General features: G+C 42.5%; 2 protein-coding genes, 1 long non-coding RNA gene, 1 other non-coding gene and 1 pseudogene across 4 annotated transcripts in view; 1 reads left to right on the top strand and 4 right to left on the bottom strand.

Moving 5' to 3' along the window:
* The first annotated feature begins 6,808 nt into the window (after positions 1-6,808).
* On the top strand, positions 6,809-49,720 carry LOC107277366 (subtilisin-like protease SBT3.10). The gene is made up of 16 exons (XM_066309444.1): positions 6,809-6,963; positions 7,362-7,453; positions 25,588-25,619; positions 36,308-36,360; positions 37,542-37,572; positions 37,752-37,907; positions 40,021-40,634; positions 40,749-40,807; positions 40,901-41,091; positions 42,892-43,249; positions 43,399-43,478; positions 44,613-44,717; positions 44,829-45,021; positions 47,797-47,923; positions 48,412-48,604; positions 48,975-49,720. The coding sequence occupies exons 1-16, from the start codon at positions 6,850-6,852 to the stop codon at positions 49,526-49,528; spliced, it is 2,952 nt and encodes a 983-aa protein (XP_066165541.1). The 5' UTR covers positions 6,809-6,849; the 3' UTR covers positions 49,529-49,720.
* LOC136356022 (uncharacterized) lies at positions 9,497-23,864 on the bottom strand (annotated as a pseudogene).
* On the bottom strand, positions 45,004-45,142 carry LOC112938819 (small nucleolar RNA Z247). The gene has a single exon (XR_003242139.1). It is a non-coding gene; the product is annotated as a small nucleolar RNA Z247 (small nucleolar RNA).
* LOC4334983 (uncharacterized) lies at positions 45,664-46,902 on the bottom strand. Its single transcript, XR_001545152.3, has 2 exons — positions 46,042-46,902; positions 45,664-45,931 (listed from the first exon to the last, which is right to left on the bottom strand). It is a non-coding gene; the product is annotated as an uncharacterized lncRNA (long non-coding RNA).
* Positions 49,721-67,481: 17,761 nt separating the features above from the next.
* The window catches only part of LOC4334985 (uncharacterized), a 7,344-nt gene continuing 2,736 nt past the window's right edge, over positions 67,482-72,089 (bottom strand). The window contains exons 4-5 of the mRNA XM_066309445.1: positions 72,013-72,078; positions 67,482-67,777 (exon numbers count right to left, since the gene is read on the bottom strand). Of these exons, the coding sequence (XP_066165542.1) occupies positions 67,710-67,777; positions 72,013-72,078 (134 nt within the window). The 3' untranslated portion in view covers positions 67,482-67,709. The remainder of the gene's footprint in view (positions 67,778-72,012; positions 72,079-72,089) is intronic.

Below are 72,089 nucleotides of genomic sequence, written 5' to 3' on the forward strand. Positions count from 1 at the left end.
TTTGTCTCTTACTCTTACGAGTATCTACAATGTTATCCTCCTCAGGATTTCCCTCAGGCGTTTGATCATTGTGTTCTATCGGTGCAAAGTGCTCATGGGGTATGACAGTTTCTTGGCTAGAAGTGCTAGGTGTATTTTTCATGGGAAATTCATTCTCAAAGAATGTAGCATCTCTAGACTCAATAATCGTACCAACACGCATATCGGGTACTCCAGAGTTTACTATTAAGAATATATAACCCACGCTGTGAATAGCATAACCAAGGAACACACAATCAACAGTATTCGGTCCAAGTTTACGCTTTTTGGCTATAGGTACATTTACCTTGGCCAAACAGCCCCATGTTCGTAGGTATGAGAGATTTAATTTCTTCCTTTCCTATTCCTCGAATGGTGTTACTTCCTTATGCTTCATTGGAATTTTATTCAGGACATGACACGCAATCAAAACTGCCTCACCCCACCATTCCTTGGAAAGTCCCGCAGTGTCTAACATGGCATTCACCATCTCAGTTAGAGTACGGTTCTTTCTTTCGGCTATCCCATTTGATTGGGGTGAATAGGGAGACGTCCTCTCATGAATAATTCCAAACTCTTCGTAAAAGGATGTAAACTCATTGGAAAAATACTCTCCACCCCTATCAGACCTCAACCGTTTGATTTTCCTTTCAAGTTGGTTTTCTACCTTAGCTTTATAGGTCTTAAAGTAATGCAATGCTTCATCCTTTGTTTTCAATAGAGACACATAACAAAATCTAGTGCAATTGTCTATCAGTGTCATGAAGTATTTCTTTCCCCCTTTAGTCAACACGCCGTTCATTTCGCACAAATCGGAATGAACAAGTTCTAGAGGTGCCAAATCCCTCGCCTCAGATGCCTTGTGAGGCTTGCGAGGTTGTTTCGATTGAACACAAGTATGGCACTTGAAACATTTGACCAAAGTGAATTTTGGAATTAAACTCATGGTTAGCCAAGCGCGTCATACAACCGAAATTCACATGACAGAGTAGCGAATGCCACACATTGGACTCATCATTCTCGCTAATATGGTTCACAACGTTGTTATTATTACACATGTCATCCAAAGAAAAGCGGAACAAGCCTCCGCTGTCATAACCTTTTCCAATAAAAGTTCCATATTTAGATACAACACATTTATTGGATTCAAACACAAGTCTAAAATCTTCTCTACACAGTAGAGAGCCGCTAACTAGATTCTTCTTTATTGAAGGGATATGTTGCACGTTCTTCAGCTGCACGGTCTTTCCCGAAGTAAACTTCAGATCGACCGTACCAACACCATGAACAGCCGCAAGTGACCCGTTTCCCATCAACAGGAAGGAACCTCTCCCGACCTGATAAGAAGAAAACAGGGAAATATCAACACATACATGAATATTAGCACCAATATCAATCCACCAATCAGGTGAATGAAAAACAGAGAGAACTGTAGGTAAAATTTTATCGTACCCCCATGTTCCTCCGCCCTCGCTAATGACCATGTTGGCAGACTTCCTATCTTTGCGCTCAGGACAGTCCTTAGCCCAATACCCAGACTTGCCACACATAAAGCAGTCTCCCTTTGCCTTTCCCTTGCCTTTCTTCTTAAAATTGGTTGTAGCCTTAGGTTTGACATCAGGCTTGACTTTCTTGTTGTTGTGGGATGCATGAGGATTCTTCTTCTGTACCATATTGGCACTAGAACCTCCCTCAACCTTTTTGCCCCGGTTGTCCTTTGCCCTCGCCTTCTCTTCAACACCCAAAGAGCCAATGAGATCAGAAACACTAAACTCTTGTCTCTTGCGCTTTAGAGAAGTGGCAAAGTCCGACCAAGAAGGTGGCAATTTGGCAATAATGCCTCTCGCCACAAACTTGTCCGGCAACTCACAGTTATTGTTCTCAAGTTCCTTAGCCAGCATCTGAATCTCATGAGCTTGTTCCACTACAGAACGGTCATCGACCATCTTGTAGTCAAAGAACTGCTCCATGACATACAGCTCACTGCTGGCGTCGGAAACTCCGAACTTGGCCTCAAGTGCATCCCACATGTCCTTCCCTAAAGGCATGTGCATATACATGTCCACTATATTGTCAGCGAGTACATTGATCAATGCTCCACGGAACAGGCAATCCGAAGCCTCGAACATAACCTCTTCCTTAGGAGAGAGAGGTGGTTCACTTCGTTTACCCCGTGAAACATAGAAACATTGCATCGCTGTCAACCACAGTAGTATCCGTGCTTTCCATCTCTTATAATTAGAACCATCAAAAGCATGTGGTTTCAGTGCAGCGGCAAAGCCAACTACCGAAAATGACCTATCAGGTTTTTGGATTGTTGGAGATATAGTCATATATCAGCATATTTTAATCCAAAATATTAAGACAATAATCATGGCATGAACAATATGAGTTGATCTAGTGATAAAATCAAACATAAACAGGAGCATGCTTCAGATATAATAAGCACCATCATCATACATAGAACGCAATAGCATTGTGACTAACCGAAATAACAAAAACCGAAGTAACAGTAGAGAGTTATACCCTGTGAAAGTCCCTCCGCTGGATTGTGAGGCAGAACTGCCTCCGTTGGTGTTGTCGATCGGTGCACCAGCTCCCGGTGCGCCAGTTCCGGCTCCGGCTCCGGTGCGGCAGACATAGGTGATGCAGTGCAGATGAACGGATGATGACAAGGACAAGTCGTGCGGAAGCACTCCTCAAAAACCTGATCACCCGCCTACCCGATGCAGATCTCAGGCGAAGGTGTGGTTCCGGAGGACCTGCTCGTTCCGATCACTCGTGCGCGCAAATAATCAGAACCGGGGAAGCAGAAGCAGAAGCGGCACAGGCAGCGCGAGGAGGAAGAACCAGTGCTTGGAAAACTAAGCGAGCAGATCTGATCGGGGTCCTCTGTTTCCTAATAGCGCCGGAGAGGAATCCGCCCATTACCACAGTAACGTAACGACGCTATCAATCGCATTGAATCGGATGTCCGTTATAGAGGCAATCTCGCGGGATTGAATTCTGGTCCGTTGCAAAAAGAAGAGAGAGAGAGAGAGGCGACGCACGGGTCCTCTGTTTCCTAATAGCGCCGGAGAGAGAGACGCGACGCACGCCTCGCCCCACGGTTATCAGTAACCTTATAATTTCTGCATTCGGTTCTACCGGGTGTCAACCCTACTGATATATCTACTTCATTTTGTTTTCTTCCTTTTTTTATCATGATTTGGTATTTTGGTGGTCTAGCAATCTGGATTATTATGGAGAGGGAAATCTGCTACATATAATTCTTCCAAACCCGTGACAAATCATTCAACAAGTAAGTGCGTCAACGTTCACACCTACAGAGTAGCGATTTACGTACTGATGCGTAAACTACTCCCTCCCTCTCACTGAATAAGGTACGCACGTACAATTCTTAATTTAAATGTTTGATCAATAATTATTTTATGATAATAAAATTTTTATTCGAGCAAAATAATATTATTAGATTAATATTTAAATTTACTTTCATATGATCATGACTTTGTTGCTAAAAAAATATACTATATGAGAAATTTAAAGCTAAATATTAGCTTTAGAGAATGTGCTAAGTTGACCATGTCTTATTGAGTGGGACAAAGGGAGTAGCGACAAACTCATGAAAATTCAACACGATGTATGTGGAGATTATGGATACCATATACCAATATGAATAGCTTATCTGACTGGAGATAGGAGGTGGGCCAAATTCGTATGTTATGTAAATAGATAAGGCTTTGGACCTTGTATTGCTTAGTGTTCCAAGGCAGTCTGTAGTCTTAGTCCCATACAATTGTCTAATTGTATAAGGAAAATCCATATCATGTCTGACTGGGTTCTCCCTTCTGTAACCTTGCCCCCAAACCTATAAAAGCAGGGCAGGAGATCCTCCAAGGGCATAACCACGCCAATATCGTTAGATCAATACAACACCCGGCGGATACAATCTCTAAAATAGGAGTAAGGAATTATGTCTCATCAAGAGAGCCTGAACCTATCTCGTGTGCTACCCCTTTAATTTCTTATTACCAATTTCTACAATCGACAGTGGCGTGCTAGATAGGGGTTGCTTCGAGTTTTCCGCCAATAAGTGCGATGGGATCAACTTTAGGAGCCGACAACTTCGCCTTCCCACCAGGGCAGGTCTACTATTCTGGCAGCCTCGACTTCGTCATCGACAACTTGGGTAAATTCTCTCTCCTTGACTCTGATCCGAACCAATCGAGGTGAGACCACACCATCTCTGCATCATTCGACCTTCCAAACACCGCCAAGACCTATCCAAGAGTTGTGCCTTCCGAGTCGGTTTCAAACCATTCACGGACATCATCACCGCCGCTCAACCTTCGTGGACTTCCCAACAACACGACAGTTTATCCCAAGATCATCATGTGACTCCCGCCACTCCTCGGTGCGATGTTTGGATCTACATTCGTCACCCCTCCAAGGACTCGGTCCGAGTCCAATCCCGGCAAATCCAAGATGGGATCTAGGGAGGTCGGGGTCATGCTACAACCACTCGAATCCTACAGCTCTACAGAGTCCAATCCTGGCAAATCCAAGATCGGATCTAGGGAGGTCTGGATCATGGTACAACCACTCGAATCCTACAGCTCTACAGACATCGTCAATAGCTACAGTCTTTCTGAAGGCTACAACAACTTCGACACCGAGAGCATCAATAGCTCCGAGTACACCAATGATTATACCCCGCTTTGTCCTTTTACTCATCCACTTTAGATCTCGTGCGCTACTTCTTTTTTATTGAATTCACAATGTAGCTAATCATTCCCCACAAAGTAAAAGCGCTCATTGTTCTTCATTAGCCTGGACAATATTAAAATCGATCGACCTCGTGCTGTGACGACATCAATTTGAAAGAAATGATGACGACATCAAACGAGATCACGAATTAGCGATCGATCGCCTGGGGCGATTTTTTTCCAACCACTTTCTTTTTTTTTTTGGCACCATATAGTTTTTCTTTTTGGGTAAGTTTATATACCTAAAGTTTATATATCTAAAGTTTACACACCTAAAATTTATAAGATAAAAGTTTATATATATACACGATTCAAATTCAAGTTCGGATTTAAACATTTTTAATAGAATATATATTTCTATACAAAATGTTTGTACGTAGGAAGTTTACAGTATATAGTTATAAGTCTATGCGCATGAATATAATTTCAAGGGTATTACAACTTTTTTCTATTTTTTATTTTTTCTAACTTGTTTTTTTTTTAATTTATGGTGTAGTAAGAAGAGAAAAAAGGGGAGTAGCATGCGCGTTAGGGGGCGAGGAGGGACAGGGGGCAATCGCTGTGGATGATCACCCGCCAATTAGCCCTCCCCGGCATCAAATCTCCGTTCGAAAACAGGAGGAGATGGTAATTGGATTGTCGACCTGCCCGTCAAAAAATTTGTAATTTTATGGGTCCACTCATTGTTGAACGACACGCATATAAACAAAACCTACATATATGAGCAGGTCAGGAAGGTGCATATATATATATATATATATATATATATATATATATATATATATATATATATATATATATATATATATATATATATGTGTGTGTGTGTGTGTATATACTCGCTTCCCTAAATGTTTGACGCCGGTGATTTTTTCAAACATGTTTAACCGTTTGTCTTATTCAAAAATTTTTGGGAAATATGTAAAACTATATGTATACATAAAAGTATATTTAACAATAAATCAAATGATAGAAAAAGAATTAATAATTACTTAAATTTTTTAATAAGACGAACGGTCAAATATTTTTTAAAAAATCAACAGCGTCAAAAATTTTAAGATGGAGGGAGTACATAGCTAGCCTGGAAGGTAGTATTAGAAATAACCCCTATGAGATTTGTCCACTTCACTGCGAGTAATCTGTTTACTTTCAGATTTATCCATGTGTAAAAACCTCCTACTCATGATGTCTTGGATATAAAATTTTTACGTTTACACTACGTATAAAGTTGCACTATATCTTTTTTCCCGGATGATCAACCTGCCAATCAAAAAGTTTGTAATTTTCTGGGTCCGTATCTCAATTGGTGAACAACACACACGTAAACAAATTAAACCTACATCAGCAGTTGAGGTATCTTCATTAATAAATTACAAGTTTACAACTACCTAATAGTAAAATTTCCATGTGCTTTTGATCACGTTGCTGTTTGTTGCCCGGATTAATTATAATCGGGTAGATTCAACGTACAGTGACCAGAATTAAATTCTTCAAGTTTCGCGAAGACAACAAAAAATTTCAATTAAACACTGTACGGCCAATGTGATATGCTCGAGGAATGAGACGACAAGATGGAAGAAGATTGTATTCACTGTTGGACAGTTGGACTGTCGACTCTCGACAAGTTGGGCTGTTGGTAGTAAATTAACCGACGGCTGCTACTCCCTCCTCCTGTTATATAATATTTGATATTTTGGATAAGATTAATGTCAAGTTTTTATAACTTTGACCATCAATAACTTTTAAAATATTTTATTTAAAAAAACTAGAACAACGTAAATTAATTTGTCTTTCAAAGCACTATAATAAAAGTAAACATGCATGCATTTATTTATTGTATATAATATAATAGAAAAATAAGATCAAAGATATATTTTTTAGACCGTGTCATTGTTCAAAACATCAATTAAAATAAAACCAGAGGGAGTAATTAACAGTGAAAAACGTGCATGCATGGTTGTTCCTGGATCTCTTCTATCGATGGATCTATAAATAGCTGGCATATCGTCAGTTCAATTCACAATTAACCGGCATATGAAACCATAGTTCATCAATCCTTCCATATATGGCTCAAGGTGGTGCTCATAGAGGAGGCTGTTGCCTACTCCTCTTCCTCGTTCTGCTTGCTCTTTCGTTGCGAACATCCTGTGTTGTTGGACAGCAGAGCCAATTCAAGAAGGTATTCATGGCGATGACCGACTCATTTCACCAAATTTTATACTGGTTTTTTCCAAAAAGGGTATACTGATTTTATTCAAAGGAAACTTTCCTGTAAGTGTTTCACCATATTTATAAAAAACGTAGTAACATTTTTTTTTTAAAAAAGTAATTCATTGAATCCATGTTTTTCGTTGAAGTTTTTTTATTGGTCATTAAGAAGTCATGGGAGACACAGACACTACACAAGAATTAGACAAAAAGCTAGTACTAGCTAGGTGCCTCTCGGTATCTCTTAAGAAATAAATGCTCCGGTATATCATTAAGTCATTATATAGCTATACGACTACGTGTGCCGGGAATAACTATATAAAGAGAGTTGTATGCATGGCTAATTGATGAACTACATTATATTTGAAGATATACATTATCTATCTTGGAGAGAGACGACATGATGATCCTGATATCGTGACTGGTTCCCACCATGACATGCTCGCCTCTGTTTTGGGAAGGTAATTAGAATGCACGCCGTTACTCTGCCCGTTTACAAATACACCCTCGATATATATTTTAATGTATGACGCCGTTAACTTTTTAACCAACGTTTGACCACTCGTCTTATTCAAAAATTTTATGCAAATATAAAAATAATTATGTCATGCTTAAAGAATATTTGATGATAAATCAAGTCACAATAAAATAAATTATAATTACATAAATTTTTTAAATAAAATAAAAGATCAAACGTTTGTAAAAAAGTCAACGGCGTCATACATTAAAATACGGAGGGAGTACTTAGTCATCATTTCTAACTAGTCATACTATACGTAGCAACTAGCAACAGATCTGGACTTGGATCACTTTCTGCTCTCTGAAAGTGGGATGGATCTAAGTACAGAATTATTTATTGCCAAATGCGATATGGAAAGATTTTTTGAATTATAATATATAGTGGTCAATAGTGACAGCAGTTCTGTTTATGATTAAATGGTGTTCCAGTTATATGCAAAAGATTACTGATAGCCAATAATTAATATAGTAAGCGAGCAAACAAACATTATGTAAGAGAAAAATATGTCTGTACGTTATTAAGAAAGGACAAATCAAAATGATGTATTTGATAATATAAAGCTTAAATTTAAAATGTACACAAATGTAACAACTAACAGACAAAGAAGGGAAAACAGCATTGCTTTAATGGAAACATGGACTCTGAAGTAGCGAGAATAAATTAGATTGAAAAGGGCAACTGAGTGGATAATTAATAAATTTATATATATGCGTGTGCGTTTTCGTGTGATAAAAACAATTGGCACACAAATTTTTAACAGGTATATGTGCAGGAGAACTGCATGCTATAATACGTCTATATGTGTTGATACATGAACAAGATGTAAAGTAGGATTTGAGCTACCACTGGTGGAGAAACCCTTATTATAGTTCCGGTTCGTAACCCCCCTGTAGTTCCGGTTGTCTAACCGGGACTACGAATCCGGGACTAAAGATCGTTATCTTTAGTCCCGGGTGAAATAACCGGGACTAAAGATCCGTGTACCATATTTTTTATTTGCATGGCCCTGTTTGCTGCATGGTTGATTATATATATATTACAATACATATATATGTATTGTAATATATATATTATGCATATATATAGAATACATATATATATATATATGTATGTGCGTATGTGTATATGTATAAATACATATATTACACACATATTTATAATTTAAAGCACTTAACATTTTATGTGCATATATGTTACCAAAATATATATTAACACTAAAGTAAATGTACGTACATATATAAATATATATATATATATATACATATATAAATATATAAATATATATATATATATATATATATATATGCATGTATAGTACAATTCATTTGCTCGCTAGCTATAGCTACGACTTCGACGCTAGCGTTACGTCAGAAGAGGAAGGACCGACGTTATGAATTGTCGATCCGTCGTAGTAGAATTCACCATCGGGATTAAGGACTTCTTCGTTGATGAACCCCATCAGTTGTTCTTGAACAGCTGTGATAAAATCCTTGTGTGTGAGATTTTCCCTCATGTGAATACGCTATCATTCGAAAAATAATGACATATCAATATATGAAATTAATAAATAACTTAACAAATCGATACGCAATGAAATTTTGAATGGTTTATGTATACGTACATCGAGCTCTCGTGTGGTATATATTTGGTTTGATAGCCAGTGGGCATACTCACGTACGTAGTAGCCGCATAAGTTTGTTCCCTGTTCCTGCTTTGCACACTACATGAGAAACGATGAGAGATTTAATATACTCTTTATATTAACTGTAACTAGAGATTCAATTCAATATAATTTTGAATCATGCATGTACTCACTGGAAAATGAAACCTCCGTCCAAGTTTTTCTTTCCAAGTCCCGCGGACCAATTGACGGAACCGATCTCAAGCCCTACATGTGCAGTTGCAAGCTATGATTAATTAATTATTACCCGAGATCAACATAATAGCAACAGAGTCCCGCGACTTTGGAATAGATGGCATTATATTACCTGTCTATCAGTTGGAAGACCTTGTCAAAAACCTTCTCCTCTTTATTCATTGAGTCATACACAGTGACTCTGTATGCGTCCAAGTCGAAAAACAACAGGACCCAGTGGAATCTGGAATATGCGTGAGATGAGATAAATATTAGAATGTACATGTTATATGTATGGGAATGAAATTTGTTCGAACGACAATAAAAACTCACTCTGTGTTGTATGACAATAGTATGAACGTCTTGAAATGCTGCTGCGTTAGGAGATGGACGAGATTGTCCTCTGTGTCTTTCTCGTACTTGTCGATCATTTTGGTGTTGATTTTCCGAGGGTCGATGAACCCAGTATCGTAAACCCCAGCAATCGGGCCCTTTGAATCTCCATTCTACAACGATAAAATGAAATTATTATTGTTTACATATATGACAGGAGCTAGTTATTGAACGAAACAAATCGAACTCAAAGATACTTACAAAATCCATGCGCTCAAAAAAGAGACGTCGAGGGCATCCAGATGGTACAGATCGAAGACATCCTTTAAATGAATCCATAGAACATCTTCTCCTTGCAAGAAGTCGGGGTTTCTGATCCTCGCTCCAAACATCTCTCTACCCTTGGCGCTCATTTCCATATACCGTTCATGGAATTTGTACATTTGTGTCGGTAGGGACTGCAGCTGCTTAGGCCTGACAAGCGGTTTACCGAGTTCAAACTTGTATGCCACTTCCGCCTTCAGGATTGGTGCGCCTCCAACCAATTGAGCCACCGTTAGATCGGTGTCCGAAATGAAATCCGTTATGCCAAAGTCTTCGCCGGTCACCAATGGCTCGACCACTTGGTTTGGTTGTTTTCCGAGCCGAGGAACTGGTTTGGACTTCTTGTAATAGGCTTTCCTAAGTGTTCGGTCATAGTTTGATAGCTTTAAGGCCTCCTTGTTTGCGGTGGACATTCCGTTGAAGAAATTCTTCACGCTCGGGTCAATAGGTATCTTCTTTTCAGGACTCCGAGGCTTGAGTTGCCTCTTCACTTCTCCTGCCACATAAGCGACAAGCTCCTCTTGACTGAAATCGTACGGCGGCTCCTTGTTTTTGGTGGTGTCAACTTTGGCCTTCTTCGTTGCCCTTGTGCTGGCAGGAGGTGGAGCTTGGCGAGACCTTGTCTTGGGAGGTGCAGGCGGACACGGTGGAGGTGGAGGCGGAGGAGCCGGAGGAGCCGGAGGAGATGGTGCAGGAGTAGGTGGCGGAGGAGCCGGAGGAGATGGTGCAGGAGGACGTGGCGGAGGAACCGGAGGAGATGGTGCAGGAGGAGACGGCGGAGCCGGAGGAGATGGTGCACGAGACGCCGCTTGTCGCCCTGAGAGGATGATGTACCACTTGCGCCATAGTATAATGGTGTGGCTTGTGTCTCGTAGATGCGTCTCACCGTCTTCTCCTGGGTACTCCAACTCGAGGTCCTCGTACACGGCTTCCACCAGCTGAACTTCGACCCTCGAGTATCCTGCTGGAATCGGCCTGCAGTGGTAAGTCCCTGAAATGTCCGTTGGGATGGCCATTCCCGACGCCACCTTCACGTGATGAGAGGTTATCTATTAGTAATCAATCTAAGCAGCAACTTGCGGAACGTACGAGTCAAAAATCATATATTACATCGAGCATACCTTGATTGATAAGTTCTTGAAGGGAATATGCAGCTCACATGGTGTCCGTTGCGTGATCTCATCAACGGGGCAGGTGGTTTCGTCCTGGGTTTGCATGCCGTCCATGCTATGTCATCCTACCTGCCCCGTTGAGGTGCAGCTGCTACGATTGCCTGATGGGCTGACCATTGGAGGAGGTATGTACGGCTGGGAATCGTGTGACCGATGTGCTGCCATGCGTTCATCCACCTTCCGGGCCACCTTCTCTTGCATGCTGAGCTCGTAGCTCGATACCCTGTACTCAAGATCTGCAATCTTGGCCTCGGTATCTCTCTTGCTCCTCATCCGACTCCTGTACGTGTGGATGTCTTCCTTGAATCCAATCTTCCAGGGAATCACGCCTTTTCCTCGTGTTCGTCCTGGATGCTCGGGAGTCTGTAGGGCGAGTGACAGCTCGTCCTTCTCTCTGTCAGGTCGGAACGTGCCCTGAGAAGAGGCTTCCACTGCGTCCGTTAGTCGACTGGCAGCCTCGCGTATCTGATCGCTGAAGACCAGGGAGCCATCAACTGGGTTAAGCGTTCCACCGTGAGCATAGTACCAGAACTTCGATCGATCCGGCCATTTAGCAGTGGCCGGTTCGATACCCCTTTCAATCATTCTTGCCTCCATCTCCTCCCACTTCGGTATTGCGACGCTATAGCCACCTGACCCCAAGTGGTGATGGTACTTCTTCTTGGCAGCGTTTTCCTTGTTTTCGACCATCATCGCTTGCCCTTGTTGCATTGTCTTGTAAGCAACGAACTCGTCCGAATGATACCTTAGCTTTGGGAATACGTCGAAGTTCGGTGTTAGTCCCTTCAGGATGTATTTCTTGTACAGATCTCCCTTGAAGCTCTGGAACTATTCTGCCATGTTCTTAAGAGTCCACTGTTTCACTGTGTTCTCCGTACCCGCAGGGAGCGTGAACGTCTCGAGCATGGTGGTCCACAGCATCTCTTTCTCTGATTTCGGGACAAAGCTGTCATCATCCCCTCACAACCCAACCGCTGTGGCGTACAAAATTCTTGGCTGCTTCTGCCGGGGCACTAGGTCGGCCATCTTCGTCCACCTTAGTTATGATGTGCCGACCCTCTATCTTCTTCGTAGCACGTCGTTGTCCGCGTGCCCTCTTCTGTCCTGCGGAGGGATGACTTCTACTAGCCTCCTCCTCGTTCCCCTCCGCATCCCTCTCCACGTTCCCCTCTTCATTCCCTTCCGCATCCCTCTCCATGTTCCCCTCCTCGTTCAAGTACTGGTTTGGATCCTCGTTCCCCTCTTCTTCGTTCCAGTACTGGCTGCTTCCCTCTGCGATTGTATCGTACAGTATCTGTTCCTCATCGCGATCAGCCATCTATTCATAGAAGAAATATTTGCTAAGCGAAATATTAAAACTCTACTAATCTTGTATTAAAACTCAAATAATCATATATGCTAAGTCTAAGTGTCGTGTATTAGAACCCTAGATAATCATATATGCTAAGTCTAATTAAGTTTTGAATATTACATCTCTAATAATCTTATATTAAATCTCTAACAATCTCTAACAATCAAATATGCTAAGTCTAATTAAGTTCTGTATATTAAACCTCTAATAATCTTATATTAAATCTCTAACAATCTCTAACAGTCACATATGCTTAGTCTAATTAAGTTTCGTATATTAACCCTCTAATTATCTTATATTAAATCTCTATCACTCACATATGCTAAGTCTAATTAAGTTTCGTATATTAAACCTCTAATAATCTTATATTAAATCTCTAACAATCTCTAACACTCAAATATGCTAAGTCTAATAATCTAATAATCTCTAACACTCACATATGCTAACTGTAATAATCTAATAATCTTATATTAGAAATCTAACAATCTTATATTATATCTCTAACAATCACATCTTTATATCACTTGCTTGCGCGAATTCCTTCGAGGGCTAGCTACCACTTCAGCTTGAGGAACGATGACGGCGACATCTTCTCTCCAACATGCAAAAAAAAATGTATTAGTCTAAACGCAAAGGAACATATAATGTATTGTTTAACTTTGTAGTTAAACAATCTTTTCATTGAAGATCTTTTAGATGTCCAAATGTTTGTTACAAAATATAAAACCTATTTTAACAAAAATCTCAGATCTACCGTTCAAAAGACATAGTATGAAAATAAACTTTATATAAAAGTTGTAGATCTCGACGTAGTTTATTACTTTTCCATTTATAATCATTTACAGTGTCAAATAAGCATCACTAGTTTTTAAGCAATTAAAACTAGTGAAAAGGGTTTGAATGCAAATAAAAAAAATATATTTAGATCCCTTAACGCCCTCTAGAAAGGCGATTTTTAGAAAACGCCGACCCAGAGGGCGTGAGGCATCTAGATTTGTAAATTTTTGAAACGGAAATTTGTTTTGCAAATATTTTAATAAAAAAATGTAAAAATAGATATAACGCTAAAAGATCATGTCTACCAGAATACCATAATAAATATTCCCTCCGTTACATACATATGAGAAGTTATTTTAGGTTTGTTCTATGTCAAGGATTCCTAACTTTAAGCGAGTTTATCAAAAAAAATACAACACTATAGAATTTTGTGAAATTAATTTGATTTTGTAATTCAATTCTCTGGTACATAAAACATTTGTGATGGCGATCCATAACTTATTTATATAGGCATTGTTTGAACCACATTCAACCAATGGCATGTAAAAATCGAGGATTTGTGTAGACGGATCCTAGAACCACTTAATATTTCACGGGCAACTCCTTAAGGAGCCAATTTGTAGTTTTTTATTTTTGTAGTTTTTTATTTTTTATTTGTTCGCGTTCGTTCACGTTCGTTCGCGTTTCAATCACGTTCGTTCGCGTTCGTTCACGTTTAGTTCCGCATCCCTCTCCTCGTACGATCCCCTCCTCGTTCACGTTCGGGCAGCCGTGGCAGCAGCGGCGCGGCGGCGTGACAGCAGCGTGTCACGGCGGCGGTGGGGCGTTGCGGCGGCTTGGCGCGGCGCGGCGGCGTGGCGGCGGGGCGGCACGGCGGCGTGGTGGCGTGGCCCGGCGGCGTCGCGCGGTGTGGCATCGGCGTCGTTGTGGCGGCGTGGATAAGACGATGCGGGGGCATCGGCGTCGTCGCTGTGGCGGCCGCTCGGCATCGACGCGTCTACGTCGGCGGCGGCATCGGCAACGAGAGCTAGGCAGCGGCGGTTTGGAGAGAGAGAGAGCGAGATCGAGATCGAGAGAGAGAGAGAGGCAGCGGCGGCTGTCACCCAAGAGATGCGGCGGCGGCGTCGGCGGCGTTGGCGGCGAGGACGATGGCGAGAGACGACGGCGGCGTCGGCGGAAGTGGCGGCGAAGGAGAAGCCCTAGGCAGTGGCGGCGAAGGAGAAGCCGAGATCGGAGGAAAAACTTCTAAGTGTTGGTGGAGAAGACGAGGGCGCATCGGGAGTATATATACCCCTAGATCTTTAGTCCCGGTTGGTGAGAACAACCGGGAGTAAAGATATCTTTACTCCCGGTACGTAAGAACAACCGGGAGTAAGGTTGTTCTCACCAACCGGGACTAAAGATATTTTCCCGCTATTTCCAAATTCTTTTTAAACCCAGTTAGGGTTAAGAACCGGGACTAAAGATAATGACACTGAATATTGAATTTCGTTGCATATGTGTTTCTAAAATAGTAAATAATGTATTAAAATTCTAATTAACCTATGTAAATCCCACATGAATGCTTTAAAATTGTTAAAAATTCTAATAATCATATATAATTAGCATATGCATAATATTAAATTGTTAAAAATTCTAATTAACCTATGTAAATACCACATGCATGATTTAAAATTACTAAAAATTCTAATAATCATATATAATTAGCATATGCATGATATTAAATTGTTAAAAATTCTAATTAACATATGTAAATCCCACATGAATGATTTAAAATTGCTAAAAATTCTAATAATCATATATAATTAGCATATGCGTGATATTAAATTGTTAAAAATTCTAATTAACCTATGTAAATACCACATGCATGATTTAAAATTACTAAAAATTCTAATAATCATATATAATTAGCGTATGCATGATATTAAATTGTTAAAAATTCTAATTAACATATGTAAATCCCACATGCATGATTTATAACTTTTAAAAATTCTAATAATTATATATACCTAGCATATGCATGATATAAATTTGTTAATAATCATATATAACTAGGATATTCAATACATCCAAAATAGTTTACAACAATTACGGCAATACATCGGCGGTGACGGTTGTCCGCACGTACTTTCTCCTCACTATTGTTCCTTCCTTGTGATCGCTACGTGAGTAAGGGGTGTCTTCATTTGATAGGAGGATGCTTGGGTCAATCGTCACCGTGAAAGGGGGTTGCCCATCAAACTGATCGTAATCCTTGTCAGTCTTGTCCTCTACTACGACGATTTTTCTTTTGCCTGGGAGAACCACGTGGCGCTTCGGCTCGTCAGGCCCTTTGCCCTTCTTTCCTTTGCTAGACATGTCCTTCACGTAAAAAACTTGTGTTACATCATTGGCAAGGACAAAAGGTTCGTCCGAGTATCCAACCTTGTTAAGGTCAACCGTTGTCATCCCACTGTCATCAATCGTTACGCCTCCACCAGTCAGCCTAATCCATTGGCACCGGAACAGAGGGACCTTGAGAGGTCCATAGTCAAGTTCCCATATCTCCTCGATGGCACCGTAATACGTGCCAGTTGTACCATCGTGTCCCATGGTATCGATACGAACAGCACTGTTCTGGTTCGTGCTCTTCATGTCTTGGGCTCTTGTGTAGAATGTGTACCCATTGATCTCATATCCCTGGAATGTCGCGATCGAGCCAGATGGACTGTCACGCCCCGAAGTACCCCTCCCTTGCTCTAAATTCATAAAATAAATCGTCCGAAGAAATTGTTTATTTTAACCTAGAGCTAATTCCTCAAATTAATAAATGCAAATAATAATCGGAATCGGCATGTGGAATTTTTCTTGGGTTCTACATGTCAAAATACGCTAACAGGATTTTTAGCGGAATTTTCAGAGCATTGGAAATAATTTTAACCAATTAAAAATGAGCTTGTGCAACATATAAATCCCTGGAAAAATCCTTTTTCCTTTTTATCTTTTCTTTTCCCTCCTTTTTCCTTTTTCTTGGGCCCGGCCCATTGTCACACCCTGAAAATTCAAAATATATAAATCGTTGCTTAAATGGAATTTTTAGAATTTATTTTCAAAGCCTAGAAGAGAAGATCTAATTTTAATTAATAAATTCCAATATAAAATGGGGCCAGATAAAATTTCATTAAATACTTTGCTTAATTCTATAATTCCTAGATTTTTCTGGGATTTATTTGAGCTAAGGAAGTATTTTTAATAAATGGAATTACATTTAAGAAATAATTTAAATTTAAAAAGGTTTTTAAAAGTCTTCTTTTGGCTTTGGGCCGAAAGTCGGCCCAAAACCCTTCTCTCTCTCCTCGGCCCAGCCGGCCCAGCCCGCAGCCGCCCGCGCCCGCGCGTCCGCCCGCTGACAGGTGGGGCCCGCCTGTCAGGTCGTCGTCTTCCTCGCGTCGGCCGCCGCCCGAAACCCTAGCGCGCCGCCGCCGCCGTTCCTTTCCAAATCCGGCCGCCCCTTTCCGTTTCCGGCCGAATTGATAGAGGGGAAATGATCCTCGGGATCTCCTCTACCTTTTCTCTTTTGGAAACATCGGCTAATTCGTTTTGGAAGTTCGTGGAATCGAGTTCGATTCGGATCGGCCTCTTTCCTCCGAACCCCGAAGTTTCCATCTCGTCGCCGGCCGCCGTGGGCCTTCGCCGCCGCCTCCTAGCCCCTTTATAAGCTTCCCCGGTGTCTCCTCTACCCGCCGCCACCTTCGCCTTCGTCTCTCGTCGTCCGTAGCGCCCTAGCGCCGTGAGACCTAGCGCCGCCGTCGCCGCCGTCGCTCCAGCCGTGCGCCGCCGTCGCTCCAGCCGTCGCCGTCGCTCGGGAAGGTCGTTATCGTGGTCGCCGTCGCGTCTCCGTCCTCGTCCGTCCCTTCGCCACCGCCGAAGATCGCCGGAGCACCGTCGCCGTCGTCAAGCCGAAGAGCGCCGCCGTTTCTTCTTCGTCGCCGTCGCCGTCCGTTCCTCTTCCGCCGTCGCTTTGGTCGCCGGTGAGTTCGCCGTGCCGTCCGCTACCCGTTGGTGCCCTCCGTTCGTGCCGAAGCGCCGCCGTTCGCCGGCGAGCATGCGCGCCCGAGCCGCCGAGCCGCCGCCGCCGGTGGTGACGTCATCGCCGACGTCATCGTCCCCGTCTCCCGTGAGCCGGTCGTGGACCGATCGATCTCGGCCGTCCGTTTTGGATGGATTGATCTCGGCCGTCCGTTCGTGTGAACCACCGCCGTGCGCCCGGTCCACCGCAAACCCTAGCCCGCTGACGCAATAATCCTCCTTTTCCTTTTCAAAAATAATTCATTATTGCGTCATAATTCAATTAAAATCAAAATAAGTGTTTTAATCCGATTAAATCTTCAAAAATTCATAACTAATTCATCTTAGCTCCGATTTAGTTGGTTCAAGTCTCTAAATTTTTCTAAAATTGAGATCTACATATTAAAAATATCCACATGTACTGTTCATGCTTGTTTATGTGCTGTTTTGGTGATTTTGCTCTTTTCTGCTTAGATTCCGTCGTTTCCGGAGAGTCCGTTTTCGCCGGAGAAGAGTTTGAAGAGTTCCAAGGCCAGCAAGGCAAGTCACACAGATCTCAAACAACCCTTTGAGCATGTTGATCCTATTTAAAGCTATTGTTTCTATTCAACTATTGCATTTATTTTCGAATGTCATTGGGTGGAATTAACCTATTGTTTGTTATAGCCCTTTTTGATCTTGATTACTTTATTCCTTGATACCTTGGGTTATTATAACTTGACTAGTTGAGCTTTATATATTGGTTCAACTAGATATTAGATATAATTGCTTAGCCCTGCTTAGAAACATTAGCTCACTATTGGGATAACTTATGACTCACTGTTATTTAATGATGGCTTAATGATAGTTCACGATGGTCAGTCGTGATTAGTTAATTAATTAATGTGCCAACTAAAACCTGGTAATGGTGGGTTGTGAGCACATGGTTTTGATGGTCGTGCTCATGACAATTAAGGACCGGTTCACGAGTTTCGGTTGTGAAACATTAACCGTGCCAGCCACAAGCCAGCGTGGGCAACGGCTTTATCTTTTGTATAGCATGGTTCATTGCGGGGCACCAGACTGAGAAGTGGCGGAGATAAGCCCACGGGGGTCGCTGGGGAGTCCATGCCTTGTTTATAAGGGGGTGATTATGATCCAGGAATGGTGCGCTGCGGTGGATTGTGTTATGCAAGGGGTATTGTCACAACTCCTTTCCGAGGTACCGTGGTGGTATTGAGGCACATGGTGACATGATGTGGGGTTGTGTCTTGTGGGTACAGTGGTACACCTCTGATCAGAGTAAAACTATTCGAATAGCCGTGCCTGCGGTTATGGGCGGGTCTAACAATGTCTTTCGTGATTAGTCTCACCCTTCTCATCATAATAAAAGGTGCTTTAACTGGTAATAATTTGATTAGCTCCTGGTTTGGAATGATATATTCCTGGTTTGGAGATAGAACTGTGCAGCCGGGAGGGTTGTTCAGAATGGTTGGGCCTATGCAATAGGGTATGTTGTATAGCGTTGGATTAATATTGTTTAATTACTTAACTGTTTTATTAAATTCTCAAATGTTTGCTAAATGCTGCTTTTGCAAATGAGCCCTATACTATGCCATCCTTTGTTATCCTGTGCACTTGCATATTTGCTGCGTGGCTTGCTGAGTATGTCATATACTCACCTTGCAATCATTCATCAGAGGAAGAGTTCTACAGTGAAGCTGATGGTGTGGAGGATTAAGTGTAACCCTGGTCAAGCTGCCTGTGGAGTGGAGCCGTCTGCGCTGTTTATCTTATTTTCCGCTGCTTAGATCTTTATTGATTGAGAGGAACTATCTACCTCTGTAATGACATTTTATACGCTTAATAATTAGAGTAATAATTGTACTCTACTATCAATTTGTTATTGTGTGCCTCGGCTGATTCCTGGACGAGGGTTCACACACATGTAAGCGTTTGGAATTTTAGATAGAAATTCCGGGCGTGACACCCATTCCCTCCCACGCCGGCCCGCTTCACCTCCCCTCCCCGAAGTCCATCCCACCTCCCCTCTCCTCCCGGGCGCCGACAGGTGGGGCCCACCTGTCGGTCGTCCCTAACCTCCGGCAGCCGCCACCATCCGCCGCTGAAACCGCCACCCACGCCGCCGCTTCCTCCGCATCCGCGCCCCACTCCGCGCCCACACGTCCCCACGTCGCCGCCCCACGCCCTGTCCTCTCCCGTCCGCGCGCGCGCCCGCACGGACGGGATTCGATTTGAATCCTCTCCCCCTCTCTCTCCTCCTCCACCTCTCCACGTCGTCGCCGCGGAACCGCCGCTCCCGGCCACGTCCGGCCTCCCCACCTCTATATAACCGACCACCGCGCCTCTCTCCACCTTTTTCCCTCTTTCGCCGTCCGCTCCCGAGCTCCCTATCGCCCTAGCACCGTGCACCCACCCGCCGCCGCCATCTCCACCGCTCCGGCCGCCTCTAGCAGCCGCTAGGGTCGCCGCCGCACCCCGCCATCGGCGCCGCCGCTTCTGCCATCCCGAGGTCCACCTCGTCCGCTGTTCTCCCGTCCAATTCCATCGCCGGAGCTCGCATCTCCTCGCACTCCGGTGAGCTTCCACCATTGCCGCCACCTTCGATCGGCTATGTCGTGCGCCATGGACCACCTCCCTCTCTCTAACCCCTCCCAACCTTCTCTCTAGGTCCTCCCGCTTCCCGTCCGCCGTCCATCAAGGTTCGCCGGTCGCTCCTCGTCGCTGTTAGCTGTCGCCTCCCTCCGCGTCGGCCGGACTCCTTGGTGAGCACCGGGGCCCCTTCCTCTCTCCCTCTTTGCCACGCCGCTGCCTCCGTGTGCGCGCCGCCGCCCTCGCCATAACCGGCCGGCCGGCTTGAAGCCGAGCCGAGCCAGGCCGCCTTCCCCCCCCTTTGTGACACTGCCCAGTGGGCCCGCCTGCCAGCCGCCCCCTCTCCCTCTCTTAGTGCCGCTGACCAGTGGGGCCCGCATGTTGGCGCCGCCCCACCCCCTTGCTGACGTCAGCCCTGGGAGGAATTATTGCGCAATAAATTGATTAAGGGTTTTTCTTTTATAGTAATAAACACAGATAATCTTCTAAAAATCATAACTAATTCATCCGAGCTCCGATTAGATCCATTCAAGTCTCAGTAAATTCATAAAAATGTGTAGAATCCATTAAAAATGGCTTTGTTATCTGTTTCAGTAGTCTTATAGCATGTTTTGCTTGTGTGCTTTGTTTGTCGCGTAGATTTCGGCCGTTTCGTCGATTCGCGGTTTCTCGAAGACGTTGCTGTGGCCTCATCAGTGCGAGAGCAAGGCAAGTCATACATTGCAATTGATCATATTGTACCTAATTTACAAATGTCCCGCTTTTCTATTAAATATTGCATTGTTTTACAATATCATGTGGGATGGGTCCTATTACTCAGCTATATGTTGTTTCCCTTACGCCATTGATAACTTGGGTATTAAAATGACTAGATGTTGGTTTAGGAGATGCTTAGCCATGCTTAGTTCAACTAGTGCACAAAAGGGGACCACATTAAAGCATAGACTTTGATTATTGGCAATAGCTTTGGATTAGTGCCACCGCAATGGTGTTGGTTAATTAAAATACACTACATGGTGGGCTGTGGGTGCATGGTTTTGCTAGACGTGCCCATGGCGATTAAGGACCGGTTCGCGGGATGCCCTGGAAGAACTTATCGTACTTACCACAAGCCAGCGTGGGCAACGGCTGGGCTTGTAGTGTAGCTTTTCTCTAGCCGACGTACCCAGGCGAGGGTGGGCGTGATGGAGTTGGGTCGGCCGGGGTGTCCGGTTGATCAGCTTCCTGATTCACCGCGGCACGAAAGGGGGGCTGCCCGTTGCCTGCTGGGGACGGGGCCGAACCCTAAGGTGTGGTGCGATCGGTTAGAGAGGGTTATGCGAAGGGTCCTGTCACGGCCTCTTTCCGGTATGTCGTGGTGGCATGTCGGCGCACGGGAACGTGTCGTGGGGCTGTGTCTTGTGGGTACAGTTGTACACCTCTGATCAGAGTAAAACTATTCGAATAGCCGTGCCCGCGGTTATGGGCGGTCGACCAGATTCACCGTGATTAGTTTCACCCTAGTTAGCTTTTGGGAACTGGTTAGTTCAGGTGGTGGTTTGGGCCTGTTGCAACGTGGTGTAACGTTGGACAGTGATTGGTTAATAGGGATTAATTACTACAACTGTTTTACTGCTTTCAACTACTGCTTGAAATGCCGGCTTTATGCAAAAGAACCTTTAGCCTCCCTTGGATATATCTTGCATCATACCTCCTCTTCCGGTGTGACTTGCTGAGTACAGCGGGTAGTACTCAGTCTTGCTCTCTTTTCCCCCACACCAGAGTTGAAGTCCTTCTCAGTTGAAGATGTCTCGAAGAGGTTGGTTTCGTCGCTGCCGTCAAGGATGCCTGTGGAATGGAGTCGCCCGCTGCAGGAGTCAAGTCTTCAGGCTTAGCTCGCTTTTATCTTTTTCCGCTGCATTTGTAATCTTTTATATTTTTTGTAAGACGTGGATCTGTATGTCAACAATTGTCGTTTGTGTACCCTGGCTGGTCCTGGACAGGGGTTTAATGCACATTCAGCTTAGAAATTCTGGTTCGTGAATTTCTGGGCGTGACATGGACCCCTCGCTAGGAAGGCCAGTTGCTGGTTAATCGTCTCGTTACCCATGAGATGTTGTCGCAGCCATGCGGTGAAAGTATCAATGTGATGCCGTGTAATCCATGCATCGGACTTACCGATATTTCTAGCGCGAACTAGAGCCAAGTGCTCCTCGATGTAAGGAGCCACCAATGAAGATTGTTGTAAAACCGTAAAATGGGCTTTACGGAATAAATTGTTGTCTACCATCATTATTGCTTTCCTTCCGAGAGTCCCCTTTCCCCGTAGTCTCCCTTCATGGCGTGATTTAGGTACCCCGATTGGGCGAAGGTCTTCAATAAATTCTACACAGAATTCAATGACCTCCTCTGTTCCATACCCCTTGGCGATGCTTGCCTCTGGACGAGCACGGTTACGAACATACTTCTTTAGAACGCCCATGTACCTCTCGAAAGGAAACATGTTGTGTAGGAACACAGGCCCGAGAATACCGATCTCTTTCACTAGGTGACAAAGCAGATGCGTCATTATATTGAAAAATGAAGGTGGAAATATCAACCCAAAGCTGACAAGACATTGCACCACATCATTCTGAAGGGCTTCTAACCTATCCGGATCGATGACCTTCTGCGAAATTGCGTTCATGAAAGAACATAGCTTTGTTATTGTTGCCCGGACATTGTCTGGGAGGATACCCCTTATTATAACTGGTAGCAGCTGTGTCATCAACACGTGACAGTCATGAGACTTTAGGTTTGTGAACTTCTTCTCCTTCGTGCTTATTATTCGCTTTATATTCGTGGAGTATCCAGATGGTACCTTGATGCTCTCCAAGCATTGAAACATACTTTCGTTCTCTGCCTTGCTAAGAGTGTAGCTAGCTGGACTCAAGTAATGGCTGCCTTTCTCCTTTGGTTCCGGGTGAAGGTCGCCGCGTTGTTCCATATGCTTCAGAACATTACGTGCTTCTAGTGTTTCTTTCGACTTTCCATATACACCTAGGAAGCCAAGAAGGTTTACGCAAAGGTTCTTAGTGAGGTGCATCACGTCGATTGCGAGGCGGACGTCCAAGAATTCCCAATAGGGTAACTCTCAAAATATGGAGTTTTTTTTCCACATCGCCGCGTGACCATCTTCGCACTCTATAGGCTGGCTGCTAGGCCCCTTTCCAAACACTACTTTAAGATCTTTCACCATAGCAAACACTGTTTTCCTGTTGCGATGTTTAAGCTTCGTACGGTGGTCCGCCTTATGTTCAAAGTGCTTGCGTTTCTTCCGTACTGGGTTTTTTGCAGCAAGAAATCGACGATGACCCATGTACACAACCTTCCTACAGTGCTTAAGATACGTACTTTCTGTTTGACTGCCCGGATAGGTTGCTAAGTGCAGGCCAATCATTGATGGTTACGAACAGCAGCGCTCGTAGGTTAAACTCCTCCTGTTTGTTCTCGTCCCACATGGGGACAGCTTCCTTCTTCCACAACAGTTTAAGATCTTCGATCAGTGGTCTTAGGAACACATCGATGTCGTTACCAGGTTGCTTGGGGCCTTGAATAATAATCGGCATCATTATGTACTTCCTCTTCATGCATAGCCAAGGGGAAGGTTGTAGATACACATCGTAACGGGCCAAGTGCTATGGCCGCTGCTCATCTCTCCAAAAGCATTCATGCCATCCGTACTTAAACCAAACCGTATGTTTCGTGCGTCCTTTCCAAAGTCTTTAAATTTTCTGTCAATGTTTCGCCACTACGAACCATCTGCAGGGTGTCTCAGCATCTTGTCCTGTTGACGTTCTTCAGCGTGCCAACGCATCATTCTAGCATTCCCCTTGTTCCTGAACAAACGCCTTAGCCGTGGTATTATAGGGAAATACCACATCACCTTAGCAGGAATTTTCTTCTTCATTAGCTGCCCGTCAACCTTCCTTGGATCATCTCGTCTAATCTTGTATCGTAGTGCTTTACAAACAGGGCATGCTTCTAGGTTCTCGTACTCCTCACCGCGATATAGGATACAATCATTCGGACATGCGTGAATCTTCTGAATTTCCAGTCCTAGAGGGCAGACTATCTTCTTAGCCTTGTACGTTGTCTCGGGCAATTTGTTTCCCTCTGGAAGAATGTTCTTGATGAGTTTCAATAAATCGCCAAATGCCTTGTCACTAACACAATTTTTTGCCTTCCATTGCAGTGTGGTATCTAACTTTTTGTGCCCCTGCTCGCAACCTGGGTACAACGACGTTCTATGGTCCTCTAACATTTTGTCCAATTTATGGGCCCCCTTTTCACTTTCGCAGTCCTCCTTGGCATCCTGCAACATCTGACCAAGATCATCCGCAATGTCGTTATAATCAGCATCTTTGTCCTCCTCGCCCGTTTGATTTCCTTCAAATCCAGCGTACTGAGCAAAGTCTGGAATATTATCGTCTTCCACTTCGTCTTCTTCCATTTCAACCCCTTGCTCTCTGTGGGATGTCCAACAATTATAGCTTGGCATGAACCCCGACTCAAACAAGTGGAAATGAATAGTCCTGGATGCAGAATACTCGTTCTGATTTTTACACTTTTTGCATGGACAACAAATAAAACCCTTCTGCTTGTTAGCTTCGGCCACTCTCAAAAAATAATGCACGCCGTCAATAAACTCTTTGGACCGCCGGTCAGCGTACATCCATTGCCGATCCATCTACATGAAATGAAAAAAAAATCGTACACAAATAATCATTCGTAGAATAATGACAGTCATACAATATTGATAAAATAATCACAATCACTGTCAACAGTCATACAATAATGACATATCATTATTCATACAAAAATTATAAAATATTCCACCAAATAATTCTTATTTATTATTTTTGAAGTTTTAAACTCTTTTAATTTTCAATTTAGTTTGTTTTCTTTTATTTAAGATTAACTTTCACTATATTTTCCTACTCAACTATTTTATAAAACCTTATTTAGCAAATAAACAAAATTTCTGTATATTCTTTCTTTTCCCACACAAATTTTCTCTCTCATCAACTTACAACAAAATTTTGGAGACAAAAAGGTGTGCAAAACATAGCTCCAAATGTAATATGACCAAAAAAAACATTGGAGGATGAAGTTGCTAACCTTTTAGGCACATCCGATTTGTATATAATCACCAAAGTAAATTCACTATAAATTTTGGCATGACAACCCCTCTTTTTTTAAGAAATTTTGAAGCTTGCTCGGGCTGGAGGAGGAAGAAGACATATATAAAGGGGTGGGACTTTAGTCCCGGTTGGTGTTACCAACCGGGACTAAAGATCCCGGGGGGGCCTGACAAGCCCTGACAGCATTTGAACCGGGACTAAAGATAGATGATCTTTAGTCTCGGTTGGTGCCAACCGGGACTAAAGATCAAATATGCCCGTTACCCTTTTTAACCGGGACTAAAGATCATATTTAGTCCCGGTTTTTATTGCAACCGGGACTATTGTGGAAATAGCCTGACCGACGAAAGATGGTTTCTCCACCAGTGTACCACAAAATATTACTGCATGCATATCTACATATACTGTGAACTAATTATTTCAAATATTATTAAAATAACATATGTGGTTGCTTGTTTGAAGCAAGGAGGCGTCTCTTGAGTCGACTGTGTACAGTCACTGGTGGAGAAACCATCTTTCGTCGATCGGCCGAATTCCACGATAGTCCCAGTTGCAACAAAAACCGGGACTAAAGATGATCTTTAGTCCCGGTTAAAAAGGGTAATAGGCATATTTGATATTTAGTCCCGGTTGGTAACACCAACCGGGACTAAAGATGATCTTTAGTCCTGGTTCAAATGCTGTCAGGGCTCGTCAGGCCCCCCTGGGATCTTTAGTCCCGGTTGGTGATACCAACCGGGACTAAAGATCGTAACTTTATTCCCGGTTGGTGTTACCAACCGGGACTAAAGATCCCGGTGATCTTTAGTACCGGTTGGTAACACCAACCGGGACTAAAGTCCCACCCCTTTATATATGTCTTCTTCCTCCTCCAGCCCGAGCAAGCTTCAAAATTTCTTTAAAAAAGAGGGGAGGTCATGCCAAAATTTATAGTGAATTTACTTTGGTGATTATATACAAATCGGAGGTGCATAAAAGGTTAGCAACTTCATCCTCCAATGTTTTTTTTGGTCATATTACATTTGGAGCTATGTTTTGCACACTTTTTTGTCTCCAAAATTTTGTTGTAAGTTGATGAGAGAGAAAATTTGTGTCGGAAAAGAAAGAATATATAGAAATTTTGTTTATTTGCTAAATAAGGTTTTATAAAATAGTTGAGTAGGAAAATATAGTGAAAGTTAATCTTAAATAAAAGAAAACAAACAAAATTGAAAATTAAAAGAATTTAAAACTTAAAAAATAATAAATAAGAATTATTTGGTGGAATATTTTATAATTTTTGTATGAATAATGATATGCCATTATTGTATGACTGTTGAAAGAGTTTGTGATTATTTTATCATTATTGTATGACTGTCATTATTGTACGAATGATTATTTGTGTACGATTTTTTTTTCATTTCATGTAGATGGATCGGCAATGGATGTACGCTGACCGGCAGTCCAAAGAGTTTATTGACGGCGTGCATTATTTTTTAAGAGTGGCGAAAGCTAACAAGCAGAAGGGTTTTATTTGTTGTCCATGCAATAAGTGTAAGAATCAGAAGGAGTATTCTGCATCCAGGGCTATTCATTTCCACTTGTTTGAGTCGGGGTTCATGCCAAGCTATAATTGTTGGACATCCCACGGAGAGCAAGGGGTTGAAATGGAAGAAGATGAAGTGGAAGACGACAATATTCCAGACTTTGCTCAGTACGCTTGATTTGAAGGAAATCAAACGGGCGAGGAGGACATAGATGCTGATTATAACGACGTTGCGGATGATCTTGGTCAGATGTTGCAGGATGCCATGGAGGACTGCGAAAGTGAAAAGGGGGCCCACAAATTGGACAAGATGTTAGAGGACCACAGAACGTCGTTGTACCCAGGTTGCGAGCAGGGGCACAAAAAGTTGGATACCACTCTGGAGTTCTTGCAAGGGATGGCAAAAAATGGTGTTAGTGACAAGGCATTTCGCGATTTATTGAAACTCGTCAAGAACATTCTTCCGGAGGGAAACAAATTGCCCGAGACAACGTACGAGGCTAAGAAGATAGCCTGCCCTCTTGGACTGGAAGTTCAGAAGATTCATGCATGTCCGAATGATTCTATCCTACATCGCGGTGAGGAGTACGAGAACCTAGAAGCATGCCCTGTTTGTAAAGCACTACGATACAAGATTAGACGAGATGATCCAGGTGAGGTTGACGGGCAGCTAACGAAGAAGAGAATTCCTGCTAAGGTGATGTGGTATTTCCCTATAATAACACGGCTAAGGCGTTTGTTCAGGAACAAGGGGAATGCTAGAATGATGCGTTGGCACGATGAAGAACATCAACAGGACGGGATGCTGAGACACCCCGCAGAAGGTTCGCAGTGGCGAAACATCGATAGAAAATTTAAAGACTTTGGAAAGGACGCACAAAACAAACAGTTTGGTTTAAGTACGGATGGCATGAATCCTTTTGGAGAGATGAGCAGCGGCCATAGCACTTGGCCTGTTACGATGTGTATCTACAACCTCCCCCCTTGGCTATGCATGAAGAGGAAGTACATAATGATGCCGATTATTATTCAAGGCCCCAAGCAACCTGGTAACGACATCGATGTGTTCCTAAGACCACTGGTCGAAGATCTTAAACTGTTGTGGAAGAAGGAAGGTGTCCCCGTGTGGGACGAGGACAAACAGGAGGAGTTTAACCTACGAGCGCTGCTGTTCGTAACTATCAACGATTGGCCTGCACTTAGCAACTTATCCGGGCAGTCCAACAAGGGGTACAAGGCTTGCACTCACTGTATGGATGAAACAGAAAGTACGGATCTTAAGCACTGTAGGAAGGTTGTGTACATGGGTCATCGTCGATTCCTTGCAGCAAACCACCCGGTACGGAAGAAAGGCAAGCACTTTGAACATACGGTGGACCACCGTATGAAGTCTGAACATCGCAGCGGGAAAACAGTGTTTGATATGGTTAAAGATCTTAAAGTAGTGTTTGGAAAGGGGCCTGGCAGCCAGCCTATAGAGAGCGAAGATGGTCACGCGGCGATGTGGAAAAAAAACTACATATTTTGGGAGTTACCCTATTGGGAATTCTTGGACGTCCGCCACGCAATCGACATGATGCCCCTCACTAAGAACCTTGGCGTAAACCTTCTTGGCTTCCTAGGTGTATATGGAAAGTCGAAAGATACACTGGAAGCACGTAATGATCTGAAGCATATAGAACAACACGGCGACCTTCACCCGGAACCACAGGAGAAAGGCAGCCATTACTTGAGTCCAGCCAGCTACACTCTTAGCAAGGCAGAGAAGAAAAGTATGTTTCAATGCTTGGAGAGCATCAAGGTACCGTCTGGATACTCCACGAATATAAAGCGAATAATAAGCACGATGGAGAAGAAGTTCACAAACCTAAAGTCTCATGACTGTCACGTGTTGATGACACAGCTGCTACCAGTTATAATAAGGGGTATCCTTCCAGACAATGTCCGGGCAACAATAACAAAGCTATGTTCTTTCATGAACGCAATTTCGCAGAAGGTCATCGATCCGAATAGGTTAGAAGCCCTTCAGAATGATGTGGTGCAATGTCTTGTCAGCTTTGAGTTGATATTTCCACCTTCATTTTTCAATATAATGACGCATCTGCTTTGTCACCTAGTGAAAGAGATCGGTATTCTCGGGCCTGTGTTCCTACACAACATGTTTCCTTTCGAGAGGTACATGGGCGTTCTAAAGAAGTATGTTCGTAACCGTGCTCGTCCAGAGGCAAGCATCGCCAAGGGGTATGGAACAGAGGAGGTCATTGAATTCTGCGTAGAATTTATTGAAGACCTTCACCCAATCGGGGTACCTGAATCACGCCATGAAGGGAGACTACGGGGAAAGGGGACTCTCAGAAGGAAAGCAATAATGACGGTAGACAACAATTTATTCCGTAAAGCCCATTTCACGATTTTACAACAACCTTCATTGGTGGCTCCTTACATCGAGGAGCACATGGCTCTAGTTCGCGCTGGAAACATCGGTAAGTCCGATGCATGGATTACACGGCATCACATTGTTACTTTCCCCGTATGGCTGTGACAACATCTCATGGGTAACGAGACGATTAACCAGCAACTGGCCTTCCTGGCGAGGGGTCCATCTGGCTCGATCGCGACATTCCAGGGATATGAGATCAATGGGTACATATTCTACACAAGAGCCCAAGACATGAAGAGCACGAACCAGAACAGTGCTGTTCGTATCAATGCCATGGGACACGATGGTACAACTGGCACGTATTACGATGCCATCGAGGAGATATGGGAACTTGACTATGGACCTCTCTAGGTCCCTCTGTTTCGGTGCCAATGGGTTAGGTTGACTGGTGGAGGCGTAACGATTGATGAAAGTGGGATGACAACAGTTGACCTTAACAATGTTGGATACTCGGACGAACCTTTTGTCCTTGCCAATGATGTAACACAAGTTTTTTGCGTGAAGGACATGTCTAGCAAAGGAAAGAAGGGCAAAGGGCCTGACGAGCCGAAGTGCCACGTGGTTCTCCCAGGCAAAAGAAAAATCGTCGGAGTAGAGGACAAGACTGACGAGGATTACGATCAGTTTGATGGGCAACCCCCTTTCACGATGACACCCCTTACTCACGTAGCGATCACAAGTAAGGAACAATAGTGAGGAGAAAGTACGTACGGACAACCGTCACCGCCGATCTATTGCCGTAATTGTTGTAAACTATTTTGGATGTATTGAATATGCTAGTTATATATGATTAATTACAATTTTTAACAATTTAATATCATGCATATACTAATTATATACGATTATTAGAATTTTTAAAAGTTTTAAATCATGCATGTGGGATTTACATATGTTAGTTACAATTTTTAACAATTTAATATCATGCATATGCTAATTATATACGATTATTAGAATTTTTAAAAGTTTTAAAAATGGATGTGAGATTTACATATGTTAGTTACAATTTTTAACAATTTAATATCATGCATATGCTAATTATATATGATTATTAGAATTTTTAAAAGTTTTAAATCATGCATGTGGGATTTACATATGTTAATTAGAATTTTTAATGCATTATTTACTATTTTAGAAACACATATGCAACGAAATTGAATATTCAGTGCTATTAACTTTAGTCCCGGTTTTTAACCCTAACCGGGTTTAAAAAAGAATTTGGAAATAGCGGGAAAATATATTTACTCCCGGTTGGTGAGAAGAACCGGGAGTAAAGAAAAGATATCTTTACTCCCGGTTCTTCTCACCAACCGGGAGTAAAGATCCGGGGGTATATATATCCCCGGTGCGCCCTTCGCCGCCACTGCCTAGGGCAACCCCGCACCGACGCCGCCATCATCTCTCACCGTCGCCTGGCGGTCCTCGCCGCCTCCGCCACAGACGCCGCCGCCGCGTCTCTTCGGTGAGAGCCCCCGCCCTCTCTCTCTCGATGTAGCTCTCTGTCTCTCTCTCTTTCGCCGACGAACGCCGACGACGCCGACGCCGACGTACCCCGCCGGACCGCTACGTTACGCCGCCGCTGCGGCACGCCGCCGGACCCCCATGCCGGCGGGCCCCCACGCCGCCGGACCGCGCCCCCACCGCCGCGAGACACCGCCGCCGCTGCCACGCCGCCGCCGCGCCCCCACGCCGCCGGGCCCCCACGCCGCCGGACCCCCAAGCCGCCGGACCGCGCACCCACCGCCGCGAGACGCCGCCGCCAGGCCCCCACGCCGCTGGACCGCGCCCCCACCGCCGCGAGACGACGCTGCGCTGCCACGCCGCCGCTGCACCCCCACGCCACCGGGCCGGCCCACGGCGCCGGACCGCGACCGGGCCGGCCCACGGCGCCGGCCCACGGCGCCGGACCGCGAACGAACGCTTAACGAACGTGACCAAACGCGAACGAACGTGAACGAACGCGAACGAACGTGAACGAACGCAAACGAACGCTTAACGAACGCGAACGAACGTGAACGAACGCGAACGAAACGTTAAAGAAACATGAACGAACGCGAACGAAACGTGAACGAACGTGAACGAACGCGAACGAACGTGACTGAAACGTGAACGAACGTGAGTGTTAGTGAACGAACGCGAACGAAGGTGAACGAATGCGAACGAATGTTTAACGAACGCGAACGAACGTGAACGAACGCGAACGAAACGTTAAAGAAACGTGAACGAACGCGAACGAACGTGAACGAACGCGAACGAACGTGACTGAAACGTGAACGAACGTGAATGAAATGCGAACGAACGTGATTGAAACGTTAACGAACATGAATGCACTTGAACTAAAAGTGTGAGAACGAACGCGAACGAAACGTGTACGAACGAGATAATTAAACTATTGTTGAACTTAGCATAAATATATGATTATATATACTTGAAAACGTGAAATACATTATATGTTCCTTTGTGTTTAGACTAATACATTTTTTTTGCATGTTGCAGAGAAGACGTTGTCGTCGTCGTCCCTCAAGCCGAAGTGGTAGCTAGCCCTCGAAGGAATTCGCGTAGGCAAGTGATGTAAAGATGTGGTTGTTAGAGATATAATATAAGATTGTTAGATTTCTAATATAAGATTATTAGATTATTAGAGTTAGCATATGTGAGTGTTAGAGATTATTAGATTATTAGACTTAGCATATTTGAGTGTTAGAGATAGTTAGAGATTTAATATAAGATTATTAGAGGTTTAATATACGAAACTTAATTAGACTTAGCATATGTGAGTGTTAGAGATTTAATATAAGATTATTAGAGATGTAATATTCGAAACATATTTGATTGTTAGAGATATAATATATGATTATGAGAGATGTAATATTCGAAACTTAATTAGACTTAGCACATATAAGATTATCTACCGTACAAATACACGACACTTAGACTTAGCATATATGATTATTTGAGTTTTAATACAAGATTAGTAGTGTTAATATTACGCTTAGCAAATATTTCTACTATGAACAGATGGCTGATCGCGATGAGGAACAGATACTGTACGATACAATCGCATCGGGAAGTAGCCAGTACTGGAACGAAGAAGAGGGGAATGAGGATCCAAACCTGTACTTGAACGAGGAGGGGAACGCGGAGAGGGATGCAGAGGGGAACGAGGAGGGGAACGTGTAGAGGGATGCGGAGGGGAACGAGGTGGAGGCTAGTGGAAGTCATCCCTCCGCTGGACAGAAGAGGGCACGCGGACAACGAGGTGCCGCGAAGAAGATAGAGGGTCGGCACATCATAACTGAGGTGGACACAGACGGCCGACCTAGTGCCCCGGTACAAGCAGCCAAGAATTTTGTACGCCACAACGGTTGGGTTGTGAGGGATAACGTGCCTGTCAGCAAGGTGTGCTGGTGCAGAACAAGGGCATGCGGGGGTGATGACAGCTTTGTCCCGGAATCAGAGAAAGAGATGCTGTGGACCACAATGCTCGAGACGTTCACGCTCCCTGTGAGTACAGAGAACATAGTGAAACAGTGGACTCTTAAGAAAATGGCAGAACAGTTCCAGACCTTCAAGGGAGATCTATACCGGAAATACATCCTGAAGGGGCAGACACCGAACTTCGACGTATTCCCGAAGCTAAGGGATCACTGGGACGAGTTCGTTGCTTACAAGATAGGTCAACAAGGGCAGGCGATGATGGAAAGAAACAAAGAAAATGCCGCCAAGAAGAAGTACCATCACTACTTGGGGTCAGGCGGCTATAGATCGCGATGCCGAAGTGGGAGGAGATGGAGGCAAGCTTGCTTGAGAAGGGTATCGAACCAGCCACCGCTAAATGGCCTGATCGATCGAAGTCCTGGTAGTATGCTCACGGTGGAACGCTCAACCCAGTTGATGGCTTCTTGGTCTTCAGCGATCGGATACGCGAGGCTGCGAATCGACTAACGGACGCAGTGGAAGCCTCTTCTCAGGGCACGTTCCGACCCGACAAAGAGAAGGACGAGCTGTCACTCGCCCTACAGACTCCCGAGCATCCAGGACGAACACGAGGGAAAGGCGTGATTCCCTGGAAGATGGGATTCAAGGAGGACATCCACACGTACAGGAGTCGGATGAGGAGCAAGAGAGATACCGAGGCGAAGATTGCAGATCTTGAGTACAGGGTATTGAGCTACGAGCTCAGCATGCAAGAGGAGGTGGCCCGGAAGGTGGATGAACGCATGGCAGCACATCGGTCACACGATCCCCAGCCGTACATACCTCCTCCAATGGTCAGCCCATCAGGCAATCGTAGCAGCTGCGCCTCAACGGGGCAGGTAGTATCACATAGCATGGACGCCATGCAAACCCAGGACGAAACCACCTGCCCCGTTGATGAGATCACGCAACGGACACCATGTGAGCTGCATATACCCTTCAAGAACTTATCAATCAAGGTATGCTCGATGTAATATATGATTTTTGACTCGTACGTTCTGCAAGTTGCTGCTCAGGTTGATTACTAATAGATAACCTCTCATCACGTGAAGGTGGCGTCGGGAATGGTCATCCCAACGGACATTTCAGGGACTTACCACTGCAGGCCGATTCCAGCAGGATACTCGAGGGTCGAAGTTGAGCTGGTGGAAGCCGTGTACGAGGACCTCGAGTTGGACTACCTAGGAGGAGACGGTGAGACGCATCTACGAGACACAAGCCACGCCATTATACTATGGCGCAAGCGGTACATCATCCTCCCTGGGCAACAAGCGGCGTCTCGTGCACCATCTCCTCCGGCTCCGCCGTCCGCCACCTCCTCCTGCACCATCTCCTCCGGCTCCTCCGCCTCCTCCTGCACCATCTCCTCCGGTTCCTCCGCCACCTCCTCCTGCACCATCTCCTCCGGCTCCTCCGCCTCCTCCGCCTCCTCCTCCACCGTGTCCGCCTGCACCTCCCAAGACAAGGTCTCGCCAAGCTCCACTTCCTGCCAGCACAAGGGCAACGAAGAAGGCCAAAGTTGACATCACCAAAAACAAGGAGCCGCCGTACGGTTGCAGTCAAGAGGAGCTTGACGCTTATGTGGCAGGAGAAGTGAAGAGGCAACTCAAGCCTCGGAGTCCTGAAAAGAAGATACCTATTGACCCGAGCGCGAAGAATTTCTTCAAGGGAATGTCCACCGCAAACAAGGAGGCCTTAAAGCTATTGGACTATGACCGAACACTTAGGAAAGCCTATTACAAGAAGTCCAAACCAGTTCCTCAGCTTGGAGAATAACCACACCAAGTGGTCGAGCCATTGGTGACCGGCGAAGACTTTGGCATAACGGATTTCATTTCAGACACCGGTCTAACCATGGCTCAGTTGGTTGGAGGCGCACCAATCCCGAAGGCGGAAGTGGCATACAAGTTTGAACTCGGTAAACCGCTTGTCAGGCCTGAGCAGCTGCAGTCCCAACCGATACAAATGTACAAATTCCATGAATGGTACATGAAAATGAGCGCCAATGGTAGAGAGATGTTCGGAGCGAGGATCAGAAACCCCGACTTCTTGCAAGGAGAAGATGTTCTATGGATCCATTTTAAGGATGTCTTCGATCTGTACCATCGGGACGCCCTCGACGTCTCTCTTCTGAGCGCATGGATTTTGTAAGCATCTTTGAGTTCGATTTGTTTCGTTCAATAATTAGCTCCTGGCATATATGTAAGCAATAATAATTTCCTTTCATTGTTGTAGAATGGTGATTCAAAGGGCCCGACGGCGGGGGGTTTACAATACTGGGTTCATCGACCCTAGGAAAATCAACACCGAAATGCTCGACAAGTACGAGAAAGACACAGAGGACAATCTCGTCCATCTCCTAACGCAGCAGCATTTCAAGACGTTCATACTATTGCCGTACAACACAGAGTGAGTTTTTATTGTCGTTTGAACAAATTTCATTCCCATACATATAACATGTACATTCTGATATTTATCTCATCTCACGCATATTCCAGATTCCACTGGGTCCTGTTCTTTTTCGACTTGGACGCATGCAGAGTCACTGTGTACGACTCAATGAATAAAGAGGAGAAGGTTTTTGACAAGGTCTTCCAACTGATAGACAGGTAATATAATGCCATCTATTCCAAAGTCGCGGGACTCTGTTGCTATTATGTTGATCTCGGGTAATATTTAATTAATCATAGCTTGCACCTGCACATGTAGGGCTTGGGATCGGTTCCGTCAATTGGTCCGCAGGACTTGGAAAGAAAAACTTGGACGGAGGTTTCATTTTCCAGTGAGTACATGCATGATCCAAAATTATATTGAATTGAATCTCTAGTTACAGTTAATATAAAGAGTATATTAAATCTCTCATCGTTTCTCATGTAGTGTGCAAAGCAGGACAAGGGAACTAACTTATGCGGCTACTACGTATGCGAGTATGCTCACTGCCTATCAAACCAAATATACACCACACGAGGGCTCGATGTACGTATACATAAACCATTCAAAATTTCATTGCGTATCGATTTGTTAAATTGTTTATTAATTTCATATATTGATATGTTATTATTTTTCGAATGATAGCGTATTCACATGAGGGAAAAACTCCCACACAAGGATTTTATCACGGCTGTTCAAGAACAACTGATGGGGTTCATCAACGAAGAAGTCCTTAATCCCAATGGTGAATTCTACTACGACAGATCGACAATTCGTAACGTCGGTCCTTCCTCTTCTGACGTAACGCAGGAGTCGAAGTCGTAGCTATAGCTAGCGAGCAAATGAATTGTACTATACATGCATGTATATATATATATTTATATATGTACGTACATTTACTTTAGTGTTAATATATATTTTGGTAACATATATGTACATAAAATGTTAAGTGCTTTAAATTATAAATATGTGTGTAATATATGTATTTATACATATATACATACGCATACATATATATATATATATATATATATATATATATATGTATTCTATATACATGCATAATATATATATTACAATGCATATATATGTAAATATGTATTGTAATATATATATATATATATATATATATATATATATAATCAACCATGCAGCAAACAGGGCCATGCAAATAAAAAAAATGGTACATAGATCTTTAGTCCCGGTTGGTAACAGCCGGCCACGTGGCTGACCGATCTTTAGTCCCGGTTCGTGTTACCAACCGGGACTAAAGGGGGGTTACGAACCAGGACTACAAACGATTTCTCCACCAGTGAGTTACCGACATAGTTTCTCTGGCTTTGCTGCAAAGTGTAAAATCAAAGTTGTTTTTGATTATTATTCTGTGATGAACAATTGGGCATTGGAGATTATTGGTTTTGTTATTTGGAATTTATTCACGAAGTGGTTTTGGAGATGATTGGATTTCACAGGTGATCGCAGGATTCTATCATTTTATGTGACCAGTCAGACCGGGCTGTGTATGCCGGTCAGACCGGCGGTATGTGCGCGGTCAGACCAGCCAGCCCGCGGTCTGACCGGCCGACGTTGTGTCGGTTTCGGTTTCGGGTTGTTTCTTTGGATATCCGTGATTGTTTCATGGTTATGGCTTCTAGATGAATACTATATGTATGTAATACTATTGTTTGCTGCTAATGAGTCAAGTTGGAGATAGCTTGGTCTCGGAATATGGTTTCTTTATTTGTTCCATGTGTAGGTGACTCGATGTCTTGGGAGAGTATTTGCGATGATGGACCGGGAGTCGGCTTAGGGATAAGACGACGTCCGTGGTGGTCAGAGATCATGCGGGATACATAGGCTAGAGTTGATGCACGTGGATGATGGAGATTCCATATGGCATACGATGGAGTTATTGTGTGCGTATGGGATGCGGAGTCGAATTTGGAAGGAGTCCAAATTTGGTACGATTGATTATGTAAAGTTTCTTTCTTGTACTAGAGGGTTTCCTAAGGTGTTTAGGACTCTTAGTATGAGTTTGGTTCGTGGCTTTAGGCTGCCTACTTCATGTATAAATAGAGGGGGAGAGTGAGGCTTCCCGGTATTGCTTTTGTATCGCTTTTGAGAGCAATTGAGTTGAGTTTTGAGTTAGGGTTTCGAGTTTAGTCGAAATTTTTGTAACGAGTGCTGTTGGTGTACTTTGTAAACATAGAGAGAAGTAATAAAGTCGTCATCCACGCTTTAAGAGTTCTTCGATTTGTGTTTCACCGGGTTTCGGCGGTCTAACCGGCGAGATACCGGCGGTCAGACCGGCGGGAAGCGGCGGCAGCAGGCGCGGCAGGCGACATCGGCGGTCAGACCGGTTGATCTAGACCGGTCAGACCGGCGGCATCCACTCGGTCAGACCGACAGATCAATCTCGGTCAGACCGATCTCCGTCGAATTCGAGGGTAACTTTTATTTCCGCTAAAAGTTTTCGGTTTTTGGGTATACCAACCATTCACCCCCCCTCTGGTTGGCTTAGTTCTTGCTATTCGATCCAACACAAAGCTTACAAAAACACAAGCGAGCATGATACGAGGCAATTAATTAATTTTCAGCGATAAAAAATTAAGAGGGCGCCCATATGCGCACATCTATATACACATACATATACTGATATACATACTATACTACAGATGGATTGCATTGTAGTATATATTAACTATTTCACCATATATATATATGCTGTGACAATTCCAATTGCCATTAATATTCCAGGGTTACCTGAAGTGTTGAGCGTGAGAGAGAACCGAATCCACCAAATGCATACCAGTCGAAGCTGGGATTTTCTTGGAATGGACTACATGCAGCCAAATAGCCTTCTTGCTAAAGCTAATTATGGGGACGACATTATCATCGGTGTTATTGACTCAGGTAATTAAGATATTAATTATTGCATACTCATAGGCCGCATCCAGTTAATTTGGCTCGGCTCGTTTACCCTCACGATCTAAAACCATATCTCGACTGGGCTCGTGAGTTGCTTATCGGTAAGTTTTTATGCTTGTTAACATATCTATTTGACCTAATTATATAGTTTTAAATTTCTTATTTTATCATATATAAACATAACAATAAACAATATGAAATAAAGAATTTGCTAAATACAAATAATTTGGATGTAATTAAATGACAAACACTAGCTAGTTAAGAAGCATGAGATACATGAAGATATGGATGGTGATCGCTTGTACACGAGCTAAACGAGTAGCTCACGAGCTTAAAAGACTAGCCTGATTCGACTCACTATAATTACGAGTTCAAATCAATCCGAATCAAGTATGCTACTAGCCGATATATGCCACGTGCTTTGAGCTTTTTTTTCCCACCCCAATGATGTTGGTGAGCCCTTGTGCTGAATTCCTGTTAATAGCCGCGCCCGCGTTGCTGCCGTACTCTGTGAAATGGAAGCTAACGGGAGCCTGACGGAAGTGGTGTTCAGTGATGGATTTTTTTAAACAAACCCCAAACACATAGGGTTTCACGATAAATAAGTCCCAAACTATAGGGGTTTGCGATATTTAGTCTTCCAAAAATTACAATAATAGAGTAATTTCAAAACAGCCATGTACTAGTTAATACCCAAAGTTCTTCTGCAAGCTCCGTCATTCAATGGTACTAGCATAATATGATGAATTTATTAGATTTGATAAGCTTATTCCAATATAACATTGCTGACCATGTTTGAGCAAATTTTGTTTTAAGTTCTGTAAATATTTACTGCTGTAGGGAGTAACAATATGCAGGTTGGATGGTGGAGTTGTAGGTTCATCCATTCATCTTGTGGCTACAATTTTGGTACTCATGTTATGCAAACACAAAAGGTTCTTAGTATAAAGTTCCAGAGGTTAAAAGATTTATGAAAAAAGTCCGAGTTACTCTATACTATTATGACATTATGAATTACCGTTCTAAAATCTAAAACCATTTTTTTTACCAACCCCTAAACTTTCAATTCATGAATTATCTCTAGCTGGTTTAATCCGGAACGGTTTTGGTACTATGTAGCTTTCTCATATATAGTGATAATTTGACTGACGTGGCAGTACTATATAGCTGTCACATAGTGATAATTTGATGGGCCACTGGTCAATCTCTATCCATTTCTTCTCCTTCCTAGTTCCCCTTTATCTCTATCCTTTTCTATCTCAACCGTGCTTATGGAGGGGCCATGGAGGCTGGCCATGGAAGCAGGAGCTAGCTCAAAGCGGTTGAACTCCTCTCCCTCACCCGTATGCTGCAGCCACCGGTGAAATCAACACCTGTGGGAGAGTGCTCGGGGCAGCTCCAACTCTAGCACTACATGAAAAGTTCCGCAATCTCTTTTATACCTCTGAATTTTACCTCATCCCCTACAAGGCAATGAGTTTTCATTTTGATCTCTCCTCTGTCCGTATTCCGTTAGCTGACCGCAGTTAGATTTTTCTAAAATAAATATATTGCCCATTTTCCATACTTATATGCTATCTACTTCATAATTCATAATGTGAAAAATTATAATTCAAGGTAAAATCAAATGGGGCATATTTATTGTAAAATTCAAAAAAAAATTGAACTGTTGAACAAATTTATTTTTTTTTACAAAATCCATATAAGAGTTTTAGCTAGAAATTACGAACAAAATTATTTTATTTATTGGGTTCAAATTTTGATGAAAACAGTGTACGGATTTGATAATATTTATTTAAAAAATTAGATTTATTTTTTAAATTTGTTGTCAAATAATTATATTCCTTTGTTTTTTTACAAATAGATCTTGTTTCATATAAGAATTGTCTTTTTATCTCTAAACTAGCACGTAAGTATAAGAGAGGGGTAATATAGTGAATTTCAAAAACATTTTTGAGTCAACTCATGGTCAACTAACAGAATGAGCAATCAAAATGAAATCTTAGGGATATGTAAGGGATGAGGTAAAATTCAGGGGCACACAAGAGATTGACCAAATTCTCAAGGGTATATAGTCATATCTTCTATTATCTTGCAGGTATTACGCCCGAGTCACCCAGCTTCGCTGATGATGGATATGGCCCTCCTCCATCCAAATGGAAAGGAATTTGCCAAGTCGGCCCCTCGTTTGAGGGCAAAAGTTGCAACCGAAAACTTATCGGTGCACGGTGGTACATCGATGACGATAATCTAGATAGCATGAGCAAGAATGAAATTCTATCTCCTAGGGATGTGCATGGCCATGGCATGCACATGGCCTCGACAGCCGGTGGCAACATCGTTCACAATGCTAGCATTTTTGGTCTAGCTACCGGGACAGTTCGGGGTGGTGCGCCTTGTGCACGAGTAGCCATGTACAAAGCTTGTTGGTCCGGGGGCGGGTGCTCAACCGCTGGCCAGTTGAAAGCTATGGATGATGCTGTCCATGATGGTGTTGATATACTATCACTTTCTATTGGTGGTCCATTTGAAAATTATGGAACCTTGCACGTCGTTGCCAAGGGCATACCAGTTGTGTACTCAGCTGGGAATGATGGACCCATCACTCAGACGGTGGAAAACTCATCGCCATGGCTGCTAACTGTTACTGCAGCCACTATGGATCGGTCATTCCCTGTGGTTATCACATTGGGAAATAATGACAAATTTGTGGTATATATATTTATTTACTGTTCAGTTTTCTATTTATAACACAATCTGTTATGCGTGTAGTTTATTCATTATTCCAACATAAATTGATCTTTACCAGTGCGGTTATGCTTGCAGGCACAGTCCTTTGCAACTTTAAGTCAGTTCAGTGAGATACAATTTTACGAGCGTGAGGAGTAAGTTTGGGAAATCAAATAACTAAAACTGATGGTAATTAATTCATGTTGCTAGATAGTTAGCAAGGTAATTAACATAATTAATTCCTGCAGCTGCAATGCTGAGAATATCAACAGCACGGTGAAGGGGAAGATCGTCTTCTGCTTCTTCGGAACGATGTTCGATCCGGAGCCAGATTACTACAACATCACCAAGGCAACGGGGGAGAAAGGAGGAATAGGGGTGATCTTGCCTAAGTACTGTAAAGATGGGTTTAACGTGGATTGCCTCTCTCGGTTCCACGGTCCGTGTTATATAGCCAGAAACAGCCCCTGGCGTGGCGTGTACATAGAAGTTTACAGATTACATCTTCACCGAGAAGAAAGGAAACAGGAAAACAAGAAACAAACTAAACTCTATCTTATCTTATCAACAGATATGTTCCTATCCGAACTATCTATCTGTTTAACACCCCCGGCAATCCCAACACGGGAACCAGGTTGAGATTGCACCGAAACTCATTGAGTTGACGCACTGGTAATGTTTTGGTAAACCCATCAGCCAACTGATCATTTGTATTAATAAACCGAATATCCAGCAATTTTCGAGATACCTGTTCCCGAACAAAGTGAAAATCAATTTCAATATGTTTGGTTCTGGCATGAAAAACAGGATTGGCAGACAAATACTTGGCTCCAAGATTATCACACCATAAACATGCCGCAATTGGATGCTTGACCCCCAATTCATCAAGCAATTTCTGTACCCACATTATTTCTGCAGTAGCATTTGCAAGGGCCTTATACTCTGCCTCTGTACTTTACCTAGAAACTGTAGGCTGTTTCCTAGCACTCCAAGATATCAAATTACTCCCAACAAACACAACAAAACCTCCTGTAGATTTTCTATCATCTGGGCATCCAGCCCAATCTGCATCAGAAAATCCACTCACAAGCATAGAGGATGCTTGATTAAATTTTAGTCCAAGATTAACTGTCCCTTGAACATACCCAAGTATTCTTTTCACTGCTGCCCAATGAACTGTAGTTGGAGTATGTAAGAATTGACATACTTTATTAACAGAGAAAGAAATATCTGGTCGAGTTAAAGTAAGATACTAAAGGGCACCCACAATACTTTTGTACCTTGTTGCATCTTCAGGACCCAATTTCTCTCCCTCATAAACAGATATCTTTTCAGAGGATGACAGTGGCGTATTAACAGGTTTACTATTTTGCATTGCTACTCTCTTAAGCAAATCAATAGCATACCTTTTCTGGTTTATAAGAAGACGGTCCTTGGTCCTTTTTACTTCCATGCCAAGGAAGTAATGCAAGTCACCAAGATCCTTTAAGGTAAAATCTGCTTCAAGACTTTTAAGTAAACCAGCTGTAGCTTCCTGAGATGAGCTAGCAATAATTATAACATCCACATATACTAGTACAAAGATAGTATATTTCCCTTTGTTTAAATAGAACAAAAAAGTATCTGCTTTAGAGGGAACAAAACCAAGTTCTTGAAGCTTATGACTTAGCCTTGAGTACCATGCTCGAGGTGCCTGTTTTAAACCATAAAGAGCCTTGTCTAACTTACATATATAATGTGGATAGGCCTTATCTTCATGCCCTGGTGGTTGACGCATGTAGACCTCTACCTCCAGAACTCCATGAAGGAATGCGTTCTGTACATCCAATTGGCGAAGGCTCCAACCTTTTGAGACTGCAATAGACAGAATGAGACGAATAGTGGCCGCTTTGACCACTGGACTGAATGTGTCCTCATAATCAAATCCCATACCTCTGTTTAAAACCCTTTGCCACTAAGCGTGCTTTATATATATCAATTGAGCCATCTGCCTTTTTCCTTATCTTATAGACCCACTTACAATCAATAATATTTTTGCCACTAGTTGAGGGAACAAGATGCCAAGTTTTATTCTTCTGCAATGCATTAAACTCACTATCCATGGCTGCCTTCCAATTTGAGTTATTCATTGCATCATATAAACTAGTGGGTTCAGAAGTGGTAACAAGATTTAAATATCTTACTGTACCATCCGTGTAGCACTTTGGCTTGCGAATACCTTGCTGTAACCTGGTTACAGGATGTTGTGGTGCTGGCGCTGGTACAGGGGAAGAAGCAGAAGTAGCAGCCGACTCATGTGTTGCCGTAGATGAAGCTGACGAAGTCGACGACGACGACGACGCAGACCCATACGATGGCGGCGACTCCAAGACAGCATCCGCATGGCCCCCCTGGATTGGAGACGGCGCGCGTGGAGTAGTGGGTGGCGAAGCAGACGTGCCACGTGGCGTCGACGGAGTAAGAGACGAGTCTGCTGTCCCTGGTGAGGCAGACACAGCAGGTGACAGGGGTGCATCCCGAGGCGCTGAAGCAGGCGAGTCGACGTCGGGAGGCGCGCCAGTTCCTGCACTCCCGCCAGCAGGAGGAGTGCGCATGAAGTAGCGCCTTGGCTGATCCTGGGAAAAATCTGTAGTGGAAAGATTTTCTGGATCTGCACAGGCATTGTTAGTGGTAGGAAAATCACACAGGGATTGATCAGCTAGCTGTTCCATAGTAGAAAGACCTGAGCTATTCTGCATGTGTTCAGGAAGAAGGGAAATTTCCGCCCGGAGGCAAGCCCCAGCATTAGGATGAAGAGACATGAAAGGAAAAACACTCTCATCAAAGGTAACATCCCTGGAATTGTAAACCCGACCTAAAGCAACATCGAGACACTTGAAACCTTTGTGCATTGTGCTATAACCAAGAAACATGCATTGTTTGGATCTAAACTGAAGTTTGCGAGAGTTGTAGGGTCGGAGATGGGGCCAACAGGCGCACCCAAAGGTACGGAGAGAGGCGTAGTCAGGGTTTTGTTGAAACAACTTTGTGAGAGGTGGGATTCCATCATTGACAGGAGTAGGCAGTCGATTGATGAGATAAGCGGCAGTGAGAAATGCCTCATCCCAGAATTTCAATTGCATGCCAGCATGGGCAAGGAGAGACAAGCCAACTTCAACAATGTGGCGATGTTTTCGTTCAGCGGCACCGTTTTATTGGTGGGTGTGTGGACATGAGACGTAGTGAGATATCCCAATGCGCTGAAAAAAAGAATTTAGGCGTTGGTACTCACCACCCCAATCTGTTTGGAGTGCAAGAATTTTTCTATCAAAACGACGCTCAACAAGATGTTGAAAATCATGAAAACATTGAAAAACTTCGGATTTTCGCTTAAGAAGATAAATCCATGTGAATTTACTGAAATCATCCACAAAACTAACATAATAGGAACGACTGCCAACTGAAGTTGGGGCTGGACACCATACATCTGAAAAAATGAGCTCCAAAGGAGCTTTAGACCGACTTAATGACTTAGGGTAGGGAAGTTGATGACTCTTCCTTTGTTGACAAGCATCACATATGGTGTCTTTATTGGAATCACTAACAAAAGGTAAATTATTCTGACTAAGGACTTGACGCACAACAGCAGGGGAGGGATGGCCCAGGCGACTGTGCCACCGGGAAGAAGAAATCTTGTGGACACCAAAGGCATGCTTAACAACCGGATCGGTAGATGGCTTCAAAGGGTAGAGGCGTCCTTTACATCTGCCGCGATGTAGAAGCCTCCTCGTGTCCCGATCCTTTATAGAAAAATGATATGGATGAAGTTCAACAAAGGCATCATTATCAAAAGCTAAACGTGATGCAGAGACTAAACTTTTTGTGGCTTCAGGAACGTAAAGAACATTTTTAAGAACAAGATTACCACTAGAGATTGGAACAGTAGCATGACCAATATGTGAGATCTCCATACCTGTTCAGTTCGCGGCGTGGACTTGTTCGTTGCCGGTGTATTTGTCCCGTACCGTCAGCTTGTCGAGTTCACCGGTAACGTGGTCGGTGGCGCCGGTATCGACGTACCAGTTGGTATCAATACCATATGAAGTTGTGGCCGCGTTCGCAGCCTTCTCCTCGCCAGTGAAGGAGGTGTCGAAGCGCTTGTAGCATTTGATCACCGTGTGACCAAGTTTTCCACAGAGCTGGCACTTGGGCCGCTCCTGATTGTTGGCGCCGCCGCGACTGCCTTGGGGAGTGCCGCGGCCGCTGCCGAGATTGCCGCCACCGCGACCACGTCCGCGCTGGCCACCTGCTCCGCCACGTCCAGGCATGGCAGCGTTCGCCTGAGCCATGCCTTAATGAAGTTCCAGGCGCTGCTCAAAGCTGATCAGTTGTGTGATCAGCTCTGAGATCGTGATCGGTTCCACGCGGGCTGCAACCGCTGAAACCACTGGATCATAATCGAAGTCAAGCCCGGCGAGGATGTAAGACACAAGGTCCTAATCGTCGAGCTTTTTTCCGGTCGCAGTCATCTCGTCCGCCAGGCCGCGCATCTTGTTGACGTAGTTGATCACAGAAAGGTTACCCTTCTGTGTTGTGGCGAGAGCCATCCTTGTGTTGATAGCCCGAGCTCTGGACTGGGACGTGAACATCCCTTCGATGGCCGTCCAGACGCCGGCAGCAGTGTTCATATGAACAACCTGAGAAAGAATTTCACGTGAGAGTGAAAGCAAAAGATAGCTTAGCACCTGCTGTTCCTGAGCAACCCATTCGGTGTAGTCAGGATTGGGAACAACAATGTCCTTCTCATCCTTTTTCACGATCTTGGTTGGAGCCGGCATCTCCTTGGTGCCGTCAACGAACCCAGCCATCTGGGCCCCTCGCAGAGTCGCAAGGACCTGAGCTCGCCACAGGGAGAAGTTGCCGCGAGCCAGCTTCTCCGTCACCGGCTGCGAGAGCGCCGGGGAAGAAGCGATAGTGGAAGAAGATGACGCCATGAAGAAAAGAGGAAGAAAGCTCTGATACCATGTAAAGATGGGTTTAACGTGGATTGCCTCTCTCGGTTCCACGGTCCGTGTTATATAGCCAGAAACAGCCCCTGGCGTGGCGTGTACATAGGAGTTTACAGATTACATCTTCACAACAGAAAAACAAGAAACAAACTAAACTCTATCTTATCTTATCAACAGATATGTTCCTATCCGAACTATCTATCTGTTTAACAAGTACAACACCGACACACTACTGGGGGACACCCTCCTCACTTTGCCTATTCCCTTTGTCGCAGTTGATTATGAGATCACCTACAGGATATACCAATACATCAAGTACGTAACTTATTTATGAGGAATGTTTTATATATATACATATATTATATCACTGTGAATGTCCATTTCAAAAGAGGTATTAGTACCCTTTTTTTTCCTTTAATCCGATGGATCGTATCTAGTTGGAAAAGTACGAATTATCACCCTGAGCCGGCAGAGGCTGACTGCAAAGATCGGCGACCGTGGAGGCAAGGGTGGCGCCGTCGAGGACGAGTGGCGCGCCAGCGGCTACGAGCCTCCTCTTTCTCCTATCCCCCTCTTCCCTCTCTCTCTCTCTCTCTCTCTCTCACGTGGGGGCAAGCGCGGGTCCAGGTCGAGCGGCGCCGGCGGTCGGCGTGCATGATGACGCGCGGGGGCCGGCACAGGTCGAGCGGCGACGGCGGTCGACACGCGGAGCCGAGCGACGTGCGGTGGTGTAGAAAGTGGAGGCGGGATGTCGGTTGCCACAGCTGCGGCCGAAGCGGAGGCGGAGGCCGAGGCAATGGCGGCGTTGAGGCTCCTCGCCGGTTTCCTCTGGTTCGCCCTCCCCATTGCCACGCTCGCCACCGGCCGGAGCCACCCAGCTGTGCTCGACGCCGCTCGCCACCAATCTCCGACCTCCGCCTCCACTGCTCGCTGCAGCTAGGGGAGGAAGGAGAGAGAGGGTGTGCCGCCGTGCACGCCTTGCCGGCCGGCCGCCGGCGCTCGCTGCAGCAATGGGAGGGAAAAGAGAGAGGCTGTGCCACTGTGCGCACCTTGCTGGGCAGCCACCGCTGCTCACTGCAGGATGGGGAGGGAGGAGAGAGAGGGCGCGCCGCTCTCACGCCATGCCGACCGGCCGCCGCCGCTCACTGCAGTAAGTGGAGGGAGGAGAGAGAGGGCACGCTGCCGTCGTGCCTTGCCCGCTGGGTGCAGCCGCTCGCTGCAGCAAGCGAGGGAGGAGAGAGAGTGAGAGGGGGATGGGGATTGAGGAAGAGATAGAGTAGAGAGAGATTGAGAGGTTAGAGGGGAAAGAGAGAGAGGAGAGTCTTATAGGTGGTGCTTACACTATTTTTTAAAAAAAGAATTGTAGACCGGATTGCCACGTAGCACTGAAACCACTTCAGATTAGGAGAGGGGCTATTTGTCCTGTTTATATAGTTAAGGGTGTAAAATATCTGGCATTCGAGTTTAGAGGATAATTCGATCGACCTGATAGTTCATGACATAATTCGTACATTTTCCTATCTAGTTATAATATCAGCTCAACTACTATTAGTAATATATTTTTTCTACTGAGAGCTAGTGTGATTATGCTAAATTAGCGGTTGAGATTACCTATGTGTGATAATACTAGTAGTAGAATTCTACAGAAGACAACCAGAAAGATCCTCTTCCGAAATTAGAGAAAGAAACTTCTGATATTTTTTTGCTCGTTAAATTAATTTATTATATCACATTCTTCCAACTGTATATTAGGCTGTGTTTAGATCCAGGGGTGAAAATTTTTGCCGTGTCACATCGGATATACAGACAAATATTTGAATTATTAAACATAGTCTAATAACAAAACAAATTACATATTCCACGTGTAAAGTGCGAGACGAATTTATTAAGCCTAATTAATTTGTTATTAACAAATGTTTACTGTAGAACTATATTGTCAAATCATGGAGCAATTAGGCTTAAAAGATTCGTCTTGCAATTTACATGAAATCTGTGTAATTAGTTTTTTTTGTCTATATTTAATACTTCATGCATGTGTACAAGCATTCAATGTGACAGGGTGAAAAAACTTGCCAGGGGATCAAAACAGGCCCTTAGTTTAGTTTGTCATCTCAATAATTAATTTCCTTTACTTCCATCCATGCTCTAATTAACAGAGGAAATGATGGCACCCCAAAAGTGAAGATATCATTAACCCAAACAACTATTGGAAAAGTTTCTGCTCCCAAAGTAGCAGCTTTCTCGTCAAGGGGGCCCAGTTATATTTATCCTGGGGTTATCAAGGTAAAGATTTTACCTTGACTGACAACAAGAGGTTCAACTAAGACTCATAAATGCATATTTGTTTTCCTGAATATCAAAATTAATCATATACATTACGTTCATTTATAGCTAGCAATGTTTAGGTTAGGAGAGAAGGCAAAACAAAGGTGTAACATACACACCACATATCTTTGCTTATCAAAATAACTTTCTAAATTCTAACAATATTACATTATCTTGAAAAGGCTGGCTGTAGCAACATCACTATTTGAAGTTCAGCTCAATTAATTAAAACATAAATAATGTAAAATAAGCAACAGTTTTATTGCTCTTAGCAGCTATAATATATTTCATAGGAATTGAATAAATAACAAAGTGTAGGTATCATAATCAGAACTATTATTTGTTATTTTAACCAAGTTGATTCTATCAATGTTTTATATGTTTACCCATTAGTCAAGTTAGCATTCCGTTATCATAATATGTCGTGATGTTCTCTCACATCGCAGCCCGACATAGCTGCACCAGGTGTTACGGTTTTGGCAGCTGCACAAAAGGCTTTTATGGATGCAGGTATCCTGTACCATTTCGACTCTGGAACATCTATGTCTTGCCACCATGTGAGTGGGATCATTGCGGTACTCAAGTCTTTGCATCCTCAATGGTCACCAGCTGCCCTCAAGTCCGCAATCATGACTACAGGTAATTATTTTTCTTTTCATATATAGAAAGTAGGTTTAAATAAGTTTGCGCTTATACTTTGTTTCATATGAACCTTATTAATTATGGGTGCTATTTATTTTTGGTGGGGAGGAGAACTAAATTTAATTGATACCAATACCAGAAAAAAGCACATTTAGACTGCACTAACTTCATTACTAGTGAACTTTCTTGACCAAACCCGAAGATGCTATCCAAGAGCGACCAACGCATGCTAACGAGTTCACCACTACGTTTTGTTCTCTGAATTTTTTGCATCCGTACAGGCGCCACCAGCCAAGCAAATAACTGCATTTGATGTATGGATTGAGTTAGTAACTTTCTGATCAATATTACATTTCTTCACAAGCAGCACTTACCTATGACAATAACGGGATGCCGATACAAGCTAATGGAAAAGTTTCAAAGATTACCAATCCTTTCGATTACGGAGCAGGGTTTGTTAATCCAAACATGGCAGCTGATCCAGGCCTCATCTATGATATCGAACCATCAGATTACTTCAAGTTTTTCAACTGCATGGGAGGATTAGGCTCAGGGGACAATTGCACCACAGTGAAAGGATCACTTGCTGACCTAAACCTCCCGTCCATCGCCATCCCCAACCCCAGGACATTTCAGGCCACGATGCGCACTGTCACCAATGTCGGCCAGGCCAACGCCGTGTACAAGGCATTCCTCCAGCCGCCTACTGGTGTCGAGATGACTGTCAACCCATCGGTGTTGGTGTTCAGTAAGGAGAAGAAGGTGCTGAGCTTCAAGGTGACCTTTAAGGCAATGAGGAGGCCAATTCAGGGGGACTACATTTTTGGAAGCTTGACATGGCACGATGGTGGCAGCCACTGGGTTCAGATCTCCATTGCAGTTCGTATCGTGATTGAAGATATCTACTCCAAGATCTCCTAATTTGATCTAGTTGTGATAGTAGCTATATATAATAATGCTGGTTGACCAATGGCGAATCTATATGCTTGTAGTATGTTATATGTGTTTCTGCAATGTACCTCCAAGAAGTACTTTTTTTTTTATCATGATTTGGTGGCCTAGCAATCTGGGGATTATGGAGACGGAGAGATGCTACATATAATTCTTCCAACCCGTGACAAGTCTTTCAACAGGCATGTGCGTCAACGTTCATACCTACAAAGTAGCGATTTACTGACGCGAACAAAGTTTATAGTACGAAGTTTATATATCTAAAATTTACACACCAAATTTATAGTTTAAAATTTCATATACACGATTCAGATTCAAATTCGGATTTAAACATTTTTATAAAGAATATTCCTATACAGTTAAAGTTTATACGTATGAAGTTTACGGTATATATTTATAAGTATAAAGTCTATGCACATGAATATATTTTCAAGTGTATTAGATTTTTTCTATATTTTTATTTTTTTTCTATCGTGTTTTTTTACAATTTATGGTGCAGTAGAAAGAGAAGAGAAGAAAGGGAAGTACGTGCGTGTTAGGGAGGAACGGGGGCGATCGCTGTGAGAGATCACCTGCCGATTAGCCCTCCCCGCCATCAAATCTCCATTCAGAAACAGGATGATAGGGGTAAATGGATTGTTGACCTGCCCATCAAAAAGTTTGTAATTTTATGGTCCTCCCATTGTTGAACGACATGCACATAAACAAAACCTACATATATCAGCTGGTCAGGTAGGTTCATATATATATATATATATATATATAGGAATAATAGACACAAGGTAACTCCTTTTTTTTCTCACGTTTAATTTGGTGTTTATTTCCTGATTTTATACTCAGGACCTCGAATAATCTAATCATGTTTGAACTATGCGTTATAGGGTCCTGAAAATGAATATCAAAGCAAATAAGCAGGTGGCCATACACTAGTAGAGAAACGATTTTCCTGGATGAGGAGCTACGGACCGTTTTCACGTCCGCATGCAAAAATCGGCCTCCCATTTTCGCGTGCGGACCCTTAAAAGACCCGTATACGAAAATTGATTTTCACATACGGGCTGGCCTCTTAAGGGTCCGCACGCAAAAATAAGCCGATTTTTGTGTGCGGACCTCTTAAAAACATGACTACAAAATTCTATCCTTCCGCCTCTTTTCCCTCCTCAAAACTTTAAAATTTCATCTCATCCACCCATCCCCGTCCTTATCATTTCTATCATCTCTCTCTCACCTATCTATTCTCTCTCACTCTCTCACCTCTCTCTCCTCTCCTGCGTGCGGCCGGCGCGGTCGGTGGCGGCATGCACGCAGCAGCGACCGGGAGCGGCTGGCGGGAGCGGCGGCTCGGCGGTGCGTGCGCGCGGCGGTGGGCGGGAGCTACGGCGCGTGCACGAACGAGCGCCCCCCGCCCGGATCCGGCGGAGGCGGCTGCCCCCCGCCTGGATCTGGCGGTGGCGGCCGTCCCCCGCCCGGATCCGGCGGTGGTGGTGGCCTCGACGGCAGGCGCACAGCGGCGACCTGGAGCGGCGGTCTCGGCGGCGCGTGCACACTGCAGTGGCCGTCCCCCTCTCGGACGGTGGGGGAGGCACCGAATCCGCTACCGCGACGGTGACGGAGACCACAACGGTGACCGCGAGCAGGGCGGCGGTGGCAGCTTTAGGGTTAGGGTTTTCCTTTTTTGATTTTATTTTTTTTGGTTTTTTATTTTTGCGTGTGGGCGACATAACCACCCGCACGCGAAAATCAGATTTTCGCTTGCGGGTGTGCCACCCACACGCAAAAATTGCAATTTTTACATACCCTTGGTTCCAGACGGTTGGAACATCCGCACGCGAAAATCACTTTTAACCGCACGGAAAAATCGATTCTCTACTAGTAATACGCATGTGCAATCAGAATGCATATGCGTTTCCATGTCAAGTTTGAATATAACCTCACACATTGGCAAATTTATTGCTCCTGTGTGTTCGAAAGACACATGAAAAACTATTATGCTAAAACCACTTGATGATGTATGTCTGTGAAAATGAAATTTGCTTTTTCATACACTAGGGAAATTGAAAGTGTGTGCTGAACATGGTGCTTGTGATCAAACCTTGTGCGCTTTAATGTTCAATGTTCAGTGTACTCTAAATATAACAAAAATGGTGAGTAAATATGAGCAGTTATTGGCCTGAGTCTGCAAGCTTCAACGACCATGGGCTAAGCCCTATTCCTTCCAAGTGGAAAGGACAATGTCAAGCTGGCGAAGCCTTCAGGTCAAACCAGTGCAACCGGAAGATTATCGAGGCTCGATGGTACGACAAACATTTGAGCGCAGAGAATCTCAAAGGAGAATATAGGTCGGCCAGGGATGCGGATGGCCATAGGACACGTGGCATCTACTGCAGCTGGTGCCCCAGTACCAAACACTAGCTTCTGGTTATGCCAGGGGTGTTGCGCCCCGCGCATGGCTTGCCATATATAAGATCTGTTGGGTAAAAGTGTACAATGGGGTTGCGATGAAGCGGCCGTCTTGTAAGCAATTGATGACGCCATACACGATGGTGTCGATGTGCTATCCCTTTTCATGGTGGGCCTAGTTTTGAAAATGCCGGTAGCTTCCATGCCGTGAAGAACGGCATAACTGTTGTCTTTGCAGCAGGGAACAGTGGGCCTGCTCATAGGACTGTTACGAACGCATCTCCTTGAGCCATATCAGTTGCGTCTGCTACAATAGACGGTGCATTCCCTACTGTTATCACACTTGCCAACAGCGCTGGCAACTATGTGATATGTTGAGTTCCTTCTGGCTATTGTTCTTTTTATGTTTGTTGGTTGTTGAGTTTATGTGATTATATTTGTACACATGAAGCATGAAAGAGTCACTTATTCCTGGGTGACACCAATAAATTGTCCTAGGGTCAATCATTGTTCTATGAGCTAGATGATAAAGATGACAACCGGTATAAAGTTTATGAGTCTAGGTACGTGATTGGCATTAATTTTCTTATCTCTACTCCTATAAAAGACAGTAATGATGGTGGTGATTCCTACAACTTTAATTTCTGACTCTTAGATTAGATGTGCCAGATCCTACGGACTAGATTCCTTTCACGATCCTCCCGGGCCCACGGGTGATCCTCCCACGCACGCGACGCGTGAGACGCGAGAAAAAACCGCCTCATCGCCCCCATGTCAGCGCCGCCGTCGTCGCACGCCTTCCTCCGCACTTCTCCGTGCCCCCGTCCCGTCCGTCGCCGACGACGCTCACCCTCGCACGCCGATTCACCCCTAGCGTCGTCGCCGATTCGCCGCAGCCAGTTTGCATCCATCGTCTACCCGATACACCGGCGCTCTCCGGTCCCATCACCATCGCCATGCCGCTTGGGATTTATGTGGTTATTCTTCTGATGAAATGTCTGTTGTCTATACAATTACTCTGTCTACGCGTTGGCATGTGGTTCATTTGTGGGATTCGGTTTCAGCTGTTTTTGCAACAATTCAGTGCTAGATCAATCGGGGATGTTTTCCTCTTCATTAGTTCGTATCGGGTGCAAGTTTGGGGGGTCACGTTTTCCTTGGATTCTGGTGTGAATTGAACAGAGAACTTTATCTGAATGCTCAATTTCGTTTCAGAGATGCATCCTATATGCTGTTCTTGTTTGATTAATTTAGAAAATCCATGCATTTGTCTGAATTCGTATGGATCTTTTCTTATATGCATGTGGACTGACCCCCTAGAATGTTCTGCATTGTGTTCTTCAGAATCTGAAGCTTTTCACTTTACAGATATATGAACTAATGTCCCAGTATGTTCTGACTTCTGAGTTGTTTGGTTAAATTAAACCCAATTCCGTGAGTTGTTTTGTTCAATTAAACCCAATACCGTGCACATGTTGTGCTTTCTTACAGATCATTCAGATGATATCCTGCTGTGTTTGCCTTATAAAATTTCTGTACGTGTTCTGAATTCTTCAGTGCTGCACAATCGTAAATTTGTTTGAATTGGCATTATTTCTGAAATTGGGAACAGAGGATTGCACCAATTCCAATTTCAGTTCAAACACATGATCTTACAATCTGAGACGAATGGGGGGCAAAGCTGCTGAGATCCTTAGATCCGCAACAATCAACGAATGAGATTCATTTGACGATCCTCCCATGCCCACGCGTCTTTAAATATTTGATGAATCAAGGTTTTAAGTTAGATGGCATTGCGAAATGTCTGTAATAATTGTTTTGATAAAAAGTTATTGAGCTGAAGTCAAGAAGTAGGTTCTTACCTCTGTGTTTGAATTCTGAAAAACACTGCATCTGTACATGGTTATATTATTAGCAATATATTAAACCATTTTTTATTGTCTCAAGTAAGCATAACAAAAGCTTAACTTTTCTGATAAAACTGCTAATCTAGCCAGCGAGGAGCAATTCTTTCCTTTGCATTAACCTTTTCTGAATAATGCTTTCAATATTATTCAATGTTAGTAATGAACTCTTTTCAGCTGACAGTATGCATACTGGACAAGTGAAAAAAATATTTTTGAAGGGCTTGGAATCCACAAAAATATGTTTGGGAGCAACAGATTCCACAAATTGATTTTTAATAAGATGATCTGCCCCAATCTACAGGACGACGGGGAGAGTGTGACGATGGTGGTCCACTTCTACAGCTAGGCTACTCATCTCAGGTCCGATCCCAATCCCCTGCGTGTTCCACTCTGCATATTTTGTTTATGTGCATCATGTTTATGCTTCTCAATTGACGCTAATAATCCCACATGTATGGGTACTGTCAAACCCAGAGCACGGAGTTTTGTATCCTTAACATAGAAAAATATCTATTTAAATTTGCTATAAATTATGTTTGGAAGGCTAGAACCCATTTTTTTAATGGGAAATTCATGCAAATAGTTGTTGGACAAGGGGAGCAGACCTTATATTTTTTTTCTGGATATCGAATCAAACAATTAATCCGCATGAAAAGCTGACCGGGTAATGGCTGCAATGTGCTGCATAGGAAATTATGTTTGCATGATCATTCCTAGTCTTCAATATTCAGGATATATAAGAGAGGATGTTATCTCAATTTAGTTTCAACAATATACTCATTATTCCATCCCTGTAACAGTAATGCATGACTCCAAAAGCTTCTGAAACTTTTAACCCCATACAATGATTTTCAGTTTTTAATAAACGAACAATGATTTTCTGTTAGAAACAGGAATTAATACTTGCACCAAGTGAGCTGAAATTATGGTTGTGTTGTCATGATATAACAATCGGTGGACTTGCTTGTACAGGGAATACCCGATCGATCTAGAATAGGGCAGTCAATCGATTTCTGCATCAGATGCGCTTTCTTTTTCTCGGTTAGATCCGACTGCCAGCAAACAAGCCTGATAGTTCCTAAGATTCAAGCCATGAATTTTATTACTAGCTAGGTGTTGCAACAGATCTCCTGACATCAACTCTTACCCATATTGTTTGTCAACAGATCCGCTATCCTTGATGACTCAATCTGAGGCAAAACAATCAATACATTGCAGAAGTTTTTTTCATTTCAGCCTTGGAAATATTCAAAGTAAGACCCTGTACTACTACCAAATCAAAGATTTACTTGTTCCTTTGTAATGACATTATTTTTTAACAGCACACATACCCCATTCCTGATTCACTTGATATTCCTAATGATTTTGATTACTCAACATTATATAAAGAACTTTTGATTTTGATTCTTAATTTTTTTTTCTCTTATCTTAGGATTCAAATGGTATTTAATTCAGAATTTGGAAATTACCTCCAAGTTCACAATCTGATTTTTGATTTATTTCTTTCGACATTTGCTAAATGTACAACAACGTAGCTATCTATGACATTTTCCATATGCACAGCCATTTAGGAGATTTTTTTAGCTAATTCAGTAATAAAATAGACCATGCTGTAAATTTGAACTGGTCTGCCTCTGTTCATGGGGTTAAAAGTCATGGATGCTTAGCCCAGATGAAATAGCATCGATCATTGCGCTCTACTGTATCAGGATTCTCCCTTGAGTCGTGTATTTGCTATTTTGTTTTGCTTCTCTCAAATAATTGTTCCTGATGTTATGATTTGATATATCATAGTTTTAACGTGATACACAGGTATACATAGTATAAGCTGTCGTATTTCATGACAGATCAATTTTCAATGATGAACCTTAACCAGATTTGGACATCTTCAGGTGTCGGACTTGATAAAGCTTGGAGATCATCTCAGTGAACGGGAGGATGCTGATCTCTGTAGAATTGGGATTACTGGTGAATCACTTGGAGGTATTGTATATGACGAATTCATGATTGCATCCTTATATTAAAGTAACATATGCCCCCCTGTAGAGCATATAAAATAGGTGTGATAGCATTAGAAGATAAGGTAATTTTTTCAGTAAGAAAAAAATTAAATCATTTTTTATGTGTCTGAAATCTAAATTTACAGCTGAATACAAGCTCTTAATGATTCTCTGCACTTGAGCGTGTCCCTGAAACTGTCTGAAATTTATATAAAGAATATCGAGGACAAATCTATCAGGATACACAATGTGATCGTTATATTTGAAGATTTGTTCTATTTGCAGAACACTACCTGTATATCTCCAAAATATGGGAACTACATTATTGTAGATATAAATTAGTAATGATCTGACATAAATCGAGAGGAAAAACAAAAACAATTTGGATTTTTCTCTTTGTCTTTGACAGATTGCTTTTGTGCATTTAAAAAGATAAGGGTTTGTCAAACTAATTTCTTTTTGCTACAGCTTTCAGTACTGTTTATTAAATCTGATGTGCTTCTAATTAATCCTCCACTGCCATTCAGTCCTCCACCCCCTACGTTGGACTATATAGTTATTATTAATTGATGTTGTCTTTAAGAGGCATTTTTCTAATACTTGCTTTATTCCCTTTGTCAGATAATCAAGAACCATCATGATCTATTGTGATCAAAAGCCCATAGCCCACTACTATGTTTTACTACTTCCAGATTAATGGAGTGGTATTGTGGTTTGTCAGCCATGGCAATGTGGGTATGTAAATAGTTCTCACGTGAGCCGTACATTTTCTACATCGTTTTGTGCATATGTTTTATTAAAGAAGTAAGATACGCAATATTTCGCTAGCCCTGTTGTTGGTTTCAGAGTAATGTTTTCTCTGAAATGAAAATTAGATTACAATTGGTTTATATACCTTAACATAATTATATTAATATGTAAAAAATAATCGAGGTATTTGTTATAGTTTTTTGGAGTTCATGTCAATATCAAAACAAAAATGTACTCTTTAGTTCTTCGTATTTGATATGTACATGCTTCTGGAGGATGGAGTATTGGAGTGTTAGATATGGTGTCCCGCGTTAACCACATTCCCTGTTGAATGCCTTTCATGGTTTGAAAAGGTTGTGGTCTGAGAGGGTAGCCTAATAAAGTGAAGTTATATACTACTGCACAATTTCTGCAGTTGCATGCGTACAAACAAATCTTTAGATTTCTAAAATTGGCATGGATGCTTATGACAGCTTTTGGCTTAGCTGTTGTTGCAGCGAGCATCGTCGTCGTCAGGTCCTCCACCGCTGTTCAGTCCGCCGCCCCCTACGCTGGCCCTCTCACTTCCAGGTGACGAACTCTGGTTGACGGCGGCTGTGTTTAGTTCACAGTTTGGTTGAAATTGTAACGATGTGATGGAAAAGTTGGAAGTTTGTGTGTGTAGAAAAGTTTTGATGTGATAGAATAGTTGGAAGTTTGAAGAATTATTTTGGATCTAAACACGGCCCACATCGCACTGCTGGTACCAGGGTAATTGCTGGCGCAACCGCATGCCAAACTTACCAGCTGCATGCCACTCCCATGACTTCACTAATTAGCGTTTTTTAGTTTTCATTTGTTGGAATGATGGATCGACGAATTGATGATATGCTGCTCCCTCCGTTCTAAATACAGGGATTTCTCAAAAGATTTTCTTTTGGTTACTAATTCAGTTATCAGTTTTTGAATTTTGAATTGCTTAAATTCCTTTCCTGAGCATCTGATTGGCTCTGGAACAATTGAAGTGATGGGAATCAGTGCAGATGTTTCTGTTGTGGTACAAAGTGTGAATTCTTATATTTTGGAACGGAAGGAGCATATCATATATGTATTTAAGAATTCCTTTTTGTCCGAAATATGAAGTTTGACAATCATCTTTTGCTTTGGAATTTCTGGTTCTATTCAGATACCAATCTCTTCTTCCTCACTCCAAAATGGAAGTGATTTTCATTATTTACATGATTACATCTCACTTTTTAATATTTATATGCAAAATCAGGAGGGTGAGATTATTCCCTTATAGCTTGTCTGGTGACACCCTCGATTTGTTTCTAGGGTCTTTGTTCAATTCTAATTCTAACATTTTTAAGGATGGATTGGTACTGTGTTGCAGCATCTTGGCTTAGATTTATTTATGCGATGTTCTACATATTTGGCTCTGCGCAATAGGGATCTGGTTGGAGTACATACATATATTAAATAAATAAGTGCTCTCAATTTTGTTTCCGTAGATGGGAGTAAGCAGGGTTTTTTTTTCATATGTTTTCAGTGATTCATTTTGCTGCCTTCAATTGTGAAATGAGAAATACCTGTAAGTGAAGGCCTAAGCTCAAGGAATAATTTGTTCTTTTTGAAAACAAAAAGGTTAGCGTTCTAATTCTTTCGAATTTTTTCATTGACAACATATTGAACCATTCATCCTTTCCGTTCTCTATATGATGTATTTCACCTTCGTAAACATTTTATAGCTCATAGGTAGAACGTTCACCACCAGGGCACCAGGCAAGTCAAGGAGCGAAGTATGGGGACAGTGTGGTCGGAAGACCTTTGCCAGTTTGTGTTTTGACTTCTGAAGGCATGCACATATGTGAAGATAAGAACTTCTAGGGGAGCTTTATAAACCGAGAATAGTTAAGTCAGTACTTGATTTATTTTGGACTGCAAATTACTTGATCACATAATCAATATGTGGTGAGCTTTACACAGATTGGCTTTGACAGGCTAGGGTGTGTGAGCCACCTTTTTAATTTTTTTCGGGGAGTCACCTATTTATCCAACATTTTGATACTTCCTGACAGCAATGCTTGTTTTTGAGGGTTTTTAGACCCAGCAACAATGTCAACAAGTAACTAGGTGCCTAAGCTATTTTTACTACCTTCTCAATCCTCCCCTAAATTTTGGATTCTTTTGTTTTTGTTTTTTTAAGCAATCCATGTTGCAGGCTGTTGTGATTCATATAGTGAGGTCAATAGAGTGGCACAATATTGAGTGCCATATAGTTCGATGGTCAAGGTATGCAATTGCCAAATTCCATCTACAGTATAATCATATTTAGATGATGAGTCATGCTAACTGCTATCTAAATTTTTACTCGTCTTCTTCAAATTTAAATAGTTATACGTTATCACAGTGTAAAAGAGCCTATCAAAAAACCGTGAAATTTCGTGGTTTCAACGCGTAGAAAAGTAGATTCTGAGTGAAATTTCGAATGGTATCCGAGAATTTAAATTTGAAATAGTAATATCAATCAAAATTTTATAAAAAAAATGTATCAAAATTTGGTGAAAAATGTCATATTGCTGAGGGTTGGGATATGACACTAAATCAAAGGTACACCTTGGCGACAAAGGCATAATTGTGTCTTGAATCCTATAATACTATACAATTGATCTCCACTTAGTGCAGTTATTAGGGATTTTCCTGAGCTGTGGTTAAGCCACGTCACCCTTTTTTTTCAGCCGTTCGATCGAATCCTCACCAGTTGTTGGATCGCAATTCATCACGCACATCCCTCCGACACCGATTTGTTGTCCCCGCCGCCGCCGGCTCTCCCCCATCACGCGCGCGTGCTGCTTCCTCTCCCCATCGTGCGCGAGCCAGCGCGGGCCCGCCGCCGAACGCCCTCGCTTCCTCCATCGCGCACATGCCAGGCGCGGGCCCGCCGCCGACGCCCTCGCTTCCTCTCCCGGGACGAGATCGCGTCATCGCCGCGCCGCGTTTCCCCAATCTCTGGCGCACTCTACCAGCGCCGCTTCTCCTCCACCTCTACCAGTGCCGCTTCTCCTCCACCCCACACCCCCCCCACTCCCCCCCCCCCCACACACACACAACCCCCCGGGGCGCCCCAGGTTGCCCCACCCCCTGCGTGCGCCGCTTCTCCTCCGCCTCCCCCTCCCCGGCAATTCTTTCTCCACGCCCACCAACGAGGTCCTTGATAGCTGCCATTAACACAGTTACTCCCGGTGTCCGTTACGCGAAATCATCGTCGTCATTCACTTATTATGATGTGCCTTCAATCAACAAAAGCTCAGTTCCTTCGCTCTTCTCCATTGTCTTTGTTTCATCCGAGTTTTCACCTCTACGAGATTGTGCATTCTCCCACGGGGTCCATAGGTACTACTCAAAATGCTTCCAGTTATTATTTGATTGGTAGAGTGTTATATTCTTCTTAGGTTCATTTTCATCTCTTCGTTTTTTATATGTCCAGAACGGTATTCCTTAATGTGTCACCAACGGCCTTCCTCTTGACTGTATTTTGCTGCTGCTGTCGATATTCAATCTGTAGAGATAATTCTGGTATGTTACACTTCCAGCATTTCTTACTTCCGGCCTTTTTTTTTACTGTTCAGTTTATATTCAGTTCAAGCACCAACGGCCTTCCTCTTGACTATATTTTGCTACTGCTGTCGATATTCAATCTGCAGAGATAATTCTGGTATGTTACACTTCTAGCATTTCTTACTTCCGGCCTATTTTTTTACTGTTCAGTTTATATTCAGTTCAAGCAATTTCCTTTGTGTGAATATGAATACCTTATATGTCCACCTGAATATACACTTTAGTTATACCCCCTAGATGGTCACTATATCCCCTATGTTTGCTCTATCCTCTTTGTCTGGGAAAAATCCAATTATTTTGTATCCCCGGTTATAGGGATTCTTTGTTTGTACTGCCAGGTAGAATGGATAATGCACTAGGTACTTCTCATCCTATTGTACGCCGTCGTGGTCGGCCACGCCAAAGTGCCTCTATTACTCCCATGCCACAGCCTAACCCAACTGCTGCTGCTGAGTCTCGGCGCAGGCGTAGGCAAGTTATCGATGCAAATAGGAACAGAGGTTGGTTAGAATATCATAATTCCTTGAAATTAATTTATGCATAATGGCCAAGTAGCTCGCATTATAAATCTCTTCCTTTTTATCTAGCATCAACCTCTGCAGATCAACGTCCAGTGCACCAACGGTTCATTGGAGAATCCTCTATTTCTAATCTTACAGAGCAAAATGAACCCCATATTCATATTGGTTCCATTCCATCAAATCAATCATTCAATCACAGATGTAAGGTTTTTTTGGGCTCCTCAAATCTTACTGTTATGAATCATTTTATCATAAAAAAAATCATTACATTTATGCAAACCTTTCAGGCACTGTATATGAACCATTAAACCTTGGTGGCCCACACCATTCTTGTGTGCACTGCGGTGCCTTCTTTTGGTATGAAGAACGCATACGTAGAGAAAGGCACACTTCAAATCCTTCATATAATTTGTGTTGTAAGGGTGGAAGTATCTTGCTGCCACCATACCAACCTCCTCCACAGCCATTATTGAATTTGTTGACTTCACAGGACAGAACTCTTTCTAACCACTTCTTTGATCATATTCGTCAATATAATAGCATGTTTGCAATGACATCAATGGGAGCTAAAGTAAATGAGTCCATAAATGATGGAAGGGCACCGTATGTTTTCAAGATAAGTGGTCAGGTCTGTCATAGAATGGGCTCTTTGCTGCCATTAGAGGGTCGTCGCCCAGAATATGCACAGTTATATATTTTCGACACGGAACATGAGGTCTCAAACCGAATCAACGTTACTTCATCTTCCCGTGCACCCTTTCATGCAAACCAAGAAATTGTTGCCAACTTGATAGAAATGTTCAATACAAATAATCCCATTGTTCAGCTATTCAGGACAGCACGTGAGCGATTATCTATAGACACATCTGATCAGATTCAGATAAGATTATTTGGCAAAAGGGATGCACATGGAGATATTACAGTGCTCCGGTTGCTTCTGAAGTTGTTGGTCTAATTGTGGGTGATATTGGATCAACTGATGTAGGACGGGATATTATAATACAAGACCGTTCTTCAAATTTGCAGCAGATAAATGAAAACCATTGCAAGTTTATGTCAATGCAATATCCTCTTTTATTCCCATATGGAGAGGATGGTTATCATGAGAAACTGACCTACAATACAACAGCACGTAGTCAAGCCATTAAATGCACCAAAATGACCCCATTGGAGTACTTTGCATATAGGCTACATGATAGGCCAAGAGACTTCAATACTCCATTAAGGTGCAAGAGGCTAACTCAATCTTATGTGGTAGATTCTTACTGTTGTGTTGAAGGGAGCCGCATATCACATTATCCAATCCAAGCTTCCAGTCTAAATACAGATCATCGCCATTCAACTCATTGATTAATTCTGTCTCAAGAGGTCTTACATCCGGTTCTTCTGTTGGTCAAAGGGTAATATTGCCGGCTTCATTTACCGGTGGGCCTCGGTATTTGTATCAAAATTATCAAGATTCCATTGCTATTTGTAGAAAGTATGGTTGTCCTGATCTATTTGTCACATTCACATCAAATCCGGCTTGGCCTGAGGTCAGGGAGGCTTTAGCACGAATTCCAGGTCAGCAACCATCTGACCGTGCTGATATTGTCAACAGGGTTTTCAAAATGAAGCTCAATATTTTAATGGATGATATTAAAAAACGTGAATTCTTTGGCCCTATAAATGCTGGTAATACTTTTCTCCCTTTGTTTTTTTCCAAACAATAATTTTCCCTTAAACTTCCCTTTGCAACTCTAATCATGCCGTACATGTCCCTTCAAAATTTTCTTTTTACACAGTTATCTACACAATTGAATTTCAAAAACGTGGTTTACCTCATGTCCACATCATCATATGGCTGGCCAAAAAAGAACCCCTAGATGCAAAGAAGGTCGGTAGCTATATTTCAGCTCAGTTTCCGGACCCTGCAGTTGACAAGATTGGTTATGATGCTGTTTGTAACTTTATGGTGCATGGCCCTTGTGGTCCTCACAACCCTTCCTCAGTATGTATGTCTGAAGGAAAATGCACCAAATTCTACCCCAAAGAATTCTGTGAGGAAACTACTATATTAGAAAATGGTTTTACACAATATGCACGACCAAACAATGGAATAACTTTTAAAAGAAATGAGGTAGAAATTGACAACAGATTTGTGGTTCCTCATAATGTCGACTTAGTTGTCAAGTTTCAGGCTCACATAAATGTGGAAAAAGTTAATTATGATGGTATGCACAAATATCTTTTCAGGTATGTTACAAAAGGATTTGATTGCTCAAGAGTTGGGTTCCACTCTAATTCATCAAACTCAGAATCATCAAGTGAAACTATAAATGAAATAAATAATTATTTGGAATGTCGTTGTGTCACTCCAAATGATGCTGCTTGGCGATTGCTGCAATTTGACATTCACCACACAGATCCCTCTGTAGAACGCCTCCCTGTATATCTTCCCTTCGAGAATAATGTTGTTTTCACAGAAGATGATGATCTTGAAGAAGTCATTGATGATCCAAACAACTCTAAATCAAAACTGACTGCATGGTTAGAAGCCAATATGGAGAACCCTTCAGCTCGAGAACTAACATATATAGAATTTCCTAAATATTGGACATGGCATAATAAAGAAAAATACTGGGATGGCCGTCGTGGTGCTTCTCGCAGAATTGGCCGCATTGCTCATGTCAGCCCTTCACAAGGAGAAGCTTACTACCTACGGATGCTACTGCACATTGTTAGGGGCCCAAGATCCTTTGCTGAAATCAGAACTGTATCAAGTGTTGAATATCCTACATTTCGAGCAGCATGCGAAGCATTAGGTCTTCTTGGTGATGACCAAGAATGGTCAAATGCTATAAAGGATGCAGCTCAATGGGCCTTACCATTCCAACTACGCCAGCTTTTTGTTACAATGTTACTCTTTTGTGAGGTAACAAATCCTACTAGACTTTTCAATGAACATATGTCATGTATGAGTGAGGACATAGCATATCGTACAACCCGTAACACTTCTCAGGCCAGCAGCTCCAACAATACTTTTGTTACATCTTCTCTCCTTCTTGAGTTAGACAAGCTGCTAAGAGACGCTGGGTATAGTTTATCCCATTTTAATTTGCCAATGCCAGATGATATTGCAAGTGTGTCTGCACAGAATAGGCTTCTACTAGATGAGCTTAGCTATGATGTTTGTAACATGGGATATACCATAGATGAAGAAGTGTCATGTTTAAATAATAGCCAGAAGGAAGTTTTCAATGCTATCTATAATTCTGTGGTGAATAATGAAGGGAAAACATTTTTTGTTTATGGATATGGAGGAACTGGGAAAACATTCTTATGGACTACTTTGCTCAATTCTATAAGAAGGCAAGGAAAGATAGCATTGGCTGTTGCATCCTCAGGAATTGCATCCTTGCTGCTTCCAGGTGGACGCACACCTCATTCGTGTTTCAAAATCCCTTTGGAGATTTTACAGAATTCAATGTGCAGTATAAAGAAAAATACGAATCTTGCTGAATTGATCCAAAAAACATCCCTCATTATTTGGGATGTGTCTCCTGTTAATCATAAGTACTGCTTTGAAGCATTAGACCGGACTCTACGGGATATATTATCTGATACCAGCCCACATTCAACACACAGGCAATTTGGTCGTATAACAGTAGTTCTTGGTGGAGATTTTCGCCAAACACTTCCAGTCATCCAAAATGCAACAAAGCAAAAGATTTTGAAATCTTGCATTGTTAATTCTTATTTATGGAATCAGTGCATACTACTTCATTTAACTGAAAATATGAGGCTTAACTCTGCATGTCTTTCTGCATCAGAAAGAGAAGACCTCAAAAAAATTTGCTGAATGGCTTTTGAGAGTAGGCAATGGTGCAGAACCTTATGTTGATATCCCAGACCAACCGAAGGGAATGTTTATAGAGATCCCTCAGTCTCTCCTTCTATCTCCAGATTGTAGAAATTTGGATGGGTTGATTTCTTTTGTGTACGACTCAGGTTGTCAAACAACAGATCTTAGATCGTACTTATGCGAGTGTGCAATTTTAGCACCTACAAATGATGTAGTTTCAGAAATAAACAACAAAATGATTGCTCAGCTAGCAACCACTGAAATGTCATACTATAGCTCAGATTCAATTGATGATAGTTGTTCCAACCATACCACTTTAGAGGCACTATATCCAACAGAGTTTCTAAACACAATTTCTATAAATGGACTTCCAGAACATGTGTTACACTTGAAAATTGGTGTGCCTATAATGCTCTTGCGTAATCTTGATGCATCAAGAGGGCTCTGCAATGGAACTAGGCTGATTGTCACACAGCTAACAAATCGTGTCATCGAGGGAGAGATAATCACAGGAAAGGCAAAAGGTACAAAAGCATATATTCCTCGCATCATTACAACATCAGCTCAGTCCAAGTGGCCCTTCAAATTGAGACGCCGGCAATTTCCAATACGTCTTTCATATGCTATGACAATAAACAAGAGCCAAGGGCAGACCTTGAGCATAGTTGGTCTGTATCTGCCTTCTCCTATTTTCTCCCATGGTCAATTATATGTTGCATTCTCAAGAGTTACTTCCCCCAAGGGTTTGAAAGTTCTAATAGAAAATAGCCCTGCTTCTTATGAAAACTGCACACAAAATGTGGTATATGCTGAGGTATTCAGCCAAATATCTAGACACATGAACTAAATATCTAGGTATATTGTGCATGCGCTATCTTATACAATGTTTTGTTTCATTCTACTTTTATCTACATACTCTGCTCAATAAAAATAATAACTTAGTTATCTAATATTATTTGTTATTGTTTCAGATTTATTTCGATGGCAAGCTCGGCTACAGCACTCAAAGATGTAACTATTGGCCAGCAAAACTGCAAGGTTTTTGGCCGTCTAATAAGATTATGGGATGCTCTAAACATGAGATCAAAATCAGCAGATCCATTGATCAGCATTGATGAAATCCTATTAGATGAACATGTGTGTCAATCTCTTTTGTCTTACACCAAATATTAACCATTCATTTACATTTCGTTGGTCTACTCAATATTAACCATAACAATCTTATGCATAACAATCTTGCAGGGTTCCATGGCACAAATCAGTGTACCAAAAAAGCTTGAAAAACAATTTCGCCCCTTGCTAAATGAAGGATCAGTCTACCTGATTACTAATACTACTGCTGTTGATGCTAGAAGAAAGACTTATATCTATCAGCACCAAAACTACATGATCCAGTTCAAACACGAAACAAAAGTGAATCATCTGGAATCTAGAGGATCAACCATACCAAAATTCTCTTTCAGCTTTTGCCCATTTGATCAAATTCCAGGAAAAACCATCACCTCTAAACCCCTCATAGGTAATCCTTGCTTTTTAATTTACCCCTAAACACTTCCTATTATACTTGATATTCTTTTAACTTTTTCCTTCAGATTTAATTGGGGTAGTCAGTCGTATTGGTCCATATGATTTCGCGAGCCCAACATCAGACAAAAAACTCAGAAGAATTCAAATTCAGAACCAAGAGTATATGCCTTTTTCAAACATTAAACTGATAGTTCAATATTTCACTAATTGTTTTTTATGCTCTACCTTTGTAGAGAACAGACTCAAGAAGTACTTCTTTGGGGACAACACGGAGAATCATTTAATGAAGCTGTAGCACTTGAAAAATCAAAGGAAGGAATTGTAGTAGTCATCTTTGCTGGTCTTACTGCAGGCAATTTTGCAGGTTCATTCCATGAAAAGAATATGCCTCCTCACATAACATACCTACAAAATTTAAACTTATCATTTACCACATACAATTGCAGGTAAAACAGAAGCATTTTCAAGCTCCGCTACTCAAATTCATATTAACCTCGATATACCACAGGTGGAACAATTTCGCTCCAGGTAATTTCAATTTAATCCCTTCAAACTACTTAAAGTTCAAGTTTCCTGTTCAATATTTTTCTTTTTCGTATCAATTATGATGCCAACCTATATTGTTGCAATTTTAAGCTATAAACTAGGATCTCCAAGCCTTCAACAACAGCATCCTAAGATTGTACGTTTATCCCCACTTCAAGCAGCAGGAAAAATTTACAACTTAGAAGAAATATCCGCTATGCCTGTTTCAGCTTTTCAGGTAAAACTGAACACATAAATAAACATCTATATTCTTATTGGAATTCCATATTTTTCTTCAGACAAGATATAACTCTTATAATTTTCTTCATTTAAGGGAGGAGTTACTTATAGTGCAGTTGCAAAAGTGTCTTCAATACTGTCATCAATTAAGTGGTACTACATAGGATGTCATCGTTGTGACAAAGGGTACAACAATAGTTCTGACTCCCCAAGATGTGATTGTGCGGTTTCATTCCCCAAACCAATATCAGTTTCTCACCTTACATTCCAACAATTAAAAATAATATGATATAAATAACATATATGCCACTGACTATTTTACAATGCTTTAGGTATAAACTCCCCGTGACAATCACAGATAAATCAGGGAGTTTAGATGCAGTGGCATTTTCTTTTGTTGCTGAAGATTTAGTTGAGCTTGATGCAGCCCAAGCTTCTCAGAACATGAAGATAGACTCAGTTGATCATCTAGTAACTCTTAATAAAGCCATTGCAAAAACAAGACTTTTTACTATAGGAATGAATACTGATTCATCTTCTAAGTTCCCTATTAGCTATGTGTTCAAAAGGAGTTTCTCAATTGATGATACTATGCCAAATCCTCTGCTGACATCTGAAAAGGTTAGTAAATATCATCTGAAGATGCTATTTATCATTGGTTCAATATTTCAACTGAATTAGCTTTAACTATCTAACTAATTCACCTCTCCAAGAACAAAGATCAACTCCAACTCCCACCACCTATGACATATACAAGTAGCCCAAGGTTTACTGTTCTCTCAATTTTTTCTATTCATCATATCCATATAAAACTATACTTACTAACTACTAATGGCAAATTCATTTCAGCACAACTATTGATAATACAGGATTATCCAAAGATAGTACACCTCCAGAATCATCTGCAGCTGTCAACATATCCACAGAAAAGAACATGTCAGAATTATATATTCTAACTACTTAATTAAATACATGCATTTATTCATTAAATCTATTATATATTTCAGCAGCACATCTACAAAACGAAGCATTGATTTCAGTGAGGACTCCACTGACAAAACTAAAAAGGTATACCTCTACTGCACATAGCTCATTTAGTTATTTAAATTTCTCAGTTACAGTTTATCCCTTGCAATAATTTTCTTCTTCATGGCAGTATCAAACAACTTGATCTATCTGCTGCCAAACGTCAGAAGGAAGAGTACATACTTCTAACCCACCTTCCAAATTGCAAAGTTAAACTATAATGCTAATTCCAATTTCTTATGAACCATTTCAAACAGCAAAAAGCTCCAACCAGCAAAGAAGGATAAGCTCACACAGAAATCTGCATGATATGCATGGTACTTGCTCTTCACAGTACTTCAGATACAATACATCATCATACAAGCAAATCTTATTATCATTCATTCTAATACATTGTCCAACAAAATTTGCAGGTCGATACATAGCATACAACTTAAAGCCTGAAGATGCTTCCGAATAATCATCTCTGTTGGTTACTATTTCCGCAATCATCATCTATTGTAATTTGTTTTCGTTGCCAGACTATGTCCAAACTAAACACTCTAAGTGCTTCCAAATAATCATATCCATTGATTAATGCTTTCTTATTATTGATCCATCCCAGCTTCCTTTCATTCTAACAAAAACTTTCGTGTACCCTATCAAATAATCAAAGTAATATTCACATATTGTCTTACTTTACAGTCCTTTTGCTTTCACTACAAACTATTCTTCTAAATTTTTTCTACAAGGTTCCGCAGCAACGCGCGGGTTACCTTCTAGTTATTGAAAATTAATCATGCCATATAATTTGATTAGAGCATCACCAAAACTGATTTTGAGGGATTTTAGTAAAAAAAAATAGATCCAACAGATCCCCTACTCTGCTACCCGAGTTTTGAGTTCCCTTTTCCCGATTCCTCGCTACGTTTATATGTGGGCACAAAACTCGCTCCCAATCTTGCACTCCTGCCTCTCTCATCCCGTTCCCGCGCGTGGAGATAGCGATCTTTCTGCGCATGAAAGAAAAAAACTGAAATTTTCTGTTGGTAGTTTAACAGAAGAGCCCACTTTTAAGTTTTGGGGATTGAATTTAGGCTATTGTTGGAGGGAGGAGTTTTTTCACTTCCTATTTTCAGTTTAGGAAACCCAGAAACAATTTTTTGAGGAAAGATTATACGTAAGCTGTTGGTGATGCTCTTAATACATTACATCTTTTTATTCGTAAACAACATATCATTTGGTAACAAAATCCTAGCGCTTATGGCTCATATTCATTTTTGATGAACCATGAAAGGGCTATCGGTGGGGTGAATATCTAGCTTTGAACATGATTTGTTTTGATTCCCATTGCAACGCACGGGCACACAACTATTTATGAACAAATTAACAAATTACCATTGTACATCGTTTGCTATATTATTTATATGTGATTGAGAAAAAATCATTTTACTCCCGTGAACTAATTCAATGGAACACTTAACCCTCTAAAGTATTTTTTTATCTCATTTTACCCCTTAAACTATTAAAAATGGTTCACTTTACTCTTGAAACAACATCTCTTTTTGTTGCTTTTTTGTATTTTAAGTTGAAATTTGTCATGGCTATTTGGTTGAACTTTAAAATTTTGATGTTTAAATCAATCTTGAGTGCTTTAAACCCACATAAACAGGTAAAAAATGAAAGAAAAAAAATATTGGAAGCGCAAGTTGTGAATGCATCTATGTTCTATCAAATTTTCAGTGCAAAATAGTTCTTGGTGTAAAATAAGAAAAAAAAAGAGAAATAGAGTTAGGGGAGTGAAGTAAACCATTTTCCATAGTTTGGAGTGTAAAATGAACCCAAAAAATAGTTTATTGGGTTAGGTGCTTCGGTGAAATAGTTTAGAATATCTACTAGAAAAACGATTTTTACCGATATTGGCTTTTATTTTTTCAGGCGGACAAAAAAATTATCCTATAACCATTTGCGAAAATAGCTAAAGAACCTCTATATTTAACCCCGTATGCGAAAATCATTTTTTCTAGGCGGACCCCTTAAGAGGTCCACCTGCGAAAATAAAGGTATTTTCACATGCGGATCACTTAAGGGGTCCGCCTGAAAAAAAATATGATTTTCGTAGGCGAAAACTTATGTGGTTGCCTGCAAAAATCATGTCTGCAAAAAAAAATATCTAAGTACCGTCCTTATCTTCTCCTCCACCTTCCTATCCTCTCCACCACTCATTTCCATCCCGCTCCTCTCTCTCTCTCTCATCACGCATCAGATGATTGTGGTCACCCCGAGTCTTATACCATCTAGTGTCCAACGTGACCACAACATACTATTGGAGAAGTGGGATCCATACACGCATAAATAGCCACTCGTCCTCAATGTGTCCATGATCGCGGTTGACAACCTTCTGTTATAATAACCAGAATGTCGAATAGTGAGTACAAGACATAACCGTAAGATAGCTTGCTAGTCCACTCCGTCATATGCCTGTCAACTACTCGAAGGTGGCGACCAAAAGCATACCCCAGTGACTCGATCCAAAGTGCTATCCCATATTATCTCAAGCGATCAAAACCCGTTACTCATGCTTAGCTAGTCCCCAGGAATGCGACTAGCCTCACACTTTCATCGCAAGCAACTAATAAACATACCAAGTACCATAATAGGGTTAAAGTGCAACGAGGTACATAACACATAATAGGGTCCGAGGTCCCAACATTCAACACATAAATATAGCAGTTGAAGTCTCAAATAATAAACAAAAGCATAAAGAAAAACCGGTGGCGCCATAACCCCACTAGGGCAAACCAACCGGGCAAGAGCCAAGCTGCAAGAGATCACTCATTGCCCTCGCCGCCATCGGCAGAGCAATGACCACACAAGAAACATAACTGATAACCGGAATCCTCTCCTGAAATTGTAGACACCGGGTTAAGTACAAGATTGTACTCGCAAGTCTTACCCAAAATTATATATATACATAAGGGAGAGAGAAGTATGCAAGCTTTCTAGCCAATAGTGGGTCTCTAGGTTCAACATTTACATAAAGCTAATTTTATTGAGCAATTAATGAGTAAAATAAGCAAGGACAAGTAAATCTAGTATCATTTTAATTTATGGACAATAAGTATATAATTATAATTCTGAAATGTATAAGCAAATGAGCCCAAACGGCACTCTCATCATCAACCATGGACTACCAAAGTCCATACCAACATGGCACAACATGCCAACACCACCATCAAACATAATCCCATCCATAATAATCCACATTTGATACTAACATAACTGACTAACACATCAAGCATTGTCCATAACCGAGGACATGGCTATTCGAATAGATTATATTCTGATCAGAGGTGTACAACTGGACCCACACGAAATGAACAAAGATCCAATGCTACACACCCCGTCGAGTGCGGTACACAAGTGATTCAAGCTCATTACATGCCCTTTCTTAGCCCCACCCCAACCACCTATACCACACTGGGGTTCCCGACGACTCAGTCACATGCGTGCATGATGTGACCAAGGCGGGCACGCCACGCGGGAGGCGCCCCCGGCCAAACCTAGGCACTCGAGGCCCTCCAAAGGCTACCTGCCTCACGACTCTCCAACGTGGTATAAACGATCACAGTAGAACTAGTAAGAACAAGCCGGTCCCAAATAAGGCATGTGGTAAGTACGTAGGGTGCTTGATTAGATGTCAAAATGTTTGGTCCTTAACGACGACCTAGACGGGGCTACTTGCATCAGGGGAAACCAACCTCCCATCATCGCCCTATCACCCGTCCAAGTTCAACATATTTCATCAACCATTATTTAGTGTAAGTGCTCAAGTTTTATGCCCAATAATGCAAGTTGTTTATATACCACAATTAATAGCACTGTCCATCCCTATAGTTCTATTAGCACTAAGCATGGCTAAGCATTAATGAATAAGACATCCCAAGTAATTCCAACCAGCGGTAATAGGATATAAGGGCAGCAATAACACAATAACTAAATGCATAAATAGGTTCTACCCATACACCATAAACCGACAATATTAATATCTAGGCAATGCATGCATATATATACGTATAGATTGCAACCAAATCATTTTTAGAGAGAAAGTATAGGTTCTATATGCTTAGGTGCTTGCCTTGCTGCTGTGTGGAAACACACTCAACCTCAGAGTCTCGCTCCACGAACTCCGAATTCTCCGAATCTACCGATAAG

Source organism: Oryza sativa, chromosome 4 (assembly GCF_034140825.1).
Source record: "Oryza sativa Japonica Group chromosome 4, ASM3414082v1".
NCBI classification, from domain to species: domain Eukaryota; kingdom Viridiplantae; phylum Streptophyta; class Magnoliopsida; order Poales; family Poaceae; genus Oryza; species Oryza sativa.

What these genes read in the sequence shown, in the direction of transcription:
- LOC107277366 (XM_066309444.1), top strand. Translation starts at nt 6,850, where the DNA reads ATGGCTCAAGGTGGTGCTCATAGAGGAGGCTGTTGCCTACTCCTCTTC. An exon ending in AGCAGAGCCAATTCAAGAAG is followed by an intron (nt 6,964 to 7,361) that starts GTATTCATGGCG and finishes TTATATTTGAAG; the next exon opens with ATATACATTATCTATCTTGG. An exon ending in TTGCCTCTCTCGGTTCCACG is followed by an intron (nt 41,092 to 42,891) that starts GTCCGTGTTATA and finishes ACCTGGTTACAG; the next exon opens with GATGTTGTGGTGCTGGCGCT.